At 40.3% G+C, this 60,948-nt stretch overlaps 5 protein-coding genes across 7 annotated transcripts in view; 1 reads left to right on the top strand and 4 right to left on the bottom strand.

The window, feature by feature from the left end:
- Positions 1 to 430: 430 nt before the first annotated feature.
- LOC148888164 (clathrin heavy chain 1-like) lies at positions 431 to 22,989 on the bottom strand. Of its 2 annotated transcripts, XM_089014514.1 has the most exons (33): positions 22,637 to 22,989; positions 21,394 to 21,601; positions 18,455 to 18,723; positions 17,806 to 17,967; positions 17,597 to 17,710; positions 17,251 to 17,424; positions 15,746 to 15,943; positions 15,429 to 15,629; positions 15,159 to 15,311; positions 14,851 to 14,973; positions 14,587 to 14,724; positions 14,244 to 14,408; positions 13,981 to 14,161; positions 13,735 to 13,898; positions 13,522 to 13,647; positions 13,292 to 13,434; positions 12,836 to 13,070; positions 12,628 to 12,750; positions 12,077 to 12,222; positions 11,255 to 11,438; positions 10,960 to 11,152; positions 10,712 to 10,869; positions 10,433 to 10,597; positions 10,059 to 10,166; positions 9,773 to 9,940; positions 9,158 to 9,307; positions 8,952 to 9,083; positions 8,226 to 8,336; positions 7,963 to 8,133; positions 6,844 to 7,065; positions 5,675 to 5,695; positions 2,538 to 2,613; positions 431 to 1,922 (listed from the first exon to the last, which is right to left on the bottom strand). In XM_089014514.1, exons 1-33 carry the CDS (start codon positions 22,676 to 22,678, stop codon positions 1,792 to 1,794), a joined length of 5,055 nt encoding a protein of 1,684 aa, XP_088870640.1. In that variant the 5' UTR covers positions 22,679 to 22,989; the 3' UTR covers positions 431 to 1,791. The 2 variants fall into 2 exon arrangements, with proteins under 2 accessions (XP_088870640.1, XP_088870641.1); XM_089014515.1 differs by lacking the exon at positions 5,675 to 5,695.
- Positions 22,990 to 23,459: 470 nt separating this feature from the next.
- Positions 23,460 to 47,254, bottom strand: vaspb (vasodilator stimulated phosphoprotein b). 2 transcript variants are annotated; one of them, XM_089014520.1, is made up of 14 exons: positions 46,787 to 47,252; positions 34,184 to 34,355; positions 30,637 to 30,817; positions 30,237 to 30,303; positions 27,803 to 27,900; positions 27,043 to 27,290; positions 26,666 to 26,784; positions 26,448 to 26,499; positions 26,281 to 26,308; positions 26,140 to 26,194; positions 25,868 to 25,924; positions 25,424 to 25,493; positions 25,156 to 25,213; positions 23,460 to 24,881 (listed from the first exon to the last, which is right to left on the bottom strand). In XM_089014520.1, exons 1-14 carry the CDS (start codon positions 46,789 to 46,791, stop codon positions 24,847 to 24,849), a joined length of 1,245 nt encoding a protein of 414 aa, XP_088870646.1. In that variant the 5' UTR covers positions 46,792 to 47,252; the 3' UTR covers positions 23,460 to 24,846. The 2 variants fall into 2 exon arrangements, with proteins under 2 accessions (XP_088870646.1, XP_088870648.1); XM_089014522.1 differs by lacking the exon at positions 25,868 to 25,924 and having other exon boundaries at positions 46,787 to 47,254.
- A 4,431-nt stretch (positions 47,255 to 51,685) lies between these two features.
- Positions 51,686 to 54,291, bottom strand: snrpd2 (small nuclear ribonucleoprotein D2 polypeptide). Its single transcript, XM_089014371.1, has 3 exons — positions 54,185 to 54,291; positions 52,914 to 53,093; positions 51,686 to 52,049 (listed from the first exon to the last, which is right to left on the bottom strand). Coding segments are annotated over exons 1-3 (357 nt in total). The 5' UTR covers positions 54,187 to 54,291; the 3' UTR covers positions 51,686 to 51,874.
- A 1,793-nt stretch (positions 54,292 to 56,084) lies between these two features.
- Positions 56,085 to 58,657, bottom strand: polr2i (RNA polymerase II subunit I). Its single transcript, XM_089013633.1, has 6 exons — positions 58,469 to 58,657; positions 58,284 to 58,338; positions 58,037 to 58,110; positions 56,873 to 56,947; positions 56,634 to 56,685; positions 56,085 to 56,258 (listed from the first exon to the last, which is right to left on the bottom strand). Exons 1-6 carry the CDS (start codon positions 58,528 to 58,530, stop codon positions 56,196 to 56,198), a joined length of 381 nt encoding a protein of 126 aa, XP_088869759.1. The 5' UTR covers positions 58,531 to 58,657; the 3' UTR covers positions 56,085 to 56,195.
- A 1,368-nt stretch (positions 58,658 to 60,025) lies between these two features.
- lbhl (LBH regulator of WNT signaling pathway, like) overlaps positions 60,026 to 60,948 on the top strand; it is a 7,477-nt gene continuing 6,554 nt past the window's right edge. The window contains exon 1 of the mRNA XM_089014002.1: positions 60,026 to 60,368. Within this exon, the coding sequence (XP_088870128.1) occupies positions 60,289 to 60,368 (80 nt within the window). The 5' untranslated portion in view covers positions 60,026 to 60,288. The remainder of the gene's footprint in view (positions 60,369 to 60,948) is intronic.

The following is a 60,948-nucleotide window of genomic DNA, read 5'->3' as shown; positions in this document are numbered from 1 at the left end:
CGAGGGGGTAGCATTTGACTTTTGTACAGCCGCCCCCTGCACTTGAACCTCATATTACTCCAGACCCATACAATTTAGCAATTAACTCTTTTTTTTCTGAAGAAAGAAGAGAGTCCAAGTTTTCTAATGCTGCATTGATTGTTTATGTACTCCTAAAACACAATATTCTGTGGAACCTGGAATTTGAGTTAACAAATGACAAATGACAAAAAAACTGGACGCATTTTTGCACATCGCCTGGCAGTGAATACGTTAATTTGGATGATTAAAACACAAATAAATTGTGCGCTACAATTTAAAATAGCAATTAAAAGAATGAATTAAAAAGCAGCGCCAACTACAGACAAAAAAAACAAACAAACAAACAAACAAAAAAAAATACACAACCACATATAAAACCAGCCATCCATTCAGACGGGACAGAAAAATGACACTTTTGACTTTTTATTGAGGCTACTTCCCTTTGACTTAGGTCATATTCTACTTTGACAGAACCCCTTTTGTTTATTCATATGTGTGACAAAAAAGGAATTCAACTGATGGAGAGTGACACTTTATAATGTGTACGCCATTTGAAGGATGTTAAGTACATTTAGGTAAATTTTGGCTGTTATTTAACAACGTCGTGGAGGAACCGACACCGATTTTTCTTAACCATCTAAACACATGCAACCTACATGTGGGATTCATCGAGCTGTCATTTGGACATCAAAAAGTCTTTTTTTGTCGTTTTGGGAGGATGTTCGGTGTGGGAACATTTTCTCACCGTCTACAAGGTTTAAAGTTATGATCACATCTGTACACACCCGAAAAAAAAACATCTGAGGGAAACGTCACAAAACCGGGCATAACAAACCTCACCGAAGAGGGCTCACCATAAACACACACACGTGCGCACACACCCACACGCGGGAAAGGTCTGCATGGTCATGCCCTTGCACATACACAAATATAGTCTCACACAAGCACTGTACACACGACAAGAGGTCACCTAAACATACATAAGGGAGCTAATATCAATCGTGGACCAACCATACAGGGTTTTGGAGAGAAGGGGCAAGGGGGTGGTGGGGGTGGTAAAATTCTTATTCAGACCGTCATTAGGTCTCACACACACAATCTCAATCATAAAGTGACATATGTCTGAATGCATTTAAGACTCCATAAAGCTACACACCTGTGCAGAATATACTATCATGAATGTACTTTGTGTTGCTAGGGGTAGCCATCCAAATGGCGATATATGTTCGAATACTCTATGGAACCATTTTTTTCTCCTCCTCAAAATATACAACAATGTAATGCATTGTACAGACAAAACGAGACACGGTTAAGCTGGTCACATGTTCCCTACATCAAAACGTAAGAGCGTCCCCTCCACAGGAATTTCTTTACGAGTGCAAAACCCAATGCTCCTCTCCAAGCGACTTCAAAGTTTGCTCAGCTTCAGCAAGTCCATTTACGACAAATTATTCAAATAAATAACATCACAGGAACATACCAAAAAAATAAAATCAATTCTTAGGGGTGGGGGGTCATAAATATGGAATGTGGGGAATGCAAATGTGGTCCAATTTCAGTTCAAACAATACAAATAAAAGTCCTTCAGAGCATGGACACATTTTTCTTCAAACAGGTGGAAAACATAGTTGTAACAGGAACAAAATGAATTGAAAATAAAAGTGATTTATGCTTGCTTGTAGCCTCAGTTGAGGCTGGAGTAGAATGAAAAGAGAGGGACAGGTGGATGGGAATGAGGGCGAAGAAAAAAATGCTGGCGGAAGAGGTTGTTCACATGCTGTAACCAAAGTTGGCTTGTGGAGGTTGCCCGTAACCCGGTGCTGCTGTGTACCCGTAGCCGTAAGCCTGCTGAGGGGGAACGGCAACGTTGGCGCCTGACGTGAGCATCAGCTGTGGTGTGCCTGCAAAGCACACAGAACAATTAGCTTGCATCAACAAAGCTTGCGATGACGCATGTGACACTTGGGCTCGATTCTATTTTTCTATTTATTTTTTGTTTTTTTTCCTTAAACATTGTGATTTTGGCATTCATTCATTCATTCATTCATTCATTCATTCATATCCGTCCATTCTTTTATTTATGTTAATATATTTATGTGTTTGTTTGTTTGATTTTAGGGACAAGTCAACGCTAGATTAATTCAGAAGGAAGGATGATTCATGAACGTGTTGAGCAAATGTGTGTTTTTTAGACTTTGTTACAGTGAATTCAAACCTTTCTGAAATCTATTGGTGCCGAACGATGATGTTAAATATTAATTTTACAAACCTACATTTTTTTAGATGAGCTGGAACAGATTAATTGCAATTCCATTCATTTCAATGAGAAATATGATTTGAGACACATTCATTTTTAGATACAGGTGCAATCAGAGATCAAATTACACTTCTATCTACAAACACCCCAGTGTCACAAATAGCAATCATTTTCTACAGCCAGCAAAGAGACATCTAACTGCTTTAAAAAATAAAAAAAACAGTAATCGACAGAGTTAACAGTGGCGCAATGCGTTTACCATAAACAATCGGTTGAGATTCCGACGCTTGCTCCTCCTGTTTCCTCAGGGACTCGGAGGCTTCAAGTTTGTCCACCTGAGGAGAAGAAAACAGTGGCGTGAGACCCAAATGATCGATGGCTCAGTGGGTTTCGCAGCTTGGGCCAAGAGGCTTGCGAAGATGCCAGGTTGGTAAAAAAAAAAAAAAAAAACTGACCTCGGTGTTATTTCACTGGCTGAAGGATGGGACCATTCTTGACAGTCGGCGACGAGCACCGTCCACATTTAAGTGAAAACGTGCAGCTGGAGGTCCTCCGTTAACTGACTAGACAGCACAACTAAAGCACTAAGAGTGATTACCGTCCGATTTGCCTTTTTTTTTTAAAAGGACACACTGTCTAATGTGGGAGTTACGGGGGATATCAGCACAAATTATGGCAATAATGGTCCCACCCATCCATCCAGCCACCCCAGTCATCTACTCTATCATTCGAGAGTATGTTGAGAAGGAACCCGGCACCAGTACAAGCCACTTCTTATCTATGGTTTTTCTAACAAAAAAAATAGACTGATTTTAGAACAAAATATTTGTGGACCTCGACAGAATAATTTCAAAGGAAGACCACGAGAACATCCAAAAGTTTCCTGCTGTGACATATTGCGGTCAGCAAAATAAACATTTTCAGTATACAATGCAATGTCCAAAATACAATTTGACCAACATTTACGAGTGAACTACGGGATGTCAGAAAACATCTGCGTACCACAGAATAATTTGACGGCTTACTGTAAACGACAGAGAAGCGAAAGGGTGATAAGAGGACCAAGTGAGAAGAAAAACAGACAAGAAGCACTCAATATATAAGGTAGTGTTTCGTTCTTGACCCCCCCCTCCAAACACTCCCATATTAACGATTAACATTGCTGAGTGAATGCTGCCGCGTGTGGCTGCCGCTGCTCACCCACAGAAAAACTCATCCTGTGACTGTAAAGTGACCTTGAGTTTTGAAACGCGCTTATAAATGAAATGTATTATTATTATTACTTGTGTCACAATTAAAATGTGGTACAAGAGCAACACAAAACACCTTTGTCATCAATGTTAAAACTGTTTTATTATAACATCCATCATTTTCAAATTGAAACTTGAGGAAAACAGGTCCTACTGTACAGTATTTTTTTCGGTTGCAATTAAAAAAAATGTAACAAATTTTGGTTGCCCAGAAAAAACTAATATTTGCGGCATCGGCTAACTTCAGCCAAACAAAAGCAGGCGGTGTAGAGTGTGCGCTATACTTTTAATCGGTGGGAATTTTGAGCCCAAAAAGTACAATATATCTCCTCAAAGGCAACTTATTGAACTTTTTATTAGGTGGAGAGGTGTGATCTTTCTTGAGGCTATAATATATATTTTTTACCTTTAGTAGTTGGCAAGCAGAAAATTAAGCAGCCAGCAAAGAAAGTTAAGAAAATAAGGTAGCTTCAAGTATAGAGCCTTGAGCTTTGATGAAGTACAGGACACGTGAGATGTCCCTGTTCTGGTACTGGGGTCAGTTCTCTACATACTGTGTGGTACCCTACATTGTCAGTCAACCTGGTTGTGCAGGCTCTTGCATTTTGAAAAGAGAAGGGTTGAGACACATGCGACAGCAGTCGTTTTTGGTTACGTTCCACTTTTACGAATGCGTGAGAAAGAGAAAAGAGAAGCGCAGCGCCATAGTGGAGGGAGGAAGGAAGTGCAGCTATTTTGAGAGGTTTCTAGAAGCAGGCACAGCCAACAACGGTATCTCCGGCGCTCCTGATGTTACCGAGGGGCGGGGCAACGCACGCAGGGATGCATCTGGGAAATAAAAAAGGGGGCCAGTGTGCCCCATTGTGTCTGAAAAGGGGGGCAAATTCTAAAATACGTAGATGGGCCCGATTTAACAAAATTGTCGAAGTATGCAAAACGGACTGAAATAAACCAAATTCCATTCATTGGCGCGTGATATTTCTAAATTGTAAATTAAAAAAAACATCATTTGACTAAAATCTATTTTTCTAATATTTAACCAATTTCTCAAATGTATTCATACATAATCTATTTTCTTTCGTTGCTACAGAATCAATCCCGTGCCATTTTGATATTCCACTGTTTTACAGAGAAGACAAACAGAACAGATTTAACACAATATTTCTTATTAGTGTCTCCTAATAAATGGCGCGAGGGCGCAGCCCAGATGCATTCCTGCGCTTGCGTGTTGCTCTACACTTCATCATGTAACTTCACCGAATAAACTAGCCAAGCTGCACATTGTTTGCTTTTAACTGTTCAGACAATTTGGGAGGGAGGCTTGAAATACATTAATTAATTAATAAATAAATACATTTAGAAATATATAAATAAACATAAATAGACAGACACATAAATAAATAAATAAATAAATAAATAAATAAATAAAAATCGCTACACACAAATACCTTATAGTAGTTTAATGAACTTTTCCAGCAACAGGAATGAATCCAGGAATATAGCAAATAAAGCGCTATATAAATCTATATGTATTGTATTTTATTTTATTGTATTGTATCGTGAAAAGAAATACGGGGGAAAAGATCAGGGAGAAAGAATTGAAACTCATTGTCTACCCGGAGGAAATGTTGACGACTAATAAATAACAGGATGGTGTTGAAAATGGGGTTGGTCAGAATCAATATAACTTGAAAAGTCATCTAAATGTATGCTAGAAATAGACCTGACACCGCGGGTCGCGATCCAAAGTGGCACTTTTCACTCGCTGATACAAAAGTGGGATTGAAGGCTTGGCTGGCTGATGACCGTCAACCTCCACCAAGAGATTATTGTTTCATTTAGCATTGGATGGTGCCCCCGGGTTGTCTGATTGTTTGTGTGATCTTTGGATCAAAGCCTCTTCTAGCTAACAGCCCAGCAGCAGACCCTTAAAATGTGCAATGTGAAGAGCCCCACTTTGGATGATGGCGAAATTGGTAAGTGGTCTAGTGAAGATGCAGAAAGTTGGAAACAGGAAAGCAGCATAGTGACAACGTGGGAGGGGGGAATTCATGCAGTTACTGCTAATTTTACCCCTCCCCAAACTACTACAGGTTATAGGAGAGCGAGTCAATCAGGATGATTAGGAAACGGATTCAACGTTCACCTTTTCCTTTATCGCGTCAACCTGGAAAGGAAATTCAGAGAGGCAACTTAAGGGAAAAAAAGCCAGTGAAAGTTTCCCACAATAGAAACGGACAGTGAGAGACAAGCATATGGGATTTAAACAACGCAAAACAAAGAGAGGATGGAGGTCATCATGCCACTTCTGATAAAAATGAATACTCCAGGTAACTTTGGTATCTCATGGTCAACAAAAATACAAACGATAGATGTGAAAGTCACTATTGAAGCACTAGTTAAGAATTTGACCGCAGGTTTGCCAGGATTTTTTGGCAGATTCACCCTTGAGCAAGGCATCTTTCCTCTCCAAACTTCTCTCGTGCGTGTGTAATGAAGTACAATTGCTATGTTCTCTCCTGAGAATTTCCGATTGGTTTAATGCATCGGCTAAAATGATGCATATAAAATCACAAATGCACAAAACAGGTTGATGATGAGTTTTTGAACGCATCTCAACCAGTACCCTTTTGCACTAAACACAGAGGGCCACTGTAACACTGCATCATCGGTTAATAATAATTATGATAGAAGTCGTGAATGCCCCCCAGTAACTTGCCATAACAGCGCCGCTCTCACATCTGCTGCTTGCTATGACCTCAGTTTTATTCCATCTACCTTGAAAAGAGATTAAATCTGTCGTAACACCCCCCCCCCCCCCCCCGTCCCCTGGAGCACATTTGTATGGGAAAATAGCTTGAGTGAAAAATAATGACATCAAACTAGTGATGGCACATGAAGGTCAGAAGGAAAATGAGAATCAAGAGGAGCAAAAAATAAACATGTAGAGACTCCGATGCAGGCATGGGGAACAATGCTTCACTGCCTGATGTTAAATAGTGTTTGCAAACAAAATGTCGTGAGAGAATATATTTACTCCCTATCGGTACAAACAACTCAGGCAAAGTTTGCCTGGAAGGGAAACATTCATTCCAAAGTTCCATTTAAGAGGCGGTCCTTGTGATACTTTCTGAAAATTACTGTCCAACATTCGGCCACAAGGGGGAAAAGTAACTTCGGAACTAAGTTCCTTTTCTATTATTGCATTTAGCTTTGGGTGTTCACTTATCCTACACCTGTATTCGTACAACCACCGTATGTTATCCAGTGGTGTTTTATTTCCTTCCTGTGTATGTGTGTGTGTGTACGACCTACCTTACTGAGGTATTCCCTCATGACCTGGATGAAGTATGGCATGGAGAAATCCATGATATTGTGCCTCCAAGCGGTCTCGAGCACCACGTCAGGCCGTAACAAATCGTAGCAAGTGAACAAGCAAGCAGCGAAACACTCCTTCTTGTCCTCCTCCAGGAACCATGCGAGAAGTTCCTCTGCCAGTTCAATATCTTTGGACTCAGACGCATACTGCATGGCATCCTGCACAAGGGAACATAAAAACAAATAGCGCTATGTTAATGCTTGAGTTGGTCAACATATTAACACATTTACTCCCATTCACAAATTCAGGAATTGAAAATATGACGTAGAGCGCCATTCCGAAATTTGTCCAGGTATTGATTTTTTTTCCTTGGATGCCAATAAAGCGCTGGCCAGACCTCTGGCAATGTTTTTTTCCCTTCCACAAGGGAAGAGAATTTCCTTTTTTCCATGTTAGCACTTTATTCCAGCTTCAGCTGTTGTTCAGCGCTATATAAACCAATATGTATGTATTGTATTTTGGACAGCCACCCTCAGTTCAAGGTCATATAATTCCAAACCTATATCCTTTAGGAATTATAGTGCCTTGCAAAAGTATTCGGCCCCCTTGAATCTTGCAAACTTTCGCCACATTACAGGCGTCAAACATAAAGATATGATTTTTTTTTGTCAAGAATCAACAAGTGGCACATAATCGTGAAGTGGAACAACATGTATTGGATAATTTAAACTTTTTTAACAAATAAAAAACTGAAAAGTGGAGCGTGCAATATTATTCGGCCCCTATAATTAAATGTTGTTCCACTTCACGATTGTGTCCCACTTGTTGTTGATTCTTGACAATTTTTTATACATCTTTATGTTTTAAGCCTGAAATGTGGCGAAAGGTTGCAGGATTTAACGGGGCCAAATACTTTTGCAAGGCACTGTAAGTCTTTTTTTTCTGATGAAAGATGAAAGCCTAAAGTTTCTTATGTTTAATTGAATGTTATGTAGTCCTAAAACTTAATATTCTGTGGGTCCTGGAATTTGAGTGATAATGACAAAAACCCTGGCACTGGAGTAGACACATTTTTGCACGTCTGGCAGTGAATGACTTAAGCAGTCTCAAAGCACCTTGTAGAGCTTGTCTTTCTTGCAAAGCTCAACGCTCTGTTTCCAGCGGTTGTTGCCCTTGAAGAGGTACGCTGCGATCCTCCTAAACTCGATCAACTCGTGTTTCTCGAGTCCTTGGGCGAGCGAGATGTTGTCAAAGTTGTCGTAGGCATCAATGGAAGTGCGTAGGGACTGGAAATAGCAATACGGGGTGAGAAAACAAACGGCATATAACATGAAATTAAATGACAATAACGGCGCTATGTGAGAGTGTCAAATCATACCGCGTAGTCTTCTTCGATGATGAAAAGATTGTTGAGGGATTCATTGACCGACTTGTTGTTGTGATTCTGTACAGACCTCAAATATGGTTTGACCAGAGGTACCTGCTTCACCTGAATAATGAATCAGAAATGAAAAACATTAAGGCAATTCACTATACAAACATATTTTAAACGGCGTTTTATTTTCTCAGACTTCCGTTTTTATCCATCTGGTCAATCCTGACACTTTTTACAAAAGCTCTCCCAAACAGCTCCCTCTCTCTCTCTTCTCTTCACACCACTACCATCCGCGCGAGCTGCCTCCACCAGTGGTTGCAGGCAGCTCCATTATGTGACGTCCCAAAGATTAAAGAATCTTTTTGCTCTTACTTTTGATTCCTGCTTCATTAATAAATAACCCTAACATCTGTTGCCGAACGTCCCGGGACTCTCAACTACCGCAAGTCCACTTTCCAATTTTGCCTGAAGGCAACACGAGAGAGCCTGGAAAGACGACTTGCAGATGACAACTTTAAACCAGGGCAGCTGTTGAAGCAGGACAAAAAACAAGGTACCGCATTCAACACCATTTGAGTTTCAAAAAAAGAAAAAGCAGCTTCACCCGTGATGTGGAGACAAATATCAATATTTTGGCCAATATTTGTTGGTGGTTGTGCTTTTGTCAAACGCACAAAAGATACACTGGCCCCCAACACATTGGCATAAAATGTATAGGAAGCTGCTCACCTTGCTGAAAAAATTTACAGCGCGTGTGTGGTCCAGTCTTGGAGAGAGAACGATGAGCAAGTCATTTAATAGTAAAGGCTTAAATTCCAGATAAAAGTGAATGGCTTTGTAGTACAGCTCCACGTTGGCGACCTAGATTGAAAAATACATTACAGGTTACACTTGACAGCGACAGTAAACACATTAGTTTAGTACAAGACCCCCACCTTGGTGACAATGTCTTTAAACTGGCCTTCTTTCCAAGCGTCAGAAGGATGGTTCATCATGGTGATGATGGCATTGTCATATTCCTCGTATTTATCGTAGAGGAACACCAGCTCTCCCCAGAGGTGGGCTTGCTCAGCTGCCCTGAGAACCTTAAAATTCCCATAAATAAAAAGCCATTGGGTCATAACAAAGACCTCCAAACAATATGATTTCAGGTAAATACCGTATTTTCTGGTGTATATGGCGCACCCAAAAGCCTTGCTTTTCTTCAAAAGATGACCTTGCGCCCTATACTCCAGTGCGCCTAATATGTGATGAAATAAATATTGAGCCACAAACGGTCTTGCAACTACTGTCAGCAGCCAGCGACACCATTTCCCCCCATGGAAGAAGTAGTGCGTAACCCCAGCCTCTACTTATAATGTGGTGTGCCTTTTATTTGGAAAACTTTATCTATTTCTATATTATATGTATATAAACTTTTTTCATTCATTGAAGGTGCACATTATACTCCGGTGTGCCTTATACACTGGAAAATACGGTATATACGGTACATATACTTTTTCATGTAGTTTATAAGTGAAGTGGGGTTTCGTTGTGGCTGTACTGTATACCTTTGGAATGTTTACACGGGACCAAAACAGTTCAAGGTGTTCCCTCATCTTCTGGGGTTTGAATTTAGAGTAGAGAATGGCCAGCTCTGTGAACATTCCCATGTGAGCTCGCTCCAATCCCAAAGCAGCCTCTAGCATGGTGATCAGCTCCTCAAAGTAGCCGCGATCCTGAAGAAACCAAGACATTAAACCTCACTCAATGCTTTTCAAGAATCTGTCGTCCTCGATGTCCAACTTTGACAATTCCGGTTAGCGCACACGCAAAAAGCATTGTCGTGCTTTGTACCTGGTAGTAATTGATGAGTTCCTCCAGCTCGTCGGCGTGTACCACAATGTGCAAGCCGCACATTTGAGCAAGCCTGAACTCTTTCCCATCGACGCATGCAAAGCATACCTACAAATGAGAAATAGACCCAAACAATAGTACATGCTATTTGATCACATTTTAACACAAGATAAAAGCACAAAACTGCCGTTATCTGTACTTCTTTGAAGGTGTCGGATGTGTCACTTCTCATCCGAGAAGCTTCGTCAGCGAAATGAGAAGTGAAACGTCCGACACCTTCAAAGAAGTAGAGATGACGGCTGAAGGAACCTTTTCATCGATGGACCACTCCTGTACGACTGAGAGCTTACACAAAGTAATCAGCCATTTCTCACCTCTTTCCATGTACGTGTGCTGTTAGCCTTGCGAGCTCCATCCACCGCCGCCTGATACTCTCCTAGGTGGACCAGAGTGGAAGCCAGGCGACCGAAATTGGACACGTTGTTGTAAAGCAGCTTGGCTGCCTCATACATCTGATCATCATAGCAACGGTCGCCCACCTAAAAAAACAAACAAACAAACAAACAAAAAGTACGAAAAAGATAAAGTTGACTTTGACTTAACTTGATAAGCCGAGAAAAAAAATTGTTGAGAAGTGATAGATTTGAACCTACTTGTTGGATGTGGGCATTATTGGGTCCATTGATGAACTCTTCCAGCTCGGCAAGGCGGTTCGTCTTCGCCAGCGCAAAGATTAACTCAGTTTCAACATAGGACTCGCGGGCCTTCTTTCGCGCCATCTGCAGGAACTTTACAAGGTCCTCCCAGTTTCCTACACGCAGCATAGCATATCATTTAAAATGTGATTGTGTTCGAAATTCTACACTTGTCGTGTATTCTTTGGAAAGTCCAAAAGTCTTACCACTTTGAGCTGCGGCTTGTCCCACCTCCATGTAAGCGGAGGGGTCATCGGCTTTGATGTACGAGTCGATAGCTTCTTTGACGAGGCCTTTTTGCAACTGGGCCTTCGCTAGCTGACTCCACACGGGAGGTTCATTGCAACGCTCGGCAAACTCGTACGCTCGATCCAAGTTACCAATGTGCTCGATCAGAACCTAAATATAACGGGGGAGTGTTCCAATCAAATATAAAGGAAGGATAAATATAAAGGAATAAAATCACAAAGCTCAAAAAAAAAAATCAAAGAAATTGCTCACTTGCACGGCAGACGTGTTGACATCAAATTTACGAAAAATAGCAAACGCCTCCTCAAACAGCTCATTGCTTATGGCGATATTTGCAATATCTGGGGCATCATAATTGTCCAAACGGTTAATGTACTCCATGACCCGGGTTCGATCAGCTTTGATCGCTGTCAGGATGAGCAGATTCTGAAGGTTTCTAAAACATATACAAGATAAGGAGATGTCAGTGAGAATTTTTGGGCTTTGGTAAAAAAAAAAAAATATATATATATATATATATAATAAATTCCGGTGTATAAGGTGCACCCAAAAGCCTTCAGTTTCTTGAAAAGATGACCCTGATACGCAGTTGCACCTTATATGTGAAGTCATATTAAGCAACTACAGGTCTCGCAACCACTGTCAGCAGCCACGGACTCCATTTCCCCCTGCAGAGGTCGTACGTAACCCAAGCCTCTACTGTCGCACCTTATAATGTAATGTGCCTTTTATTTAGAATTTGTTTATATATTTCTATATTAAAATAGGAAAACTGATTTTATTCATTTATGGTTCACCTTATACAGAACTGTATATGGAAAAAGTTTGAAAATGAGCATTCATTGGGGGTGCGCCTTATATTCAGGTGCGCCTTATACACCGGAAAATACGGGAAATAAATAAATAAACTAACTAAATTAAATAATACTCATAATTATTAATTATATTACATCAATAATAGCAACAATAATAATAATAATAATAATAATAATAACAACAACAATACTCCTACTACTATGGCTAATAATAATCATAATAATGATAACTAAAAATACATCATAATTTGCATTATACCTGTGCTCGCTGAAGACGGAGTTGTCCAAGACAATCTTCTCCAGAAGCTCAATGAGCTCATTGGGAAGGTCAGCAGTCATGAAAGCCTTCACCGAAACAGACACTTCCTCAGGATCCTGCGTCTCTGTTAGAGCAGTCTGGACAACCTGCATCACAGTCTGACATCAGTCTTGAAGCAAAATCTCACAATACTTACGAAAAACATATCTCGGGCTCTGCAAGTAGATTTCAAGAGTGGGGAGACTCAGCCAATGTTTTTTTGTGGTGATTGGAAACGAAGAAAATTAGAGCTTATCAAATGGACATCTGTGTGCCGTGACACGTGTTGGAAAAACTCTGCCTTAAAGAAAAGACATGTATCTACTCGGCCCGGGTTTTAGAACCAGATTGGAAGTTGTCCTCTGAAACAATTTTATTATCAGCAGACGGTTCCCAAAAAGTGAGACGGAAAAATGACTGTGCTGGGCAGAACCAGGCTGCTTTGGTGTAGAAAAAAACTGTTTACTAGATCAGGTCAAAATATCTGCAATCAAATAAAAATGATGTGAGACCTGATCAATGAGTGGTCTTCTATAGTTGTTGGTCTCCAGCAGCACGCTTGCCCACAGTTCAGGATTTTTGCGACGCACCAGGTAGCGCGACAGACTCTTGAACAGCGAGTTCTCATTACACACCTGACACATTGAACAAAAATCGGTTGGAAATGCACACCCATATAAATCCAAGTCATACTTGTGGTCTTCGATGACGACAACTCACGTGAATTAACTCTTGGTCACATTGTCCTCTTTCATAGGCCACGCAGGCGAGGTGGGGGTCTCTCTTTTCACAATATTTGCCCACTACACGACTGTCGTAAAATGGGTTCTCTCTCAGGAAGCGCTCGGGGTTGTTGTTGCTGTCAATGTAAATCTTAGCCAGGGCGTTGTGGGTAGCAGGCTCCTCACAGCCTTCATGGATACGAGCCTCCAACCAAGGAAGGAGAAGTTTCAGACTGTTGGGAAAAAACAAAAACGGAGAATTTTAGTCATTTCAAGTGTTTTGTAAATTTTATTTGGCAGAGGCAATTGTTTTACATGAGGGAAAAAAAAAATCACATTACACATGGCCAAACAAAAATGTCATTTATGGATAATTATCATGGCAGTGGCTGGAAAGCACTAATTTATAGCCAAAATGATCTTTCAGTGCATGTCACTTTCCTCCTTTTCTTACCGATTCCTCTTTTCCACCTCAGCAACGAGTTCATCGGTAGAAAATTGTCCCCGGACGACCATGATCAGGTTTTTGATCACATCCTCGGCACAATCGACATCCAACAAACCACCGATGACAACTGGCAGCCGACTCGGGTTAACCTGCAGAAAATCAGAAATGCACCGAGTCAGACTTTGGCCCAATTTAAGGTAAACGGTGATATATAAGGTCGGGAAAAAGTAATGTACCTTCTGCACGTAGATCTCAATGTATTTCTGCAGACTGTTGCGATACAAATACAAGACCAAATCGTGTACAAAATCAAAGCGGTCACACACAATGATCAAAGGCAGTTGATCGGTTAACTTGGCTTCCTGCAAAGGATGAAAAAAAACTTTTAATGTATGGGGTCAGAAAGGTTTAACCATGTACGAAGTGTGCAGTTTGCAAGCCATTTTGACCTTGAGGAAGTTTTTCACGCGCTCGGGGTCATAGCAGTTACTCTCCCTGCAGATTCTTTCCACCTCTTTGATTTGGCCCGTCTTGCAGGCAGCCTGAATGTATTTAAAGTGAACCTCTGGGTCCTGACTGAAGTTGACAATGGAACCCAGGAAGTAGAACAACCCTGAAAGACAAAAATAGACAAGTCAATAAAATCACGTGACTGGGCGACGGTAACATCCAACTACCTGAGTTTCGGTGTGTACCTTCAAAACTTTTGAACGACTCAAAAAGTTCCGTGAGGCTCTGAGTGCTGAGTTGCTCATGGTACTTGGAGGCAACCTGTACACAGATCTGAAGGTTCTGGCGGATGTTAGCGGAAAGCATCGCCCGAAGACATTCCAAAGAGTCCTCCACCGATAGCGAGCCAAAGAAATTGACTAACCACTATTTGAAGACAAATTAGTAAAAATGAGTAACAAATATGTGAAATAGCTTTTTTTTCCTTTTTATGCTTTTTTGAACATACCTCCGGGTTGAGAAGGTGTGTGTGTACCACAGCCCGCTTAATGTCATAAAGATCAGTATAATGCTCAAGCGCCCTTTGCAGGAGACCAGCTTTTTCGCAAAGCTGTGCCACATGGGCACGGTCATAATGAGTGAACATCTGGTTGCCCAGAATAGCATCTGCTACCTGCAAAAATCATATTAAGTATTTTAGACGCTTAAAAAAACTTTATCATTCACGTGAATGACTGTTACAAAGACAAAAACAAATCAGAATTTGATTCAGTCGTAAGTGGTCAGTCATTCAAAGTCAAGTTAATTACAATGACCATTTTCTTCTCAGCTATTTTAGTGCCTTTGTGTACCTGCGGGGCGTGGACCAAATTCATTTCTAGCAAACGTGTCTGCAACGGTCCTTCCATGGGGCGGTTGTTCTTCAATGCATCAAGCAGAAAGGATGTGCATTGCTGGATCAGGTTATATTCCATGAAAACATCCACAATCTAGAAGGAAAAAAAACTTGTGGTTAACCCAATTTAATGACCTCAATCGACTCTACGTATTCTGTACTTGCAGATACTTTTAACCACCAAAAAAGCAGGATAAGCTGTGGCTTAATTTGTTTGTACCTGTGTAATGTCAGCAAGAGGCTCTTCATCCTGCACCAGCATCTGGGAGAACTGAAGCCCTTGTTCAGGGCTGATCCGCATGACATTCCGCAACAGGAAGATCCAGTCTGGAGTGTAACCAACCTTAGACACATAAAAAAGGACTATTTGGTGACTCTTGTAGAATAATGTGATTTGTCATTTAAAACATGACCGGCCTTAGTGATTCAATGATGATTGCCTTAGTTCAAAAAAAGACATCACTGCTAAAATCATACATATGGTTAAAAAAAATACATCAAATATGAAACATGAAATATGAAACAAACCTTCTTGGCGTACAGTACAATCTTCTGGAACTGGCCAGTCTCGGCAAAGCATTGAATGACTTTGTTGGGGACGTTTGCCCGCAGGTACACGCTGAGGGCGAGTGTGGGATCCACCGACTTGACCAGATCTCCAAGCTCCTCTGAGCACTCCAGCTGGAATCAAAACAGGACTTATAAATCCCTAAATATAAATCGGAGTGTGCAAAAAGCCCATTCCGAAGGAGAAAGTGATTGTCAATGATAAAACCAATCCATTGAGCACAGACAGACCTTGTCTTCTTTCAGCCATTTCTCCAGCAGCTGTTTGCGGCCTTGTTGTAGGACAGGCCTACACAGCTCGAGAGACTCAAACTTATTGAGCTGGCCTTGATCAAGTAAGATCCCAAAATACTGCAGCAATGGTGACCGCTGCCCTGGTTGAGCGGGAACACTCTGGAACCTGCGAATAGTGTCTGGTGTTCGCAGTATACCCTGGAAAAATAAAAAACAAACATAAACAAATAAATAAACAAACAAATAAAACAGCCAGTAATTAAATCACAATGCAATACTCCCAATTTTAATTAGCAACTACCACATGACTGTACCTTTGGCGCATTGGCTGCCACTTTGGCAGCATCGGAGTAATTCCCTGCAGCAAAGAGGGTGTTAAACTTGCGGGCGAATAATTCCTCAGCACCGGCAAGGTTATTGCGGACAGCCATGCGGAGAGCCAGGTCTGGGTTCTGGAGTACATTGGTGATGTATGGAATAATGTTCTCTTCTTCCACGCATACGGATAACACCTGGAGAGCACATTTTGCAATTCTAATTTACATATTGGATCCCAAATAATTTCCAAACATCTTAATCTGATTGAGATATTCTTAATTGTGACCGATACTTATAATTATTATGTGCTGTGTCACATTTTGATACACAGTGATACCTCAGTTTATGAACTTATTTGGTTCCTAGAAAGTGTGTATAAGGCAAAAAGTTCGTCTGCCAAACATTTATTTCCCATGAAAACCATTAAAAATTAGAATAATCCGTTCCCCGTACCCATAAAACATAATTTCCCACGAAATAATCCTTAAAACTACACAAACTATACCTTATTTGACATATAATAAATGTGCTATTGTATTGTAATTAAATAAATAAACTGTACTGTTGGTCGTTGATGTAGTTGTCTCTTGATGATATCAGCGTGAAGTTGCCGTGCTTTCTCTGCGATAATACCCTCACTCCAATGTCCACTGCTGGCTGCTTTTTGTTAATCCAAATCAACAGATGTTTTTCAACCTCTTCTATTGCCTGAGACCGTTGCTTAGAATACATAGAACCACCCTTAGCCACACGTAGCAATGGTCAACTTAGCATACTGGTACTGGGATGCTAAATCACACAAAACGCACACCTCGTTCGTGTTTTTCGATGATCTCCTTCTTCTGCTCGACTGTAATTTTCTTTAATGTTTTCTTACGCTTAACACTAACCTGTGGTGGGGTCTTTTTCGCTCCCATAATCGCAAAAGTACTCCACTAGATAACAAACATCTGCACTCAGAGAGGGGGGGTGGAAAACTAGTCTGCCAGCCACCGTGGCGCTGTCCGACCGTGTGGTTTGGTGTTCATCTGCCGAAAACTAGTCCGCCAGCCACGGTGGCCCTGTGTGGTTTGGTTCGTCCGCCAAAAACTACTTTGTATGCCAAGATTATATTCTCTTGCATTTAATATTCGTAAGGTGAAAAGTTTGTTAGCTAAAGCGTTCGTAAGCCAAGGTATCACTGTACTGTACAAGGAGGCTTTGCTTGCATGGCAGCGGTGCAGGTGAGATTTAAGAGCAGACAATCTTCAACTGTCATTGAGTGGAAACAACGGCACTATCAAACCCTATATACATATACATATATATATATACACATATATACATATACATATATACACATATAGTACATACATATATACACATATAGTACATACATATACACATATATACATATACATATACACACATACATACATATATACATACATATACACACATACATACAAGTGTATTGCAGTTTCATGTGAAGAAGGAATGTGCATAAACATTTCTTTCATACCTGTCCTTTCCTGTTGACCCCAATGATACCAGCGGTGGGCTCATGAGGGGCAGTGACAAAAATGGTCTCTCCACTGATCCTGTTCATGTAGATGCAAGTCCCAGTTTCTAAGTCGTACAGGTGAATGTAGCCATATTTGGTGATGAGAAAGACTACATCTTGCTTGGAGCTTATCTAAAGATACAAACAACAGCGACATAATTAGAATGCCTGTTAATTAGAATGAATACAACTGTTTGTGCAATACATTCCAAACTAACTTCACAATGATTTTTAGATTTACGAATGCAATGCAGTTTTAAAACATTTGTTTACATGTACAGGCTTACATTATTACATTTCATACCTGCATGGCAACTGGAAAGTCATTCTGGGCTTCTGGAGGGAAAAATACATCTACAGCCTTCTTTGGAAAGGGCTGGTTCCCAGTTGGTGGAGTGCCGACTTCAATGATGTGGAGCTAAAACCAAAGGAAACAGAAAAAAACAACAACACGTCATGATGACATGGAAAATTTAAATAGTGTGTCAGTCAGACGCATGTAAACAATCTTACTTTTCCACCCGCCTGTCCACGAACAGCAAAGCAGAAGAGCGTTGATTCCTCTGTGTTGTCTTCCATCTTGAATTGAGCAAAACCTGCAGCATGACCTTCAATGGGCTGAGAAACCTTCCTGTCCACCGAGTATAACTGCATAGCTCCGACAACGCGGTTTTGCTGGAGAACATCAACCAAAACATAACAAAAAAAAAGGAATACATAAATTATATATGGTACAAATATGCAGTAATATGAATGACACACTCTGGGATGTGATGCGGTTGAATTTTACTATAAAACTTACTGCAAGTATAAAGATTTTAAATTATTCACATTGTATCCCAATGGCGCGTTGTTGGGATTTTCCCCACACAATCCAATAAACTGAACAACAAACAGAATATACATTTAGCTAATTAATGGAAAAATGCTGAAAACCATCATGAGGTGGGTCGAAATATCTACATTATTACCAATATAGTGTTCACCATTTGTAGGGAGTAATTACCCAGAATGCACTTGGAAAAACAGTGACCACTGATGGTCACATGACAGATCAATATAAACCACTATGTACAGTATTAAAAAATCTGGTACATGAAATACGGGCAGAAAACATGGATCGACTTGTTTGCATAAAAGCTAATGACCGCAAAGTCAGTACCTGCGCTGAAATACCGATGAGCAGTAACCATTTCTGTTTCGCATCAGTGCGATAGTTGATGATTTGACAGCCTGCAAGGCTGGAGTGGCGGTCAAAGACTTTGATTGGCTGGGAGTCGCCCTCCATGCTCCAATGGTAGACTGCGTTGTCTGTGACCAACGCGACGGTATTGAGAGAGATCCACTTCCAGAAGGTCACATCATCCGTCATTGTGTGAGCCTTCATCTTGCTTTTCATTTCAATATTGAAGATCTGCAGGGTCTTGGCGGCTGAAAGTATTGAAGTCAAAGTTTACGAGATTTTTTTTTTAACCTCCCTGACACTACACGCTGGAAATTACCAACTAGTTGTATTCCAAACAAATTTCAGTAATATAACCTATCACTCGTCACTCACACTGCAAAATGGGGCCAGATCAGGTAAGGGGACAAATACCATTTGGGAATACAAAATTCCAGTTGTTCAGAGTAGGTTGGTTTGTTTTCAGCAGCAGAGAACAAGACAGGGTCAAATCAAGAAACAAGACCAACAAAAGGGAAAACCACATTGTGGTAGATATCTGCATTCAGTGCATTCACTGTGAAGGGATAATATGCAAAGCCCTGAAATAATGTGGACAAAATGTCTAACAGACTTGTGCAAATTGTCTTCAGACTGGCAAAGCACTATGTACTTCCAGGTCTTGATTCTGTTATTTATCCAAGTTGGTGTTGCAATGGCCTTGGTGGCCACATTTCACTTTCTCTTCGGTCATGTCAATGAGGATACTTTTGTGACAACATTCCACATTCGTGATAGTCTGATAAATTAAATATACTGTATATCATCAATAGTTTTAGTCATCAATCAAATCATCAATTTGAATCGACTGTTATGTACATATTAAATTATCTATCTCTCTCTCTCTCTCTTCTCTCTCTATATATATATATATATATATATATATATATATATATATATATATATATATACACACATATATACACACACACACACACACACACACCAGAATCTTCATATATATATATATATATATATATATATATATATATATATATATATATATATATATATATATATATATATATAAGATATATATGAAGATTCTGGTTTGGATCTGGACCCTTACGCCCTACACGCAGATTCTGAGCTATTTTAAAAAGCACATTTGAGGAATTAATGGCAATGATATGTTAACATGCTTTCTCATACACGCTGGGAATACACAGGCCAGGTGTGTGCATTTTAACACCTGCTGCATGACATGATTCGGTTAATAGAGTTGTTGCAACATTCGAAGCTTTGTGAATGGAGCACCGGATGGTGTGTGTGGGGCAGGCAAGTGATGAGGAAGTAGAAAATTTTGTGCTCAAAATAATTTGTGGTTTGGAACATTTTTTTTTAACAATTTACCAATAATCTGTCTTTCAGTATATCAACACCTGAGGCCAACTTGCTCAAAATCTTCCATATTCCGATATTCTTCCAGCAAACTTCATTTTAAAACGGTACTTCCTGTCTGAATGTCTTCTTAATGCAATGACAAATACATCAACCGATCTTCTGGATGGACTTCTTATTTTATTCCCGTGGTTAAGCCTGTATCTTGTTGAGCATTGAATGTTTCTGAGTGTTTGCGCACAGAGCGAATTCTGTTTTTTCCTTAAAGGGTTGCAAAACAATAACACTCAATGTTCCTGTTTTTTTCCAAATATGTTCAGAATTTCTTTGTGACAAAAAAGAACGAAAACACAGGAAGCTTTATGGACAAAAAATACATTCGCTACATGCGTAAATACTCGCAGCTCAGTGAAATATGGGCTTGAACCACTTTGCTCAAAGCAGATCATATAGGAAGCTCCATCTACAAAAAACGAGAAGCTCTGTGGCTTACCAATTTAAGAGAAGTAACACAAATTAGAATGAAATTCTAAAACGAGGTATTATACTTTGGCTTAGGTCTGAATGCAGATTTGCAAGTGGAAACTACAAAGCACACAAAGGGATGTAATGATGGAAGGTTGCTGGACAGATGCACTAACACAATACGTTTAGTTCATAAATATAATCTGCAGTGTTATTTATGTCTACAAAAGATACATTATATATCCCCAAATGATGAGTGATTTGTAATGTGTTAATATGGTTTTACTGTAGTAGTAAAAAAACATGAACAATGTATTTTAAGAATATTTTAGAGGACCTTGCTAGAACTGAATGAATTAATACATTGAAACTGACATCACGGATTAATGAGAATTGATTGGTGAGTTGCCCATTTTCCAACTACAAAAAAAAGAGAGCAAAGTAGTCATGATCATATTTCTCGAGAGTAAGTTTTTTTCATGGAAACCGATGTTATATATATATATATATATATATATATATATATATATATATATATATATATATATATATATATATATATATATATATATATATATATATTCTACCCAACACGGTTTGTTAAGCAATTCCAGGTGTGTGCTTTGAGTTCAAGCATTCATTATGACTATGACCAGTATTGTGCATACAGGAATACACTTTGACAACTCATGATGTGTAAAATTCAACTCACCGTCTGCAAACATAAGAAAGCATTAAGGAAATGAAAAAAGAGCAAAAAACAAAAATAGACAAAGCATTCATGACAGCATGACTTTTTTTTCAAAATATTACTTTTACTGAATAATAACAGTGTAAATTCACAGCAAAAAAAACACATACATAAATATTATACTTTTTTATATGGCCGGACAAACAAATGAGGTGGCCTATGTGTGAACATCAAAATGGCAGATGACAGAATAAATTACAGAGATAGCCTGTGGTGTCCAGAAAAGGTTTGCAATTTAGCCAGGCATTATTTGGTTTGAATTTGAAGTAAATTTAGAATCACCATACTGGATAAATGACGTACCATTTGGGGTGCCATTTACCTTTAAGTGCAATAACTTTGCTAGCAGGGTTCATGATGGCGCTGTCTGCAGAGATAGGTCTGCGAATTGGGTTGTTGGGATCGGCCATATCAATAATGACAACCTGTGCCTGTTCTCCCACCTTCTCTCTTATACAGATGAATTTATCCGATTCCATTGTCAGAGTGCTGAACCCAATGTTGGCCGGGTTGATGCCTAAGTTCTGGAGCTGGAATAGGAAGAGAGTTAGTCTGAATATAAATGTTAAAAAAGAATAAAAATAAAACACACAAAAATATACAGTTGTAGGGACGTCATCCAAGCACATGGAGGCAACGCACAACTGAGACTCATTCTGAATTGTTTTAAGGACTTTCATCAAAATTGGATAAACCAGTCTTGTTTTTTTATTCTGAATGTGATCCCAAATCCAGACCTCCATGGGTTAATCAACTCATTATCAATAAATGAAGTGTAAATCATGAACTGCTCAACTGTTGTGTAACATCCATTAATTGCAATCATGCATTTGTTTTACTCCTGAAACAATTCATAAGCACCCTGGGTTATTATTGTGGATTACGTAACATCAGCTAGTGATGTTTTATTTTGACGACATCGAATAGGAAAAGCCTCTCAGTTTTTTTGCAAAACCGCAGAGTAATCAGACCGGTAACTTCTACAACTAATACTGTATTTTAAAAATTTAAGGTTCTGAATGGTTGAGTCAGTGAGCATCTGCACACGGCTTCGCAGCTTCTTGCTCGATTCAACGTCCCTGTCATCGTGGCCAATGTGAGAATTCAAATGAACTGTATTATTATTATTCGATGATGAAAATGTAGCACAAGACCTTACTGATCATTTTTTAACTGAAATTCCTCGTGAATCTCTCTCTCTCATCTCATGAAGCTGTGATTAGATGACGTGATAGCGAGCATCCATCACGACTTATTCGTGACGGTCCGGGCTAACGTTTAAAATCGGGGGCGTGTACAGGTCAAAAAAGAAAGGTATACATTTCAATGCAAATACATTTGTTAACTTGGCAAGAGCCAAAATATGAATATGTCTGCACGGTGTCATTGGTGAAATGGCAGCCTCGAAGCCTATTCGTGAGCTGATGCTAAACGGGGGAGGGGAGGTCGTTCATTTGCTGCGGGTATTTAATTTGCTATCGAGCTGTCAAAACGACTTCTTTTTGAGGAACTTGATAGAAAAAATAGATGCACGTTTCATATAAGTCGCGAACCTGCCAACCTACCTGTAGATGCTCCTGGAAGCGGATAGGCAAAATTTGAGACATGCTGTTTTCCTCGGTGTTCTCCAGAGTGCTGAAGTGTTTAGCCGCCGTGCTAGCTAGCAGAGCAGCAGCACCGCGCTAGCTTACGACCTCTTTAACGTTACGTGTAGGTCGGAGCGAGTCCGTGGAGACAAAAAGGCTACACAAACGCACTGCGACTAAAAATGTCACCCAAACGTCTCAGCTGCAAAGATGCTCAATGTTTCAGATTTTAGTTTCAGCCCTTTGCATTGCAAAATGGATAGCGGCTGAATTAACGACTGATCTCCAGTCCCAAAATCCGCAATGGCGACGGAAACGGTTTTTGAGTGGCTTCCCGATCCGGAAGCATCAAGTCAGTTCTGGCAGAACACTGGCTGCATGAATGAATTAGTATTGGCTATTTTTCAACTTGTATTCTTTTAATTATGTCCACAAACAATTTCATTTTGTTACTTCGGCATGTGGCACGTCATTGTTGACGACTGCGATTCTTACACTTTGGACCATTTGTCCATCATTTGAGTGAAGCGCTTATCCTCACAAGCACTTGCATTTCTAATTCTGAAGCAATCGCAGAAAATATCCTGGGCTAAAATTAAAATGCGTCTCGAATGTGAAAAAAATATATATTTTGAGTTAAGACCATCGCTGTGTGCGTGACGTCAGAACCGTCTCAGTGAGCGTCACAAAGGTGAGTTCTACAAGTTTGTTTTGTTTTTTGCTCCTCATGTGGGCGCAACAGAAAATCATGACTGAAAAGAAAACGATGAACAGAACAAATGGAAACGACAAAGGGGTCGGGTTGCCCATAGCAGGATGTACTATGCAACATCGATAGTATTGCATACTTTTTATGCATAAAATTTTACCAAAGAGATACAAATAGATAAAAACGTTCTAAAGCGAAAAGACAACACGAGACAAACTGCATTTCAAGAAGCAGCTGTATTCGTCTATAAAGGCATTTCTAATCCAGTGTCTCTAAGCTGTTTTCTTGATAGTTCAGTGTAAAAAGCCTAGATTCTATTAGAAAAAGAAGCCGTAAACCCAAAATAACATCTCATAAGAAAGCAATCAAAAAGAAAAACAAAATCCCCATTCACCAGTAATTTTAAAATAGAAAAACATTTGCGATAACACTTTCCCTCAAAACAAATATATTTATCTTTATATAATATATATATATATATACTGTATTTTTAATTTATAATCATTCTCAAGGCAGTTGGTTATGGCCAAATTACTTGACCTATTCATGGCCATGTTAAAAAACAACAACAAAGAAAATAATGCTAAGAACTGAAGAAAACAAGCAGTAGCACAAATCTAGACCACTGCACTGGCCAGGAACATTTCATTTAGACTGTGAGGGAAACAAAAAAGTCTGTCAAGGCAGTGTGGCACATGCTCACACTTGACTCTAGAACAAGTGCAACGCAGAGAGAATATATTTCTTACACAAAACAACACACTCATTCACAGCATTCCGGTTGTCCATCAGCATCCATTTGGTCGTTTCTTCTTCCTGCAGCAGTGAAGGCTTTGTGCTGTGCCGGGAAATGTAAATCCATGTGATGGAAAGACACCGCAGCAGCCAGGGAGTTGGGTTCTCTGCGCTCTCCCTAATTATTGATTTTCTGTCTTCCAATTAGCATGAAAGGAAACAAACTACCAGCGGACGTCGGATACAAGAATTGATGGCCGTTTTTGAGGCGTTGCCTAGAGCCAGCAGAGTAATAAAAGAAACCACATTCCAGCATCTTGCTGTTACAGTAAAAACGTGGCAAATACCTTTTCCCTGAATACTGCTTTACCAGTAAATGTCTGCAGAAAGACTCCTGATATGAAGATAAACGATGATGACAGATCAGTACTGTACTGTGGTTGCAACTGTGGAACTCTCAAATGATTCTCATAGAACACATTGGAAAAGGACAGTTGATTGGGGAGGAGTGAGACAGGATCGCCGTGATCTTTTAACAAGTTGGATGGCAGCCTGAGGAGATTCCCTGGGTTACCATTTACATGAAGAGTATCTACGCATGGTGACATGAAAGCAATGCTTGTGGGAGATAGAAAAGAAAGAAAATTAGAAATCCCTGGGCTACATTAGAGGACGCAGTGGAGCAAAGATCCCAGCAGGCCTTCATTGATCACATCCCTCTGCTATACCAGACGTGCACCAAAAACTATGTGCTTCTCTTTTGCAGCTCATGAATAAAGGCTGTGAAGTAGAAGGAGAAACAATAAAGGTTTACCATAACTCAATGTAATTTTATAAAACATTTTAAATGTTTGCAAAAGTAACATCAATAATTAAGAATATCTTCTTTTGGGATTAATATGTATAAAAAAAAACTCACTGAATACAACATGCATAAAAGGTGCATGTTTGTTAAGTACAACAATTTTCCCCCCTCATTGACCCAAAGAAGCCTCTCTCCAAAAACTGCCAAACTTCAACTTCTAGTTGATCATCACGAGTGCTATATTTTTACCTCCGATGATTTCCTCCTTTACTTTGTGAAGTTCTTTCCGCACCTCATCAAGTATTTCCTGCATAAGAATCACCAACAGTCACAGTTCAAACTTCGCTCGAGTGCATTCATGCAGCGAGAGAGAGAGAGAGAGAGAGAGAGAGAGAGAGAGAGAGAGAGAGAGAGAGAGAGAGAGAGAGAGAGAGAGAGAGAGAGAGAGAGAGAGAGAGAGAGAGAGAGAGAGAGAGAGAGAGAGAGAGAGAGAGAGAGAGAGAGAGAGAGAATTTACCTGTTTCATTTTTTCTAAATCTGAGTCTTCTAATCCACTTGCGTCATTACTGTTGTTTGGTGGCTTCACCCTGTGCAATGACAGAAATCAAATACAAATGCAGTTTTTAAGTGTTTATTTGAAAAAACAAGATGCACTAAAGGAGATTGGGAGAGAGTATGGTGCAAACCAATCCACAGCGTGACAGCCACCTCTGCAACCATCAAATTGTCAACAGTATGACCAAAGGGGGGCAGTACTGACCACACACTTGAAAGGAAGCTTTCAGAAATAGTTACAATGAATTATACAATTGAACTTCTGTGCCTCAAGATCAATATTAAAACAATAAGAAAGCATTGGTGTGCGTGTGCTCTATCCGATGCAATCGGTACTGCCCTGTAGGCGGAAACAGAAAAGGGAAATGGGAGTGAAGGTCACAGGGGATGGTATAGGTATGTCTACCTGGAACTTTGGGACAATGAGGAAGTGGTGTCCATGCTCTTGGGAATGGAGTTATTCCTGTTAGTGAAACATACACACACTCTCTTCTTAGAATGAAAATTGTTGACATTCACTTAGAGCAGCACACTCGGACAACAGTGCAAAAAGGAGGTGCACATTTGCGAACTCGCATGCACACTGATGGAGGACGTCACTTAGTGTGAGTTCAAAGCATACGATGCATTCGTGAAACAGATTGAGAGTGACACCATAATAAAACGGTCATTATATACCTGTTAATGTTCATCATAGAAGATGACGATTTCTCCCAAGGTCTTTTCATGATTTCTGACAAGATGATGCATGAAAATATAAACATTGCATTTTGGGGGGGTCCCAAAAAATGGAGGTATAAACAAATGTTGATTTCTCACCACTTTGACCTTGAGGCTCCGAATCCTCCTGTGTAGAAAAAAAAACTACTGAGAGTGAGTCATCCTGCAGCAGATTTTAGCACCCACAGTGTAAGATCGTATCAGAGACAATTTTTGGGATGCTTCTTTGTTGGCCCGGTTCAATGAGCTAATAAGCAGTTACGTACATTGTCCTGTGTCTTCATAGGAGCTTTCTCTCCAGTGTCAGCTGCTTTTCTCCTGATGGACAAATAATTTAGTTTTAAGGTCAAAACTCAGTTTGCTGTATTATTCAAGTCATTCAAATGATTGTCAGAATTAAGCAAGAATTGCATGTAATAAGCAACAACCATCCATAATTTTAGGTCACATGGAAATATGGAACTTATTTTGCTATTGACTCTACCTTCGGGCCAAGATGGCGCTCATCTCACCCATCAGGTCGCCACCTCCCCCAATTGAGGAGTTGCTGCTGCGGCTGGCGTCTGCTCTGCCCACTGAAGCTGTAGAAGACCCTTCCTCCTGCTGAGAATAGAAGATGAGAATGATATATTTAGTACAACACCACCTCTGGGAATTTGAACAACTTCATCCACCAACAGGCTGCTACAAGAAGAGCAGATGTCGAAAACATCAGTTAAAAACTAAAACAGGTAAAACCAGTAAGATACAGAGCACACTCCATTTTCCCTGACTTAATTACTAAATATTTATACATTTAAACAATATAGCAAAACACAATTTTACACTCTGGAAACATTTGTAATATTGCTTGACACCCACTTTAGATAATTTGCGAAGTTTCGCTCCTGCCAGGGCAGCAGCCAAGCCACCGGCCCCTCCTCCACCGAGGCTCACTCCATCGGATGGCAGAGGCGGGGGAGGTGGGGGTCCTCCAGATGGGGGTCCAGATGGCGGGGGTCCTGGAGGGGGCGGAACACCAGCGGCTGGAGGGGGCCCAGGCGGTGGTGGAGGCGCCGGTGGAGGAGCAAGGCCCCCAGGGGCCATCGGAGGACCAGGAGGAATGGCTGCTAAAAAATGAAATGACAGAAATCAAACCTCAAGGAGATGATGAAAGTCACGGGGTGAGGGGGACAAAATAATACATTGTATTTTCCAGTGCATAAGGCACCCTTCATTGGGTGCACCCTATACACCGGAAAATACGCTATGTTGGAAAAAATGCTATTTAAAGTTTAAAATGAAAAACATGTTTTACAGCAACTAATAATGACCTTACTTATGACTGCACACATTACAAAAAAGCTGGGATATGTGGGGAAAAAAACACTTGTTTGGAACATCCCAAAAGTAAACAGGCACATGGCAAGAGTGTGGCCTGTCTGCAGTCCACACCTGTCTTCCATTGACAGTGTATGGCTCATTGTGCATCGTAAAATACAACGACAAAAACTCTGGACTGTTTAACGATCCAGTGTACATCAAACAACAATGGGAAAGAATTACACCCAAAAATCTTCATAAATAAATAAATAAATAATTCGGTGGATTTTCATCTGTTGACCAAGCTAAATTTCCTGACCTGCTGAAGCTTGTCGTTCTCTCTCCAATCTCTCTCTTTCCTGGCGCTCTCGCTCTTGTCGCTCCCGTTCTTGCTGTTCCAGTCTCTGCTGCTCCAATCTGCAAACAAATAGTATCCTCAAATGATGTGATGCTTTTTATGCGCCACAAAATTGGTTGTCAGCTTTATTGTCAAATATGCTCTATTGCGCTACATACAGCACAGACTGTTTTTTTTGTCTCAACCACAGTTGTGTTAAATGTTCTGTCAAATGCTTTGTGACAACTGCAGCTTTTAGGAAAACGCTATTGAAATAAACGCGTATTATATTGTATAAGTAATGCATATGTGACATCAGATGCTGGCACTGATATTGTCATTCAATTACAGCACGTGGTGGCGAGTTGACATGCCTTATCATCTTCTGTTACGACTCCAGTGCAACAATTTTGTGATATCTCTGTTTGAAAGAGGCTTAAATTTGAATGTGATCCAAATAAATCCAAACAGACGGCGCACTATTAATCCCTGAACAGGATACAATAAACTATTAGCTAACTATCAGCTATCATATGAACAAATTGGACCATGGATGCAACATCCACTTAAGCCACTTAAGTTGAGAGGACTTCAACCAGGAACTGCACCCAAATTCCTGATGAAGTACGGAAAAAAAGTACACTGCGCAATTTGTCTTTGTTACGAAGAAATCCGCAGATGGACGCCATGGCCTAATTCGAGCCCTCAACTAAGTCCGCACCACATCTGCCATTCTGCAGCTGCATGCAGCACAGCTCACATACGATGCTAAAACTCAAAAAGTATCCAATTATGACTCAGTCAGTGTCATTTAAAACCTTTACTTATTCCACTGGGGGCAGTGAGGCGTAGTTAAATTGATCATCATGACCATTGATGATCATTATCTTGGCACTGATGCCGCCTCAAACTAGAAGTGTAAATAACAACGACTAGCATGTAAATCTGTGGTGGATTTTGAAGGTTTTAATAGCGCTGCTTTATTCCTTAAGCCACAGCATAGCAGCAACCGGCAGGACAAACACTGTTTTGACAGGCAGTCTGGTAGGCCAATCCCAGACCTTTTAGTTTAAATGAGATTAAAGGTTAATGCCAAGTCCACACAGGCCAGCATAATGGTGCAAATGTAGAAACGTATAAATGGATGCAGAGAAGGTGGTGCTTATGTGAGCTGTGTTTTTGCTGTCCGTTGAACCTTTAACCTACAGGCGCTGTCAGAGTTTAGCGGTGCCAGGCTAATGCCATTAAATCCCGCGCATATGCTTTTGGGCAAAATTGCCACTAGGCTACTGCAAAGTTTAGTTGCCCTGAATTGAACCCTGATTGTTAAATCAAGTCAACGGAGAGAGTATAATCTATGTTTAATCCTCATATTATGTTGACAAAAAAAATCACATTGATTTTGTTGTGGGTCATTTTTACCCGTATGTAAAAATCCACACAAAACAGTCAAATAATAGGTGACATCAGCAACAACTGTTTCTGAGATGTGATAAACATACTTGAAAAGAGACAACATATTTTCTATCCCATTGGAATATTTTAGAACTGTTTTGAAGAAAGGAAAAGGAAAGGATATCCAGTGCTTCAGCCAACACAAAAATGGAAACAGGTAAAATTGACTCCTTAACATGATGAGGGTTAAAGGACAACCTACGCCACTTTTTTGCTTCATAACTGACATCAGAAAAATGTTTTATAGCATCTAAAATACCCAAAACAAGCAGTATATTTTTAGTCAAATGCAAAACACCAATAAAAATGACTTAAAGTGTCTAAAAAGTTCTTCAATTTGAAACCGGAAGTGGCCAGTTTCAGAAGGTCCCGCCCCCATGTTCGTGGTGTCACGGCAAGACGTCTTGCCTTGCTCGAGAATCAAAACAATGGCTTCAGATTCGGAGAATATGCTTTCTTGTTATTCATCCAGTTATGAATATGATTCGAATAGTTCTGAAGAAGAAAGCATGCATGTTTGCAATCGATTAAAGAATTTATTCCATGTCATTTTGAGGCACCAGGGGTGGGAAATGTCACACCCAAAAAAGGCAGAACATGGCGATAAAGCCGTGTAAGGAATTAATCAGCCCATTTCCACAGGCTGATTAATTCCTTAAATGGAGCTTTGTCGCCCTCTTCTGCCTCTTTTTGGCCCTACATGACGTATTCAGACCTAGCTATATGCGGTGGAATCTTTGTAAAAACGGTCAGTAGAAGTCATTTGAAGACATTTTAAAAATTATGGACACAACTTGTCCGGAGACGTCGGTTGTCCTTTAAGGCAACACTTGGTTTATCAACTAATCTTTAAGCATCACATTTATTTTGGGTGTGAGGGAGGGGAGAGAACTACCCGCCTCAAATTTGTCATTGTTCCAAAATGTCTCAGTTGGATACATTCTGTGTCAAGATCTTTTACCTCCTCTGCTGCTCAATCTCTTCGGGAGATGGACCATTTGACATTGGTCGTGGAAGGGTAGCATAGCCTGCCAAAATACAACATGCAAAACACAAATTACTTAATTTAAAAATTAGCAGAGTAGATACACACCACCCAAGTTATCTTTACTACTCTCCTAACTTGTGACTTGCTTACTCCCATCCCTGTGTAATAGTGACTGGTGCACGTCTACTTTCTTTATTGCGCCATTAATTGAGTCATATATTATTTTGCTTTTAGTACATGCGTGAACTTGACTAAACAGGCATCCGAGACGAGCCACTAACTCCGTTTGACAATAGTGATGAATACAAGCCAATATGTTGGAAGTTTGGAGAAACTTGTTTGAGAGCTTGTTTGACATAGTGAGAACAAGCACCTGCGTCTGCCATGGAGTTGAGAACCTCCAGAGCATGTGTCATGCCATTGGCAAAGAGAGCAGCGTCCTCTTTGCTGCCAAAGTTGAGCCCCCAGACCTGCCGGGCATCCCGCCACTGATGGAAATTTGGCGTGGCTTGGTTGTATTTCAATCCTCTCACAATAGGACAGTTTATGACCACCTGTACAAAGACAATCACAAAGGATTGATTTAAAACCACAATTTTGTCTTCTTACCAAAGAAGGGGGGGGGGGGGCGATGATGGTGAGTTTCTGGAAAATTTCTCATATGTCAAATGCAAATCTCAAAGTCAAGGTTCAGTTATTATGTTTATTCATTCAATCCAGTAGGTGGCGTAAAACTAATGAATGAGAAGGGAAACAATGTTGTGGTTCTGAGCGTTGCCTGAATGTGCTGACATGTCATTTCACTATTTGTTTAACCGCCTCTGGATTCCACAGCACACAAAGAGGAGAGGGTGAGTGTCATTGATAGCAAAATGCATTGGGAGTGGAAAGAAATAAAAAATGTATTTTACATAGTTGCCCCATGGAGATGACTCCACTCTAAGACATTAAGAGAAAAGGCTCCTGAATGAGCAACAAGCCTCCCCCCACCCCCCAGAATGTTTTATTTTTTGGCGGAAATGCCTGTAGAGGCCAACTATCTCACAGGAAACATCATCCACTTTAAGACTCTGTCTCTGGGGAGCACTTTGGCATGGTGAATGTTTAAAGTGAGACGCTGAGGCAGCAGCCAGAATGACAGTGTGGTCAAAAATAGATGCCTCCAAACTCACTTAACCCTTATTACAGAAACTTGATGGCTCACCTTTATCTAATGTTGTCTCCTGAGTCATGGCCTTGTAATAACTTAACAATTCGCACTGGAACGGAACATCCCTCAGTCTGTTTTACACTGTAAACCCGAACAGTACGACTGACTTAAAGTCATTGAGGTCAGTCAACTCAAAAGCCTGTTTTTTGTTTCAAAAACTCAAACGTTTTGAGTTTTTGAATGAGTCCTGCGTTTTTAATTTGCAGTAGATCAATATGTTTAAGTTCATGGCAATCGTTTACTCAAACATTTTGAGTTCACGGCAGGAAGCTGCGTGATGACGTCACTGCGTGCTCTCATTGGACGCCATTTGAATTCTCAACGGCTGAATCTGGCAGAGACCGACGGATTATTTATTTTAAATTAGGGTGGAAAGACAAACAATCATATTTAATATACTTTATATGTATACTACAAGGACCCAGTGTGTCAATGCTGTAGTCGCTCCACAGGAAAGGAATATTTTGGAAAGTCCGTTTGGGGCATTGTATCCGCCGCTCGAGCCAAGGACTTCTCCTAATGTTACGAGCTCTTCTGTGGTAAGTAGGAATGTTTCTTAAACGTCTCTTGTTTGTTGAAAGACACAACAGGGTTATTAGGAGAATTGTACCACGAAGGTTTGTTTGGGCGGTGGTGGAGTAATATCTATCACGGGGTGTTGCGAGTTATGTTTGTGTCCGTGAAGGTTCGAGAATAATAGTCAAATGGGTGTTAAATTAAGTTTTATATGAACTTCAAAAGTTATAAGGGTCACCCGAAATCCACCACACGGATGCTGCAACGCCAGCAGGTTGGTGCTTTGAGTTAACTTTGTTTTAAACGGCAGCACAATAAGTCATGCTAATTCAACGTGCAACAGTTGTGCTGCTGTTTTAAGAATGCACTAAGTAAATACAATGCTAGCCAAATGAAATATCACTCTGTACAATTGGTGTAGTTTTAAATGGTCATTCATGTGTAAACATACAACTTTTTAAATGTATTTTTGAAACTGCAAACACCATTTTTCAAACTGCAAACACCTGACTGGCTTGATGGCATCATTTAATCTGGTAAATTAGATTATTTATTCAATTTAAAAAGTAAACATGGATCGAGGTGTTTCATTAAATTAAATGATTACATTTGTTGTCTGATTTTTTCTATTCAACCTTTTAGCCCCAGGGTGGAAATTGAGAACACATTAGCCCCAGACATTGAAAACATTCCTGTCGCACTTCTCTCCGTGACAACTGACAACTAGCGGCATCTTGTTTAACCCCACCAGCATTCCTGTTGTGATAGACGATGGCATTATTGTGAGATGTCTCCCCAGGTTGGCTGATACACACCTCCTCTTGTTTGGTTTAATGTATGCACTGCATTTAGATTCTCCCAAAAAATTAATCCACACATTCACCTTCATTCAGAAAACACTGTTGTGTCTTGATGATAACAGACCACTCAAACCACGGCTGCTAAGTTTAAAAAATGCTTTGTTCCGCAATATTGAAGGCACCAGTGCCTCCAATATTACGGAACAAAGCAACACTGGATAAGTAATTTCATAGTTTTACCCTGCTTTGTAAACCTAAACATTGATGTACTGTTTGTGACTGATTTTTTATTCATAATTTGATGTGTACAACTGGATTTCACCAAAATGTCTTTTTTCATTTCATGAATACTGTTTGTTTATAGTAAGTTTTACTTTGATTTGCACCTTATGACGAGTACATTGAAATCTATTCTCTTGTATTTATTAAAGTATATGCTTGTCAGAGAATTTATTTTTTAACAGAACAGCAGAATATAATTTGTTGTTTTTTTTCTGTTTTGTTTTGTTGTTGTGTTTATTTCACATCTTTATCACGATGTTGTGTTAATTACTAAAAAAGAACTGCTCATGGGTTTATTTGTTGTTTTGGTATGTGGACATGCTGTGCATTTGATACTGTTATCATGAATGTTTTATCAAAGGTTGTTTTAAACCTTAATAAAAAAATGTGCACTAAAACAGACATGTGAGGTGGGTTTTTGTTTTTAGACATAGAAGGCAAATGTAAGTACAGTATACATGAATATTTTTTTTCAGGTAACATAAATTTGAGTTGTTACGCTTTAATATGAAACCTAATTTTAACTTAAAAATTAAGATAACAAGAAAACATTAGAGTAAACTGAAAGTACATCTTTTAAGTTCATTCAAACTCATAACATTTAAGTTCAGTCAAACTCATAAAATTTATTTCCACTACTCAAAAATTTTGAGTAAACTACTCAAAATTTTTGAGTAAACTGTACTCAAAAATTTTGACGTAATCAGTTGCCATAAAATTTTTGAGTACTTTCAACTTGTTGGGTTTTACAGTGTAGATGACCGACATTAGACACACATGGACTCAGGCTAGCCACTAAAAAGAAGCTGCAGGCGTCACGTACAGTTGAAGACGGTGCAATTCAGGAAGTCCTAACATGGCCGTAGTTTATGTACCCTTTCAATAAGGCTCTTTAGTGAGTTTCAGAGATCAAGTTGCCTTTATTTATATGTCGAAAATCTGGGACCGTATTTATACAGACTTAATTACGCTTAAAATAACCTGTGTGCTGAAAAAAAGTAACATGGGCTGATTTTACGGGTATCACAAATATCTATTAATCTACATTTCACATGAATACATACATAATGTATAATTCGTTGAAACACATAGCACAAAGTACGTCACTTCACCTGCTGGTCTGTCTGCATCTTGCGTCCTACTATTCGGAAGGCATTGTTGGAGGGGTTGTGATAGATCTGGACTCTGCTGAAGGTCTGGGGTCCAGCACCTGCTGGCATCCACTTCTTATTGCCATCATCGTAGATCATCACAGTGGCCCGAGCCTGGCAGATACTCGACTCACTACAATGATAGCCAGAATACACTTCATGTCAGTTCAGTTTGGTAGTGGACGTTTGATGCACAATATGCCTCACTGACCCTGTTCTGCTTCCCCATTTAAACACATATCCCGCTGCCGCCACATTACAGTCACAATATTAGAGTCTGACTTCTCATTTCTCATCTAGTCATTCTATGCAAGTACAATTGCATAGCTGATAAGAAACACCAACATTGATAGGACACACAAAGTGCAGAATCGTGCTTATAACAGTGAAGAAGTCAAGAGAACGCATGGTATATTCTTATTTTCTTTGAGGAGTGGCGGGTAATTCAAAACAAAACGTGAAGCTAACCACAATGTAGGTTGACAAAGACAGGAAATTGTGCAGAGCTTTGTAATCTTCGACGTTTTATCCAACACTGCAAAAAAAAATGATTTCTGATTTTACCGATAGTGACAGCAAAAAAAAAGATTGCATACATGCTTCTTTCTTTATTTTACACACCCTCTGACCCCTTCACCCCCACACAGTGCCTTCATCCATCTCTTCCTCCATCTGTCTCATACATGAAACAATCTGCCACTTCCTTTCCTATGACACAGCACCTACACCGCGACCCACTTCCCCGCTGCAAACCCCACCTTATAAGGACTGCTTTGGCCCAATCACTCAATAGTTACTCCCACACCATTTGTTGTGACTGTGACCAATGGTCGCAGCATTGTCTGGTCTGTTAGCAGTCTGGAAAACCCGGAAGAGCAAGAAGAATATCACTCAACACACGGACAGTTGTTTCTTTTTGTTTTCGCAACCATTTCCATTTTAGCCGTAAAAGAAAAGGGTTCAAGGATAAGCAGACTGAAAGTAAAAACTACAAGATCATGATTTTAAACCCGGCGAAAAACAAGTTTGAATAAAAACACAATCTAGCACATTCTTGATGTCAAACAAGAGGATTGGTTTACGCGTGAACACAGTGAGCTCAAGTTAAAAATTAATTGTGGCTGGAGGATTAAACATCGAAAATATTGCCGGGATTCCTGGTCCGATGAGTCTCGAGCTCACTATTGATATGCGGTCAAGGGAAAGGGATTATGGGAACTGGGAGGGGACGGACACTTTGGACTGGGAAATGGATGCATTTTTAATGGCGTAGAAAGTGATGGCTCAGGGGTGAGACGGAGAGTGCACAACTGCATTATTTATACTACTACAGACAGAAACTCTCAAACCTGTTGTGGTGCATGAGCAGATGGACAAAGTCATGTATACATGCTCACATGTGTCAACGTCCCTGTGTATGGTATGATGAGACACACAGCTGACAAAAGGAACCAAGGGCTAAAACTGACTCATTTGTGATGGAGTATTCCACAAGTAATTGTTACGTGACTTCCGCCAAGCTCAGGGTAATGTCCACCTAAGCTTGTTCAACAGAAATAAACAATCGTGTACAGGGCGACACAGTGACAATTTCAAAGTTTTAATGACGAGTGCCTGGCTAACTTTTGACACACAAAGGCATATGGGACTATGGTGAAATGTCAGGAACATGACATGTGTTTGTAAGTTTGACTGTTTGCAATAACAAACAAATGACTACATCATTAACACTCTCTCTGCTTTTTTCACCTCATGCGAGCGGTGGCATTTACATGTTTGGATGTGAATGTGTGCAACCTGAGTGAGTAATACCGCTTTACTGGAAAATATTTGCAGTATAGTAAGATATAATTTAAGGGAGAAGTACACTGCAGTGTTCTCAAATGCTCAATTTTAAATAAAAATGGCAACACTACTGTTGACAAAAACGGTCTATCTTTCAAATATTTCAGGCTCCAAAAATGCAGACGTGGCGTAAACAATGAGTTGGGCCCATTTGACCCATTTTAACTTTGAATAAGTTGAGAAAAAAAGGTAGCTGTCTTTACTGGCTTTATCCTTCTAAGGTTCCAACACCATTGAGGGGTTAACACGAAACCACTGCGCAAGACCCTCTTGGAAATGTCTGTATATGGGAGTATCAGCCTCGAGCAGCTCTTTGCCACAGTGCTGGCAAGCTCAGTCAGGCCCTGTCGCTCAGTCTCCTCCCTCTCCCTGTCTCCAAATCAAAACCAGTTAACAAGTTGTGTCTCTTGGTGTCGTTTTGTGCAACATGGTAGCATATCTGCTAACCAGACCAGACCTACTGTATGATAAAGAGGTTTATGTGTATGTATATCAAGCACCAGCATTTCCATTTTCGATAAAGACAACAGACCATTAAAATCCATTTAAGATAGGGGAGATAGTATTCAAAAGCAGAGTAACAACCATTGCATTTTCAGCTTCAATGTGCTTTATGGAACTTCCTATTCCTTGTGATCATAATAGCGCTGAATGAAAATGCCTTCCTTCACACGAAGGGCCGAGTACCTGATTACTTTTTAATGTCCAGAGTTCCAGAAGTTATTCTTTATGGAGGGGAATACAAATACATCTATGGAGGATAACCATGCACAGACCACAGACCAGGGATATGCAAACTGAACATTTGGTCAATCGGACTCAGATGTAAAATAAAGGACGAAAGCAACAGTTCTTGTATTTTAACAAAACGACACACTCACTCAAATTTCAATGGACCATCCAAATAAACGTATACAGATCTGGGAAAATCCACTTTTGTCTGAATCGTACAGAGCTTTGAATGACACACAATTAAAAGTGGGAAATTCCCATAAAACATTACAGACAGGCTCCACTTCATACAAAAGTCAAAAGAGGAAGTATATGTTTCACAGAGGAAATGTCAGGGGAAAAAAAAACTACGTGCGTACCTCAGTGCACCTTCCTTTCGGTTTAAACAGAGTGAAACCTCTCTTGCACACCCAACACCGATTGGAAAATCTCGGATACTTGATAATGTCTGGGGACCAAACCACGCACGGTGGGTTGGACCGGAGGAGCTCACGATGCAAATCCAGTTTCGGGGAACAGACAGAATTACAATGCTAATGTTCACTCGCGAGGTCATGTGACAGTATGCTGACCTCACAAGTACCCCCGGACCACCATGAGTAATGTCCCTCTGCAGCTCTATAACTCTGAAACCAGCCTTCTTAGAAAATTAGGTCAAGGAACTATTTATCACATCATTAACCCTGTTATACTGAGTTCATGTTACATTGTAGCCCAATTTGGACACGGCAGACAAATCACAGACAAACAGGGAACAAGTCTTTGCAACACAAACGCACAGAGACAAGGCACTGCACTTTCCTTTTCCAACTATTCTTAGTTCCTCTCGCTAAATGTTAGTGAATGGAATCGTACCGTCAGCTGAAATGTATCCACTCCACCAAACTCTCAGCATTTTTGGACGCTGACTCATTCTCTTACTGGCATTGTTTATGGAGCACTGAGGTGAACCTGAATAGTACCCAGCAAGCATGAGTATAGTTTGATTCCCTCAAGCTTTCGAAGCAATGCTGTGTGCGCGTACAACCTGGGAACTCAATGCCCAAATTTGGAACAAACTCACCTCTTGGCCTCTCTACGTGAGCTCAATTCCTTTTACAGGTGGGGGCATAATCCCCTGTCGTCTGGGCCAAAGAAGGAGGCTGGCCTCCTGAAGAACAAGTCACTTTTTATTCTTGTTTTGTTGAATATTTCTACTGTCACCTTTTTTTTAACCCCCCCCCCCCCCCAAAAAAAAGTGCACACAGCTCACTTTCATAAATCCACTCATGCATGACAGACGCGGTGTTTGCCAAAAGCGTGTCATAGCAAAGACGTCTGACGTGCAACATGTTGAAGTTGAAAGGACGAGGAGTGTAATGCAGGCGTGATGCAGCATCATTCACCAAACACAATACACATAAATCCGTGCAACTGACTTTGGGTATGACTTCCAAGTAAATCCAGGTTTATTCGTCACTTGTCCAGTATTTTGTGGATACTTAACATTGCCATGCAGTGCATTTCATAAAATAATTATTTTAATATATAGATACAGAGAAGCAACTCTCCAACACTAGACTATGTGAATGAATCTAAAAAAAGAAAATAACTGACCATGTGCTTGGACTATTCTCACTTAATTGAAGATTCTGGGAAATATCCATTCACGGCAGATTGTTGTCCATTTAGCAGATGACAACAGTGACCCAAGTGATCTCTCATTGGAATGAATGAGAAGTGTACTATGAAAGCAACAAAAGCGGAACTGAATCTCTGGAGGATCATAAAGGGAAATATTTAGTGCCTTGCTTGGCACCCATTTGGGTAACAAGATTCTCTCGACATCATGATCAAAAGTGAAGATTAGTGATAGGACTTGGGATTGGTGTAAAGTGTTGGAAAATATATTACAATACAACCTTATTAAGCGTTCCCAAACAATGCATGGGTTTATGCATGACAATCATGTGAGACAAAAATATGGAGAATATAAGCTAAATGGGACTGTACACAAAAAAAATTATGAGCCACAAAGACGGAAAACAGCGGCCACCACCAAGGAAAAGGGACAATAGAAGGTTTTGTATGTTGCGGCCAGGCGTCTAATCCAAGTGGCAGGTCAGTATAATGGCCTATTTAGGAGTAGAAGAGGTGGGAGGACCTTGTGGAGTATGGCACATATTTCAGGGGTGGGGGGCTGCAGACTGAGGGTGTTGTAGCAAATTCACAATGCGACAGAGATGAGACTCCAAGTTGTGTGGTACCTGAGGCAAACTTTGGCATCATAGTTTGAATCACATAATATGTATCACCTCACAACGCATGTAATAAAATGATTTATATTCCATCACAAGCGGGAATTCCCACAATTACCGAGAGGTATTGTTGCTAATCCAGTACAGAACAATGTTGCAATTTCGCTCATTATTCTTTTTTTCATTTTCAGTTCTCCACTGTGATTATTTGATGGAGATTTTTGATGATGTGTAAAGTATATTTTGCATCGAATTTAAGACTGACAACTAAGAATTTTTGAGATTGCAAAAAGGGGACCAATCGGGATGGTAAAATGTCCTGGCAAAGATCACATTTCAAAAGAAAACTGGCTGAGGCAGAGAGTTACAGCAAGTGGAGACATGAAATAATAACAAAAACTCCCGTTAAGGACATTACACAACCCCATAAGGGTGAACACACATCATTGGCGCAATGCCATTTGCAAAAAAACTTGTTAAATCATGTTAAATCTTGCAATGTTTATATGGACATGCACAACGTTGCTAAATGTTGTGAATTAAGGCTTCCGGTTTATTGGGACATTCGGGCGAGGAGATTTTGATTTCGGGCGGAACAACACAGTAGAAAGAGTTGCCTTTTCGGCTAATCCTGAAGCAGTTATGCACATCAAACCAAGAAAATGACTTTAAAAGTCCTGACATGAACAAGACGGAGGAGGCCATTTGGCTGCTTATACAGCTGATCAATAAGACAGCAAGTTAAGAAATGGGCTTGCCTATGAGGCAATGCATCTGGGCTTTTAAACAGCATTAAGAAGATGCATTATGTGGATCCGTCCTGAACTTTACACTTAGCATGGACATGACGTACATAGAGACAAACGATGAAGTCAAAAGTCAAAGTCAAAGTCAGCTTTATTGTCAAATATGCTAATATGCATGACATACAGCACGGATGAGTGGAAATAACAAGAATTGTATTACGCAAAGCGGCTGCAAATACGCGGCTCAACTCATTTGAGAAACTGTTGCACTTTTGAGATTTAGACAACATTTGCAGGTCAACATTTACATTCCACTGGGACAAATGACAAAGAACACGGCGCTGCATTCCATTCCTCACTTCAGCAAAGGTAATATCAACAAAAGAAGACTGGTCTCAAATGCACCGGTTCTGAGGCAGCGTCAAATGATCATTGTCGCTAGGTTGCAGAGACATTACTTTTGCACCAACTGTTTCTTATGTTAGCTTAATGAAGCGAAAGCACGTTGCTTTGTGTTTGTGGCGCTCGCTGCAGCACTAAAAACTACGCTCTGCAACAGAATGACCATCATGAGCAGGACTACAAGACAATTTGGCTACATTAGTACCATTTGGGATTTTTTTTTTGCCCGTGCACGACACACATCCGATTTGTTTTTCATACAATGTGAACAGTACAATTAAGATATTTTTTTTCAAATGCAACCTGGGCCTCTCTTTTTTATGTGGATAATATCAGTGTCTGAAGCTCATGACAAAAGGTTATCGGACACCAGGGCAGACAACTCTGAAAAGTTGCCTGCCGAGCCATAAAGTTGCGTGCCCCATTTTTTACAACTTGAAACACAATAAGATGACTAATCATAAAAAAATTGTTGCAAAGTATTAAAGGACAACCGACGTCTCCGGACAAGTTGTGTGTATAATTTGTAAAATGGCTTCAAATGACTTCTACTGAGCGTAATTTACAAAGATTCCACCGCATATAGCTAGGTCTGAAAACGTCATGTTTTAAGACTCGCACTGAATATTCGGGAAGTCTTGTATTTGAGTTGGTGACGAGTCCGTACGTGACGTCACTAAAGGACCGCCCTTTACCGTAAAAAAGACGCATTGTAGCGGTCCTTCAATCACGTCAATGTATTTTGCTGTACTTGTTTGGTCTGGGGACCTCGTGTTGCACCCAAAAGCAGCCAGAAGGCCAGAAGAGGGCGTCCAAGCGTCATATAAGGAATTTATCAGCCTGTGGAAACGGAGGTGGCCACAGGAGGTCGCCATTTTGTGCCTCTTTTTTTGGGTGAGAGATTTTCCCCCAATGTTGCCTCAAAATGGCACAAATAAATTCTTTAACCGATTGCAAACATGTTTGCTTTCTTCTTTAGAACTATTTGAATCATATTCATAACTGGATGAGTGACAAGAAAGCATCTTCTCTGAATCTGAAGCCATTGTTTTGATTCTCGAGCAAGGCAAGACGTCTTGCCGTGACACCACGAACATGGGGCCTTCTGAAACTGACCACTTCCAGTTTCAAATTGAAGTACTTTTTCAACACTAAGTCATTTTTATTGGTGTTTTGCATTTGAATAAAAATATCATACTGCATGTTTCGGGTATTTTCGATGCTATAAAACGGTTTTCTGATGTCAGTTAAAAAACAAAAAAGTGACGTTGGTTGCCCTTTTAGGATTGATAATACGAATATATAACATAACAACACTTTAAAATTAAGTAACTGATGTACCTGCCACAAATGTTCCCTTGCTTATTCTATCGTAAATATCCCTTGCTGATGATTTTGCTCCAGTTGTTATTTGTCCATACTCTATTCGGCATGTTGCACAATGTTGCGTTGCGTCGTCTGTGACAAGCCACGTGAACTCCACTTTCTACGATGCTTTTAATGTATGTTTACGCTTTGTAGCGTCATAAATTTTGTTAGCATCTTTTGAGTCTTTCTTCTGGGGCTGAGGTTTTGGCTTGATTCCTAACCACGTATCCATGTTTCTTGCGTTCTCTGTGCGTCTACTTTGGAAAAAGATATGCAAATGTACCCAGAAGCACAAAGTTATTCGATGCAGGCTTCTGATTGGCTGCCGAGTATGCAAATTGCCAAACGAACCGAAATTTCCAAACCGATCGAAGATTTCGAAATAAAACAAACGCTTGATTTGATTTTTTTTTCTTGAAAAAGTTGTCGGCCACCCGGGCGGAAACATTCTGTAAATTGTACGCCCAACGTAAAAGTTGCATGCCCCGGGCGTTCGGGCAGACATTATTTCAGACACTGATAATATACATCGGGTATATATGTATCAGCAGATATCAGCCCGATCCTTAAAAGACCAGTACGTGCACCACGCAGGTGGGAGGGAGTGCTTCGGAGACTACTGACATTTGTCCATAACTCTGCAACATTATTTTAACCAACAGTTGCTGTGTTTACATTTGACTTCACCTTAATCCGAACTGAAACATGACGTGGACACTTGCGGTGATAGGCGTAATTCAGCCGTCTAATCATTATGCGCAACAATGACAATACATCTTTATTTATATAGCGCTTCCACAATGGTCGCAGCTGTACCAAAAGGCTTCACAGAAGATTTAACATAAAATAATAATAATAATAATAATAATAATAATAATAATAATAATAATAATATTATTATTATTATTATTATTATTATTATTATACATTACATATTAAGCGCATTTGAAAGTTCTCAAGGACACTTTACAGTCACAGACAAGCATAGGTACTATAATAAATAAAATACAATCACAAATAGAATGCAATAAATAAAATACAATTATAAATAGAAAGAAGAGAGAGAGAGCTACACAGAAAATGCAATTTTAAATAGGTGGGTTTTGAGATGGGACTTGAAGGTGGCAAGAGAATCGATGTTACGAATGTTGGGAGGAAGTGAGTTCCAAAGTTATATAATAATTCAACAGAACACATAACATGGACCCTAACAATGACAATTGAGGAGCCCGTGTTGAGAAAGAGTGCCAATGCGTATGTAGAATTGTCGCGGGTTGGAATTGAAGCGGATTTACGTGGGACAGTAGATGTGACACGATCTCACTTCATCAATGGATACTACAGATTCGTGTTTGCTTTCAACATTTAGCTTGCAGCTGATGTCCACATTTCACCATGAAGTCCCTGATCCACTGGTAAAAAGGATGCTTTGATCCTCTCGTCTTTCATCTAGAACTGCTTCATACAACAAAGAGTGCAGAAAGTGCTTAAGATTGAATGACTGTCTGTGTCCCATTATGTGTTATTCAGTTTTTTTAGTTGTTTTTTCTTCAAGATGGCGTCGCGAGAGTGCCTGCCTTTATAGCAGGTCCCGTATTTTGTTTTTCTACTTCTCCATTTCCTTTCCTTTTACGATCATCACTTTGCTGCTGTGAAATGTAAATTTCTCCACTGTGAGACTAGAAAAAGGCTAATCCAATCAGTTAACACCATAACTATTCCTGTTTATGCCTTGTTTTTTAATCAGTTATAGATGAAAGAGAAAAGATTCAAAGTCACCTTTCCTCAGTGTTCAATGACATCATGATGACTACATGAATGACATCACACACATCTGCTACAAAATGTGATGCCCTCTTTAGTAAGCATCCTCATTAAATGAGACTGAGGAGTGTCACCTTGCATTCACAAAACATTTCTACCTCCTTCCACCTCACTACTCTGAACATAGAATACAAAGATTAGCCCCTACACACGGAACCCCATTGCCCTCTGAAAACACTGTCGGCTGACTTTTTTTGGTCATGTGCAACCATCAGTTGACATCGTACTTTATGCCCGTGTGTCACATCAGACAACCGGGTTGCATTCACATGCGGAGATGCATTTCTTGTTATGTAAACAAGTACATAAAAAGATTGGAATTCACCCCAAAAAAATTCACACAAAGGTGAGTAAATTAAGCCTGAATACCTCTGATTAATCAAATGGTCACCTCTGTAAGAGGAAAATGATCCTGGAATAAGATGCCAACACGCATGAGACTATGATAACTTTCCACATACCCATCCCCCCAAAAAAAAACAAAACAAAAAACATTGACTTCAAGTAAATCAGACGTGTCTCACCGTGTTATTTTGGAGACTTGCCTTGGGACTACATCTGACAATTAGCATTCATACTGAATCCGGCGCATTTACACTCTTTATTCTTATGTTGATTCATGTGCACTGTCCCCAATGAAATAAACCGATTCCAAAAATATTAGAATGGACCAGGAGCTCCAGGAAGGTGCAAAAAAAGATAAGCACCGTGCAAGCCGGATGACCTATAAATGAAGTCAAGCATTTACGAAAAATCTGTTTTCACCTATCCCTAATTAACAATCCATGGAATGGGTTCAATGTTTCATTAAAAATATAACCAAAATCATGACACTTTCGTCCTAAAACCATGTTGTAATGTGAGTCATAGACTGTTGTTGTATGTTTTTTCATTTTTTGCTGACTGAAACTGGTTCTCTTATCTGTATTTAGTCATGAGCTTTAGTTTTATTGCACGGTCATGGCATTATGCTGTCTGCATGTTTGTGACATACTTTTGCACCATGGGAAGCCGTTTTACAAAAGTTAATATTTAATAACCAGCCATTAACATGGCAGATTCTCCTGGTCACATACTTCCACGCTGCAACAACAGACTATTGCAGACGGGATTAAAGGCAATTGGAATATGCCACAGTGGGCTTCAGAGGACATTTCTCAAGGAGGCAAGAGTTGCATTTTTTGTATGCACAATTTCTCCTTGGGAGCAAAGAGTAACAACGTATTATCAAGGTCGACGCGGGTCTCCGGGTGAAGTTGCCTTTTTGATGGCAGAAACTTTGAAGAAAAAGGTTCAGGCTGGCAGAGGAACAATTTCAACACTCATCAAACCATAATCAAGTGTAGTTAACCATTTTTCAGTGCTATTTTTCACAACACAAATCCATCGTACTACAAACACATTGATGAACCACTCAGTCATAAATTGGCAGTCGTACGATTAGAAAAATTGGCAGAAATGTTGATCACTGATTTCCAAAGTAAAAGCTGTTATTTGTACGTCTTATTTTGAAAAACATATATAGTTATTGTTGAAAGGATGAAATTCCAAAGATGTGGAAAAATTCTAAATTAAAAAATGATTATCTGAATATCATTAAAATTGCAGATTAATCTGATAAGCGTTTACTTGTCGATTGAGCAACTGTCATACATCCAATTAATTTTAACCGCTCTATAATTTCAAATGCCACACTTTTTCATCTGGCATTCTTAAGGTTAAGCAAAAGTGGTATGAAGGTTATACAGTATTTGACTTTCCGTTGAGATGCGTTGTTACAGAAAAGCCTGGCATGACAATGTGCAAGATTTAAAAAACTAGTCACACAACCTGTGTGACTAGTTTTTTTAAAATCAGACCTGCACTGCTTGGTTCTAGATTGTATCCCAATGGGCTGCAAAATATGGGTGAAAAGTGTGTCACAATAAAGGCATTTTATATCAGTTCATACTGATATATATTGATTTTTTTACTCTTCAGAATAAGGACCCGAAGAAAAAAAGGGTTACATAATGGGTTAGAACAAACTGAAAGAGTTAAAATGACTAGTCCATTTAAAAATTAATGTTATGTCGTTTTAAACCATATGCTTCATAGGCCGGAGCAAAATATAATTTACCTATTAGAACATTGATTGTGAGTTTTTCAGAGCACGGAGTAAACATTTCATATTAGACTATTCGTTTTTACAAGTTTAAATTAAGAACAACAATAAAATTGATTCTTCTTTTCCTTTCGGCTTTTCCCTTCAAGGGGTCGCCACAGCGAATCAGTAACCTCCATCTTCAGAGGTATGATACCCATGTTTGTTTTGGCCCAGCTTTTTTTACAAGTTTAAATTAAGAACAACAATAAAATTGATTAAAGTTGAGAAAACAAATGAAGCACAACTATGACAAGGAAAAATAGTTAAGTGGCAGTAGAATGGTTTGGTGCAAACGTCATCGACATGCTTATAACAGTGGCGCGATCTAGCATCATACTGTAGCCTCCGCTAGTTTTAGGTTTGCTTCCTGATGTATTTTTTGTATCCATTTTATATTGAGTGCAATTTCTATTGCGCTTGATCAGGTGTCTATGGTATTATTGCCCAGCCCTACTGTCATATTAGTACAATCTTATCAGTCAGTCGAGCTTGCGGAAAACAAAAGAATGCAGCTTCAAAATGCATGAACAAAAAAAAAAAGAAAAGAAATCAGTGCTGAGGCGCTTAAAGTCAGTAGTGGTGGTTTCAAAGCATGTCATTTCCAACTGCACAGGCTGTGACAAGATGTGGAATTTGAGGACACGAGCTTCTTTCCACTGAGCAGTTTCATCCCTGCTGCAAACCCAGAGGGAGCCAAATAGTACATGACAAATGAAGGGAACGTGTGCCTATGAAATGCACGCCTTGATCTAAATAGCATGCTATGCATTTGGGGGTTTGTATTGCCTCTCAAGGGTCTTTTCGCCAAACCATGAACGCAGTAAAATGATTTCCTAACCTTAGAAAGTGCACACGAAACAAAATATTTCAACGAGACACACACAACCCAAAGGGATCACTTGAAATGCATATGAATGTTATTTGGAACTGTTACTTATAAGAGGCTGAACAGGTAGCAAAGCGGGCTGTCATTCGACCCACATACTTCCTGATTAACAACACCGGATCGCAAAGGTCACAAAAAAACCTGCAACACAACGTTCTGCTTAAACAAGTTTAAAGATGTGAGTGAGCTATATAGTCCCTTATAACGTGACAGAAACTCTCGCGATCGTGTTCAAAAACATCCAAAGGAGCGGGTGAAACGTTTGTCTCTTTAAAGCGAATGGTGTCCCAACGGCTTTGTTGTAATTTATGGCCCAAACATAAGCAGTTAGCATGGAAACACAATGAAGATGAAGGGATTTGAGTAGCTGTTACCCACCTCATTGTTCGGCCGGAGTGGAGCTCACCTCCTCGCGGGACAACTTTGATTCACTTGAAAGCTGGAGCGGTCGGATTAAAGTCAAACAAGGCGATCCAACAATCAAACTAACAAAATGTGTCCGAGTGGAGGATAAAATCGCATCTACACCCGCAAACGGGGTAGCAACTCTCGGGATAATCGAAGCACACCTCGACGATTTCCTGGTTGTGTTGAAATGGGAGAGTGGAGGGGGGGTGGTACAGTAGCGCAGCGGGATTGTCAAGTCCAATCACGATCTCACGTTGGTTTCGACTGGCTGAAACGGGCAAACCCGGAAAATAGCGATGGTGTTGTTACAGCAAAAAAAGCCGCTCTTTCTTACTGAGAGTTCCGTCCCCGGACAGGAGCAAAAACCATACTTTTTTTCCCAACAGGCGGTCGGTAGGTCTGAAACTCATTGGCGAGTGAGCCCAAACCGCCAGCTTCAAAGCGGGCAGTGGGGTCCTGTGGTGCGTTCAGGAATCCTCGGGGAAAACACGACTATTGAAAAAGAAAACATACCAGTTCTTCTTGATCGTCCGAGACACGTGTCGATCGAACTGCAATAACTTCAAAGAAAAAAAGACTGCAACAAACCTATTCAGTACAATTGTTTATTTTTTTTAAACAGGTCCCCTCTGGGGTGACGTAAACTATTTCATTGCTAAAAATCTCCCAAGATGATGCAGTGTTACATGTCTGAAAGTGTCAATTAAAAGTGAGCAAAATGTATCTTTGCCAATATTGAGATTATATGGCATATCTCACTGACTTATCTTAGTCAAAGTATTATCCATCCACTCTGGACAGTTATTCTTGTAAAGCAGTTATAGCCATCTAATTACACAACTCCCTAAAAAGGCCATTCTTCTATATTCATGATTTTGATGTAGACTATGTGATGCAATTGAAATTTGAGGATGTCAAACATTCATGTTCGCTGCCATTGACATTAGTATATACCAATGACAATCGTTCAGTGGGGTATCTAGTATTGTGACATTGGTAAACGTCCATCCATCCTCCATACCGCTTATTCCACATTAGGGTCGAGGGGGGTGCTGGAGCCTATCCCAGCCGTCTTCGGGCACTAGGCAGGGGACACCTTGAATAGGTTGCCAGCCAATCACAGGGCACACAGAGTCAAACAACCAGTCACTCTCACACTCACACCAAGGGACAATTTGGAGTGTTCAATCAGTCTGCCATGCATGTTTTTGGAATGTGGCAGGAAACCAGAGGACCCGAAGAAAACTCATGCGGGCCTGGGGAGAACATGCAAACTGCACACAGGGAGGCCGGACCGGGTCTTGAACTCATGACCTCTGCACTGTGAAACCAGCCTGCTAACCACTCGACTACCAGGCTGCCCCATTGTTAACACTTGGGCCTTAAAATCCATGTCTCATTCTCGCAACAGGGGATATAATTTGCCCCTCAAGCAGAAATTGGGGCGGCCCGGGAGTCGAGTGGTTAGCACACTGGCTTCACAGTGCAGAGGTTGCCGGTTCGCGTCCCGGTCTGGCCTCCCAGTGTGGAGTTTGCACGTTCTTCCCGGACCCGCGTAGGTTTTCTCCGGGTCCTCCGGTTTCCTCCCACACTCCAAAAACATGAATGGCAGGCAGATTGACCACTCCAAATTGTCCCGGGGTGTGAGTGTGAGAGTGACTGTTGTATGTCTTTGTGTGCCCTGCGATTGGCTGGCAACCAATTCAGGGTGTCCCCCGCCTTGTGCCCGAAGACAGCTGAGATAGGCTCCAGCACCCTCCGCGACCCTAATGAGGAATAAGCGGTACGGAAAATGGATGGATGGAAGCAGAAATTGACCATGTCCGCTTGTGACATAGCTGACATTGAAACACATCCGCACATATTCTTTAATTATTTAAGGCCATTTAGACGATTGTAAATCTGTGTGGTCATCCAATGTGAATAACGTGCACAATATTAAATGGGTAGTGACCTAAGAAGCTACACAATAATTATTACTGCTTCAAAGGTCATCACAAGACAACGTTTAATGCCCGCAATAGAAATGTCATCAATAGCATATCACAATTATTTTGACAATGGGAGGGAAAAAAATTATGCAATTCTTTTCAGTCCGTTTTCAACACTGGGATCCAGGACACTCTCAAAGTATTCCTTCTTATGTGGACAGAAGCAGAAATTGGGATGAGAGAGGAATGCATTAACACTCCTTGGCATGAGTAAACATCTACAACAAACCCAAATATGCTTTTAGCGCCACTTACTGCATACATGTTCACGTATGCCGCTCTGACAGACAATTCGAATGGTATTTGGAGCCCATTAGCTTTTGTTAACCCCGCTGTCCACCAAAGCTATCAAGCCTCACTTTCTTTCTCATCAGTAAATGTGCAAATTTGCAGATGATAGCGTATAGATCTTGTATGAGCATGTGCTAGAACATGTTGCCCAATTGGGTTGAGTTCCCAACTACCACCGCAGTTCTTGAAATATTGAAAGAAAATCATGGCATAATTATGGGTTTCTCTCAATACCGCAAGTTTATTTCCAGTCCCTGACATCAGTCAGTGACTTTCTTTACCAACTGGCCAACAGACAGAAGCTATGGAATGGAACATTTTCAAAAAAAGACATTTGAGCAGGCCAATGAACATGGAAAGAGCGTTGTGAACGTTTGGAAACCAATCTGAATGTGTTCAAGTATGCAAGTAGGCAACACATGAAGGCCACAGAAATTTCAAGTGAAGTAATAACAGATTAAAAATAGTATGTGAAGAATATAAAATCACAGAACCCCCCCCCCCCCCCCCACACCATGTTCTGCACTGACGACCACCAACGACATGGTCATCAAGCAGAGGTCAACATTTTAGAAACAGAAGGCGACCTTTCGTCCCATAACATGACAAAGTATTCTCTGGTGTATAAGGCACACCCAAAAGACTTGATCTTCTCAAAAGATGACCCCTGCGCCTTATACGCAGGTGCACTTTATATTTGACGTAATATGGAGCCTCAACAGGTCTTGCAACTACTGTCAGCAGCCACCGACTCCATTTCCCCTGTAGAAGTAGTGTGTAACCCCAAACTCTACTGTAGCACCTTATGATGTGGTGTGCCTTATGTTTGGAAACTTTTATATATTTATATATTATATTTGGAATTTTTTGTCATTCATTGAAGGTGCACGTTATAATCCGGTGCGCATTTTATATGGAAAAAAGTTTGAAAATACACCATTCTTTGCTGGTGCGCCTTATACAGTTAATATTAGACCATTAGATATTAGCATGTACAGTAAAGTCTCGTTATATCGATATCGGATATATCGATAGTCCCGGTTATATCGATACTATTTCTATGCACGTACGGAGAAAATTACATGCAAACAGGGTCGGATATATCGATAGTCCCGGTTATATCGATATTTTTTCGGACTCCCTTGAATATCGATATAACGAGACTTTACTGTATTTGTAATTTAAATTCAACATCTGTTTTTATTGCTATTGTGATAAAAGAGAACATTTCTAATAGCGTGGGGCACGTTTAGTTGTGTCCCTAACATACGCTAGAATATTTTCCATTTTTTTACGAGTTTAATTTACTGGAAAGTATTCTTGTATGACCTGGAATTTCCACTAGATGTCGGGGTCAGACAATGACAGTGACTATTCACTGTAACCGTGAAGCATGTGCTTCCGCTCTGCAGGTCCCTGGATGAAGAATCTTAACGCATATCTCGTTTGTCCTCACTCGGGTCACAGGTTAAATGGTGCCTTTTGCAAAAAATTTTTTTTTTTTGTTGAGACGGGGCTTGCACCCGAAACAGGAGGTCAGTCAAGGGCAAATATTTGGATCTGTGACAGCACCATCAACAACAAAACATGAGACATTCAGTCGCTTGACTGAAAAATGAGCTGATTTGACCATTGACCTCTTACCCTTAAACACACAGAAATATAACTTAGACGGGAAATACATTTTTGATGGATAACTTATTTGACACAACGAAGATAATGGTCACATCTAGATTAAGTGTGATTACAATGTAGTGTCAATAGACTGTTAGACTTGCTTTACTTACAAACCAATGTTCGGCTTTGTAATTCGATTTCTCAACCATGACTCAAATCCTACATTAAAAGCTGAGAAATTGTTCCGAAAAACAAAACAAAAACAAAAAACGGTACAATATTGTACAGACCATTCGCTTCTGTATTTAAATAAGTCTACATGCATTTGTGTTTTCTGTTCATGCTATTTATCTTCTCTTCCTTCTGGTGGGTCCCTCCACTGCAGTAAGCGGCTCAGGTTGCAGCGAACATTAATGCCCTGGTGGGATCTCGCATTGATCGCCCATTGATGCCTGACCGATTGCTATCATAATCACACTTCCGCTTGTTTCTTATCGCTTACCGACTAAATAAAACAACTGCCTTCCTGCTCGAAATGACTTGAGAATCTCACTGCTGCATTCTTGACCAATCACGTAGCTTTAACCGAAGACTGGGGGGGCGGGGACAAAAAAAGTCGGCAGCCATTTTCTTATTGGAGAATGGCTTCACCGTCTCTGTAAACCTCCCCCCCTCACTGTTGCGTTCTTGACCAATCACGTGGGGGTGGGGAATAGAGGAATAAAAACAGTCGGCTGCCATTTGGTTGTTAGAACGGGCTCGTTCGTGAACGACACATCACTCATTGAGGCAGCTCCGTGTGTATCCTGAAAAAAGTTTGTATGCCAAGGTAAAATTTTCATAAATTTAACGTTCTTAAACGGAAAAGTTCCTAAGCCAAGGGGTTCGTAAACAAAGGTATCACTCTATATGCCTCAGAATTTGAAAGGAAATTAAGAAGAAAAAAAAATACAAATCCTTGCACAATTGGAGCTATGATGACGGTCATTTTTATTTATAAAAGGTAAATACAGAGGCCTTCTGTATATCAATCTATGCCCTGCGTTCTTTGGACACGATTCCTTACATGTAGCCATCAAACAACAAAAAACAAAAAGGATTCAATGGAAAAAGAGAGACAGAGACAGACCCTGTGACAATCCACGGAATGCTATTAAGTTCACTTGCCTGTGATGAGAGGATTTCTCAGCACAACAATAACAGAATCCCCCCTGAGAAACATTTTAGAAATGTACCGGTCCTTATTCACCGGTTTAGACTTTTTCTTTCCTTTGCCACTCTTGGGAACTTCAGTCCACATCTCCTTCACATTCTCTAAGACCATATTGCAATGCCTGTAACACAAATCCCCAAACAATGCTTAAATCCAACATCATTTTTTTTTCTTATTTAAAGGACAACCGACGCCACTATTTTGTTTCCTAACAGACATCAGAAAAACGTTTTATAGCATCTAAAATACCCAAAACACGCAGTATGATATTTTTATACAAATGCAAAACACAAATAAAAATGACTTAAAGTGTCCAAAATCTGAAAAAAATTGAGATGCGAATTGGGCATTTTCATAAAGTCCCACCCGCAGTTCGTGACGTCATGCCAAGGCGTCTTGCATTGCTGGAGAATCAAAACAATGGCTTCAGATTCGGAGAATATGCTTTCTTGTTACACATCCAGTTATGAATATGATTCAAATAGTTCTGAAGAGGAAAGCATACATGTTTGCAATCGATTAAAGAATTTATTCCGTGCCATTTTGCGGCAACATTGGGGGTAAATGACTTACCCAAAAAGAGGCAAAAGAAAATGGCGACCTCTTGTAGACATGACAGTGTATTGCGTTTCCACAGGCTGATAAATTCCTTATATGGAGCTTGGACGCCCTCTTCTGGCGCAACATGAGGTTTTCAGACCAAACAAGCATTGACGTGATGGAAGGACTGCTACAGTGTGTCCTTTTTTTTGGTCAGGGGCGTTCCTTCAGTGACGTCACGTACGGACTCGTCACAAACTCAAAAACAAGACTTCCAGAATATTCAGCACGAGTCTTAAAACGTAAAATATAGCTATATGCGGTGGAATCTTTGCAAAATACGCTCAGTAGAAGTCATTTGAAGCCATTTTACAAATTATGGACACAACTTGTCCGGAGACGTCAGTTGTCCTTTAAAACATGCATGTAACAGTTTTCTGAGTACCTGTCAAAAGCTTTGACTCTCCCAAGCAACTTTTTGTTGTTGCGACAGTTAATGAGGACTTGAGTGTTGTTCTTGACTGACTGGGTAAGCACAGACAGGGGGCCTGTGTTGAATTCCTCCTCTTCACGTTTCTGGAGTTCTTCTGGTGTCATTTCTGACTTGGGCTTGGTTAGCAAACTCCTACATTAACAAAGAAGAAATTGTATAAATAAATAAAAAACCTTATTCAATATTGCATTTTATTTTTATATGCAAAACGCTTGAATTGAATTATTATATAATGATTATCTCCTCTTTCATGTGGAAATGCTTTAGCAACAAAAAGGGTACAGAAAGTGCTTAAGAATGAATGACTCTCTGTGTCTTTGTGTTGTCATGTTATTTGTTGTTTATTTTTTTTTGTTCTATTGACTTCAAGACGGTGCCGCGAGAGTGGCTGCCTTTGCAGCAGCTCATGTATTTTGTTTTTCTACTTTAATTCCGTTCATAACTTTGCTGGTGTGAAAAGTAAATGTCTCAACTGCGGGACTAATAAAGGCAAATCCAATCCAATTGTTCATCACTTTCCTTTCATTCCTTACATTTTAAGAGCCCTGTTTATGTTACATAGTTCCCAAGAGATGCTGCAGTTTTGGGTATTACAATTTCTCGTGGTTGACGACCACTTTGGCTACCCATGAAACTGATTCTTATTGCTCGTCAAGATGTGGAAGATGAATTCCGAAAAAGTCAGAGTGCGAATATTTTTTTTACTTCACACTTGTAAAACGTCAGTGAAACAAGGCAGAATGCTGGACCTGCTCATAAGAAACACAAGGAACCTTAATACAAGTGTAGCGAATTGAGAATCCAAAACAAAATCGGGCGATTGGCAATTTCCAAAACACATTGCTATGAATCTACTCACCACTGGGAGAAAACGTTTGCAGATATTTAAGTAGCACCTTTAGCAGCACTAGCATTCGATATCAGCATTCAATAAAGAACACGGTCTTATTTATCCGCACCTTGAAACTACAAATTGTGAGCTCTTAGTGTATTTATATAAACAAAAAGCAGACTTTGTTCAAGAGTAATAGATGGCGCTAACATGTGAACGGAATACAAAGGGGTGGGTTAGCTAATGCTAAGTGGGTTAGGCTAATATCAGTAATATTGAGTGTTTGACAGTCACTGCAAATACAAACAATTGTGTTACTTGTAGCGTGTACACTGTGAAAGTATATCCTGAACCCAGGCAACTCTCTGTTTTCATAGAGATAAATACTCACATGATTGCCAATGTTGTGCCAAATTGATGTCTTGGCGTTTCGACTTCCTCCGTTAGCCTAACGATTGCTTCTCGCGTGGGAGCTGTACTACTTCCGGTTGTTCGCGCCTGAAATGTACAGTTCTTCCGGGTTGTTTCATGGCGTCACATTAAAAAAAATTATCCCTCGACACTAACTCACTTCAATCAGGCGAACGTTTCATGCTGACAAAATACAAACACTGCAAAAGAGTCACAATTATGTGCATGGGATACACATTTGTGTGAAAGGACACAACTATGAAACATAACTTAAAACACATACAGCGGTACTTGGGCATAGCTTCTTTTCCTTTCGGCTTTTACCGTCAACGGGTCGCCACAGCGAATCAGTGTCCTCAATCTCCAGAGGTTTGATTCGCATGTTTGTTTTGGCCAAGCTTTTACGTCGGATGCCCTTCCTGACACAACCCTCTGTATTTATCCGGGCTTGGGACCGTCACAAGAAGACACTGGCTTAGCTTCTGATACGAGGAAAACTCGTTCACCAAATTCATAACCATTATAATTCAGATGTTGGCAAACCAAGGATCTTCCGTACCACAGCTGATAGTTAGAACAGTAGTTTAAGAATGATACAAAAGTATAGCAGTTACTGCCTTAAGACAATAAGCGTACAATGTAAATTGTGAGATTTCACTGTCAAGAGGTTACTTGTGACAGTTGCCCATCTGTCAATAAAATCAAATTCAAAGTCAGCTTTATTGTCAAATATGCTAATATGCATGACATACAGCACAGATGAAATTACTGTCCTCTCGGACCCAACATGCAAAGCACTTATAATGACTTTAACAAACATAAACATGAAAATGCCAATTTGCCAGGAGAGGGGAGTCGCTGCGTGTTCACGCGACGCTATCTTGGGGGGAAAAAAAAACAAAAATAACAAATATGACAACACAAAGACACAGTCATTCATTCTTCAGGACTTGCTGTACCGTCTTTGTGATGACATGAAGCAGTTCTAGATGAAAGAGGAGAGAATCAAAGCATCCATGTCAGCAGTGGATCAGGGACGTCATGGTGGAATTTGTACGTCTACTACAAGCCATTTTGTTTGGAAGCCTTTTACTGAGCGAGTTGCTTGTTCTGTAGCCACAAAGGGACATAAGTCTTCTTGTGCCGGTCCCAAGCCCGCAAAAATAGAGGGTTGTGTCTGGAAGGGCATCCAAAGTAAAAGCTTGGCCAAAACAAACATGCGGATCAAACCTCTAAAGATGGAGGACATTGATTTGCTGTGGCGACCCTGTCAAGGGAAAAGCCGAAAGGAAAAGAAGACTACAAGCTAAATGTTGAAAGCAAACACGAAGCTGTAGCATCAATTGACGAAAAGACATTGTCTCACATCTCCTGTCCCACATAAATCCGCTTCAATTCCAAGCCGCGACAGTTGCACATACGCATCGGCGCTCTGCGCTGACGCTGCTTTCTTCTTATCGCGGGCTCCTCCAGCCATGCATCCATCCAACCGCAGACTGTCCAAGAGCACCGACCTTTCCGCTGAACAAAGCGGGGCTGTGAGTATGCTGCCTATTACACGCGCAAAAAAGCACAATGGCCCCAGAGCTATCCAGCGATGACAGTGAAATGGATCCCTCATTCCTCCCATTCAAAAACAGTACTGGCATATTCATGTTGGTGAAAGGCGCAAGCGCTCAGCACAATCTCCTCCTTGATGATTGTCGTGGCCAAAAATGCTGAAAAACAATCTGTATCCGTCCCACGTGAGGCACAACAACATAAAGTGACAAAAGAAAACGCAATAACAAGACAAAAACAACAAAAAAGCAAGGCTCATGAGAGCACTTGCTGATGGCTGCCTACTCAGGCGCCATCTTGGAAAAAAAATGACACAAACCAAAGATTGAAACACATTTTAATAACAAAACCGGTGAAAAGGACAAATGCTCATAAAGAAGCAAGAAAACACAACAATGTTTACAAGATGTCCGACGAAGTTGCCATGCACACTATTCTGTCCACCTGTGTCCACAGTGAGGGGCTGTGCAGACGTAGTAAAGTCTCATTGCATCCTATGTTGGAACACAATGTATGATGAGAATCCATGTCCTGGAGAATTCACTTCAAGACCATAAAGTACCACGAAAGCCTCAAATTGCATACGATACTGTCATGCACACACACACACACACACACACACACACACACACACACACACACACACACACACACACACACACACACACACACACACACACACACACACACACACACACACACACACACACACACACACACACACACACACACACACACACACACACACACACACACACACACACACACACACACACACACAAAGCTTTGACTCTCCCAAGCAACTGTGTGTGTATGGTATTTAAACAGTTTTGCAGGACATTAATATGAAAAAAAAACACAAAAATTACCTCAGCTTTCATACTGTGTGACTGAAAGAACACTGCTTCCTTGTGACCGCATCTGGGGAGAGACATGGTTTAACTGCAGCAACATATCAAGCAAACATTGCGTTTGATCTTCCAATTTCACTCCATCTAATGGTTATGCATAATGACATACAAACAATAATATAAACTTACCTATATATTTTCAGATGCACGAATAGAATACTGGAATACTCACACATATTCACTGGAGTTAAACTTACTTGGGACAGGGGTGGTCTTCTGTTCTTGGTAACGTTGGATCTTGAGATACATCGGCAATGATTTGGGTCAATTCACTGCAGAAAAGGGGGAGGACAACAATATAAGTGAAAAGGATTCTACAACATATATTTTTTCTGCTTGAAACAAATTATCAGATTTGGTGCACGATATCAAGTCAAAGTCAAAGTCAGCTTTATTGTCAAATATGCTAATATGCATGACATACAGCACAGATGAAATTACTGTCCTCTCGGACCCAGCATGCAAGGCACTTATAATTACTTAACAAACATAAACATGAAAAGGCCAATTTGCCGGGAGAGGGGAGCCGCTGCGTGTTCACGCGCCGCCATCTTGGGGGAAAAAAAAAATGAAAAAATAACAAATATGAATATATGCTCTAAAAAGAACTGTACATGAAGACAATTACTGCATTTCCATCTCACTGCACTGCTTTCATTATCTGGACAAGTGACCTTGTGCCTATACAAGTTTGCGTTGGGCGACCAGGAAGCTGCACCCTGAACTGATTTCCAGCCAATCACAGAGCAATTGTTGACAAGCAACCATTGACATTCACGGGCTTTTGATTCTTCTACTGTGCATTTGTGAAAAAAAAAAGACTGGAGAACAGTTGTTCCTTGCTATATTGTGGTTCACATTTTGCAGAGTCGCTAAAAAATCTTCTCCTCAGCCTTTTCAACCTGTTGTCTCCTGACATTTTGTTTTGTGGATAGAATACTTTGTTTTATCTTTTGACACCCCCCACCCCGCCTGACCACCCCTTTTGATTTTGCTGCTGTAGATTGCAAATGTCCCCATTGTGGGACATTTAAAGGCTATCTAATTCTGATTCATATTTGACCAATTGTGTATTGCTATCAGTTCCACTGATCCTATCAGTAACTGCCATTTGCAGGTTTTAATTCTATTTATTTAATTTTCAGTATATATGTGAAACTCTTTTCTCGAAGTTATTCATCGTTGAGCACAGCAGTTTGATAAAAGGTCTAGCTTGAACAAATAAAGTTGGGTTGAACTTGAACATCAAACATTCTACCTAAACACAGCAAATAAAAAATGACAGATTGAAGTCATGTAAACATCACTTAATTCTGTACACACAATTATTCAGTTTAAAATGCATCAATGTTCATACTTACTCAACTTCATGAGTAATCTTATTGACATAAATGCAGCTGTTGTCCGCCTCTTGCTGGTAGTCACAATTTCTGCACTGTGAAATGAGATGATTTCAAATTTTAGAATGAAAGGGAGCAAATCCTTTCATGCCAATTACTGATTATTGAATGACGAACAATTTTGAGCTTTTATGAAGGAATTTCCATCTTATCAGGTTTTGACAGTGAACGTGATTCAACACTGCAACATAAACGCTCACATTCTTACCGCGTAGAGTAAGATCCGATTCTCCTTATCTTCTTTTGGATACAACATGTTGTTACTAAAAAATAAACGTGATATAAAACAGGAAACCCTCAATTCAAACGTCGAATAAATCTTCAGATGCAGATAGAGTTGTGTAACATAGCTAGCTAGTTTTATTTAACTAAACCGGTATATCACAATCTTACCACTCTTGACAAAACCTGATCCCTACAAAGCCCGGCTCGTATGTCCCGGCTTCCAAGTCCATTGGAATGACTCCTGGTGAAGGATGGGAAAAATAAAACAATACAACACAAACTACGTACTAAGTTTAGCCCAGTTAGGCAAAACAGACCCTGTAGTGTAGCGACGCATATAAGAATCGACACCGGAAACACTAAAGAGTGCATTCGCATGATCGTGTCGAAGCGTTTCGAATTAAGACAGCGCCTCTTAGTGGCTGGAAGACACACAACATACATTATTCACAGTAACGAATTGGGACGTTTAATTAGTCCCGATAATCAAGTCAAAGTCAGCTTGACTCTCAAATATGCTAATATGCGTGACATACAGCAAAGATAAGCAACCAGTGTCACTTTAAAGTTGAAATGATCCACCCAATCATCAATATTCCGTTCTTCTTTGTCCTCATTAGGGTCGCGGGGGGGGGGGGGGGGGGGGGGGGGGGGTGCTGGAGTCCATCCCAGCCGTCTTCGGGCAGTTGGCAGGGGACATCCTGAGTGTTTTGCCGACCAATTCCAGGGCACACAGAGACAAACAACATGGTACTCTCAGACCTAGGGCCCAGGGACAACATGCAATCTCCACACAGGGAAGACGTACCTGGTCTTGAACTCACGACCTCTGCACTGTGAAGTGGGCGTGCTAACCACTCAATTTACAGGCCACACTTGAAATAATAAAAAAATGACAAAAACTATATATTAAGTCATGTCTAGGTTGTCGTTATCCCTAAAATTATTGTTGTTATAAATTAAACTGAGGTACATCAAGTTCAACAGTCGGTTATTATTATAATACAATTGTACCCAGTAGCCTGTTTTGTAAACATTTCGATGGGTAGCATTTCAATATAAACTACAACAAATTTGTCATTTAATATCTTGTGTGTATGATACTTACATGAATATTGTTCTGAAATATGTAAAATGATAATACATGTGACACAGAAAAGAAACAGCCGACTCTTTCATTAAAAAAAAAATCACTTTTGAGTTACAATATATAAAACACGTTCTCTAGCTACTATGGTCAAAAAGACTGTTAAATGACTCAAAATGTTCGACACAAAAGGATTATGCTGGTGTCCATAGAAACACTGTTAAGCAGTCGCTACTGCCCGTTATTTATATATATATAAACATCCCTCTGTCTCCCCTCCCCAAGCCTGAGCCCTTGATCCCGAGCTAATTCCATGAATCATCCAAGTCTAAATTCACTGATGGCACAGCAGCACACCAAGAGTTCAGATTGCTAGAATGAGACAACGGAATCTCTTCAACAAACAAGTTGGCAGGACTCAAACAACACACGTAAAGTTGCAAAAACCTGAAGCTACATGCAAGCAGTAATACAACTCTGGAGTCGGGCTGCTTTTTGTCAACATTGCTCGCCATGTGTATGTGTGCCTAGCACATGAACCGACCATGCGCTGTGCCAACTCATCAGAGGGGACTGTCAAGCCTGGCTGACGTCACCCATCAAGCCGGTGTAATCGAAAGAGACGCTAATCCAAAGCCTACTTGTCGGTTGGGCTGGTAGAGGGAGGACAATGACACAAGGAGGGAAGTTTGAAGGGAGCACATGTTGACAGAGTTGGATTTGGGGTTGCACAAGTGTTCTAACTGGAGCAGGGTCATCCACCATCCTCATCTGCTGAGCTTCTATTGAAGGCGTGGGACCACCCCTATCCAGGCCTGGTTCTGGACATCAACAACCTCAACAACCTCAACAAGAGGGGGAAAGCTGCGGGAGCTGTATAACTCCCCCCGAAGCAGCCATTATGCAAACTGTGCCCACTGTCTTCACCACACTCAATCTGTGTCAAGATGGGGAAGAAGATGACCTGACAGCAAATACATGGTAAGAGGAGGAGAAGGAGGAGGAGGGTTGTTTTTCATAGGGGGAATAATTGTCATCCTTCACCGAATTTAGAACCTGAATTTGAAAGGTCATCCTTGATGGATCTTATATTACATTAAACAAGATAGATGTTTACGATCTTCATCAAAGCCCTCCTGGATTGCCATTTTTTCGATGACAAAAATATTAGTATATTCTTACATTTTCACTGAATGAAATGAATACATTTTATTTATGTGTGTAGTTTCCGTCGATTGTGTAGTTGTGAATAAAATCCACGCCATATTCATGAAAATGATTGTTTAAAGTAAATGTTGCATCTTGCAGCCTTTTAGTCCGAGCATGATTTATTTGAGATAGATAGTCAGCTGGTATTGTTTTGATCCTCATTCCATTTTTTTTGGTAGTACAAACACAGGATGTGGAGTGAGTGGAAATGCACAGGTGTTCAGGGAGAGCGTACTGTATATGTGGGGGGATTACATGGATGCTAAGCTTCTTCATAATAGCTCCTGTAAATTTCCATCCCAGGTGGCACACAAACGGCTTAGTATGACACACTTGTCAGCATCAAAATCTC

Source organism: Hippocampus bargibanti, linkage group LG14 (genome assembly GCF_051943395.1).
Source record: "Hippocampus bargibanti isolate YZ-2025 linkage group LG14, ASM5194339v1, whole genome shotgun sequence".
In the NCBI taxonomy this organism is placed as follows: Eukaryota; Metazoa; Chordata; class Actinopteri; order Syngnathiformes; family Syngnathidae; genus Hippocampus; species Hippocampus bargibanti.
The sequence above is the reverse complement of the archived record's forward strand: the minus strand, read 5'-3'. Positions and strand labels throughout refer to the sequence as shown.

Bases quoted from the DNA above. Each gene is read 5' to 3' on its own strand.
- LOC148888164 (XM_089014514.1), bottom strand. From the start codon at position 22,678: ATGTCTCAAATTTTGCCTATCCGCTTCCAGGAGCATCTACAG. The intron at 14,974-15,158 runs GTTTGTTTCATA...TATGTGTCTAAG, and splicing joins TTGTACTGTACGCCAAGAAG to GTTGGTTACACTCCAGACTG. The intron at 11,153-11,254 runs GTGAGCAATTTC...CGTTATATTTAG, and splicing joins TCAACACGTCTGCCGTGCAA to GTTCTGATCGAGCACATTGG.
- vaspb (XM_089014520.1), bottom strand. The intron at 27,901-30,236 runs GTAAAAGATCTT...ATTTGTTTGCAG, and splicing joins GAGATTGAGCAGCAGAGGAG to ATTGGAGCAGCAGAGACTGG. The intron at 25,925-26,139 runs GTATATAATGAC...TTTCACTAACAG, and splicing joins TCTATGATGAACATTAACAG to GAATAACTCCATTCCCAAGA.
- snrpd2 (XM_089014371.1), bottom strand. The intron at 52,050-52,913 runs GTACTCAGAAAA...TTTGTGTTACAG, and splicing joins AGAGTCAAAGCTTTTGACAG to GCATTGCAATATGGTCTTAG.
- polr2i (XM_089013633.1), bottom strand. From the start codon at position 58,530: ATGGACTTGGAAGCCGGGACATACGAGCCGGGCTTTGTAGGGATCAGG. The intron at 56,948-58,036 runs GTAAGTATGAAC...CCTTTTCTGCAG, and splicing joins AAGATTACTCATGAAGTTGA to TGAATTGACCCAAATCATTG. The intron at 56,686-56,872 runs GTAAGTTTAACT...GTCTCTCCCCAG, and splicing joins GAAGACCACCCCTGTCCCAA to ATGCGGTCACAAGGAAGCAG.